This window comes from Lynx rufus, unplaced genomic scaffold (genome assembly GCF_022079265.1).
Source record: "Lynx rufus isolate CCGP_SWC_20201006 ecotype Redwood Valley unplaced genomic scaffold, mLynRuf1.p SCAF_41, whole genome shotgun sequence".
NCBI lineage: Eukaryota > Metazoa > Chordata > Mammalia > Carnivora > Felidae > Lynx > Lynx rufus.
In genome coordinates this window covers 1,526,494-1,598,582 of record NW_025814858.1, presented here as the reverse complement: position 1 = coordinate 1,598,582, position 72,089 = coordinate 1,526,494, and the positions used below count along the sequence as shown (strand labels likewise).

The 72,089-nt window shown below is 46.1% G+C and overlaps 1 protein-coding gene across 1 annotated transcript; it reads right to left on the bottom strand.

Annotated features, from left to right (window-relative positions):
- Positions 1–35,731: 35,731 nt before the first annotated feature.
- On the bottom strand, positions 35,732–38,200 carry LOC124525422 (testis-specific Y-encoded protein 4-like; the record flags this gene model as incomplete). Its single annotated transcript, XM_047097803.1, has 6 exons — positions 35,732–35,760; positions 36,304–36,388; positions 36,482–36,627; positions 36,720–36,831; positions 36,979–37,056; positions 37,754–38,200. Coding segments are annotated over 6 exons (897 nt in total), but the record flags the coding sequence as incomplete, so codon positions are not given.
- Between the last annotated feature and the right edge of the window lie 33,889 nt (positions 38,201–72,089).

Genomic DNA, 72,089 nt, shown 5'->3' with positions numbered 1-72,089 from the left:
AGAAAACTAATTTGAGTAAATAATGAAACTAATTGGAATTTATAGTTGGTACGTTGATGCAAACTAAAAATATATAGTTCCAATAAGGTCAATGAACCTCAAGGACAGGAAATATGAGGAAAATTACACCAAGGCACCCCACAATCAAATTGCTTTAATCCAGAGAAGGGGAGGGAAAAGATTTCTCATCAGAACCAATGCAACCTAGAATACAGTAGGATAACATTTTTAAAGTACCTAAAGTAGGAAACCATTATGATCTTGGGTTAGGCAAACATTTCTTAGCTACACCACCAACACTATGATTCATTACAAGAAAAAAATATGATTGGATTTTATCACACTAAACCTTTTGCTTTTCAAAGAACAAAGACTTTGAAATATCAAGACTGAGACTGGGAGAATATATTTACCAATCATCTATGTGAAATGCCACTTATATCTAGAACATACGGGCAGTCCGCAAGATTCAATATTCTGAAGCTAAATAATCCACAAAAAGGCAAAAGATTTGAGAAGACACATTACCAAAAAAGACATATGTACAGCAGATACACACATGAAAATGTGTTCACCATCATGAGGGGAAATGCAAATATAAACTACAATGAGATAAATAAGATACAATGAGATCAACTACTACTTGATGCCTACAAGATGTCTAAAATCAAAAGACAGGGCTCCGAAGAGTTAGCTAGGATATGAAAGAACTGGAATTCTCACACACTGCTGATGAGAATGTAAAAGTGATAAAACTACCCGGGCAAACAGTCTGACAGTATCCTAAAAAGCTGAACATGCAACCTATTCTATGACTCAGCCAAATCTACTCTCAAATATTTTCCCTAGAGGGATCAAAGTATACGATCGTACAAAAAAAAAAAAAAGACAGAAAGAAAGAAAGAAAGAAAGAAAGAAAGAAAGAAAGAAAGAAAGAAAGAAAGAAAGAAAGAAAGAAAGAAAGAAAGAAAGAAAGAAAGAAAGAAAGAAAGAAAGGAACAAAGAAAGAAAGAAAGAAAGAAAGAAAGAAAGAAAGAAAGAAAGAAAGAAAGAGAGAGAGAGAGAGAGAGAGAGAGAAAGAAAGGAGAAGAAAAGAAATGAAAAGAGAAGAAAAGAAACGTAAAGAAACGTAAAGAAAAGAAAAGAAAAAAATGAATGTTTACAGAAGCTTTGTTTTCAATAGGCTAAGGAGCACCTGGTGCCTCAGTTGGTAGATTTCTTGATATCTGCTTGGATCATTATCCAAGGGTCGTGATATTGAGACTCACATTGAGCTCCACACTAAACATGGAGGCTGCTTAAGATTCTTTTTCTCTTTCCCTCTGCTCTCTCTCTTTCTCTCTCCCTCCCCCTCTACCTCTCCCTCTCTACCTCCCTCTCCCTCTCCATCTCCCTTTCCCTATCTCTCCCCCACCTCTCCTTCCACCCTCCCCTCTCCTTCTCACTCTCTCTCTCTCTCACTATCTCTCTCTCATAAAAAGAAATAAATACGCCAAATGTGGAAATAATACAAATGTCCACTGACATGTGAACGGATAAACAAAGTAGTAACAGACTATTGATACACACAACACTATGGATAATATTCAAAATACTAAGTGAAAGAAGTCAACTCCCCACTCCTAAATACTAAGGACTATGTCTTATATGATTTTATTTGTATAGCATTCTAGAAAATGCAAGATAATATGGAGGGACAGAAAACAGACCAGAGATTGCCTAGGAATGGGAATCGGGAAGACGTGGGGGATGGAGGGATATCTAAGGCATACAAGGACATTTTTAGTGGTGACAGACATATTCTTTTCCTTGTTATGTATACATTGGTGGATATGTGACCAAAATTTACCAAATTATGTAATTGTATTTATTAGTATTCGTATTAATTATTAATTATTAATTATTAATTAAGTAATTTATTTGTTAGGGCCTTTTTTTTCAGAGACTGAGATGAAGCGTTCATAACTGGGGGACAGAGGCAAGGGAGAAAGAGAGAATCTTAAGCAGACTCCATGCTTAGCATGGAGCCCAATAAAGGACTTAATCGAACCTGGGATCATGACCTGAGCCAAAATCAAGAGTCTGATGCTCAAGTGACAGCCATCCAGGTGCTCCACCAATTACGTACTTTAAATATGTACAGTTTGTGTATATCAGTTAAACATTAATGAAGTTGTTAAAAAAAAACATGATTGGGTATTGTGTCTTTTGACCTCTGGGGCTGCTATTTCAAACCTGGTCCACCAGCATCTACTGATTCTCGGAATCCCCAGGATCTTTCATTAACTCACATAAGTTCTTCAAAATAAATGTAACTTGGAAAAAGGGGAAATACCCTGGCAGTTATCACGTGTATCAATTATAAATGTCACAACACTTAGAACTATGATCCATACATGAGATGGGTGATATAGCATATGTTTGCTGTCGGCAACTTGGAGCTGGTTGAGTCCCAGCCCCCCATTACCCTTGTACACTTGTTAATTACTTGTTTACCAGTTAATGGTCCTCTGCCTCCTTATACTGTATAAGAAGGGACTTGGTCTGTCTTGCTCACTTCTGTGTTTATAATATTACAGAACCAGGCTGGAACGCTGACGGAATAACCAAGTGGCGCTCGGAGATCCTCTTTGGATTGCAGATCTTGGTGGAACAGCGGGCTCAGAGGACCCTGTTTCTCCCAACGTCTGAGCGCTGAATGCAAGTGGGGCAGGACGTTTACAGTCATCAGCTGCCATATCTGTGGGGGTTTTCCTGCACACACAAAACAAAGGAAGCAGAACCAGGAGGAGGGGTCTCTAAGATAGAGACCAGAGTTCCTTTTAGTCCCACCGGCCATCTTTGGTGCAGTATTTTATTCACTTCTCCAACGTTATCCCATTTTATTCCTTTTAAGAAACCTTTTTAGTAGGTATCACCTTTCAGTTTTTTAGGTTGGTACCCTCAGAAGGCTAAGATGCCTGCAGTAGTTTGGCGAGCAACAGTGTTTTCAATAAAATGTACCATGGTATTCAGCATACAGGGGCCAATGGGTCCAAGTAAAATTATGAAGAAGAGGGGCCCTGCCAGGGCAGGAAGCCAGGATCCCAATCCGTGAGATCTCATTTGTTCCATTGATTGGTACTTTCCTGTTGTCTATGTGGAATTATTTTTTTTTTTTTTAGTTCCTTAACCATAGTTGTAAGTATTTCTGACTGGTTTAAAAAATAGCAACATTCCTCCCCCGAAAAGATGCAAGTCCCTCCATTTTCTGAAGTGAGGAGGTCGGGGCCTGTCTATTTTGGGGGCTTATTGCCAGCAGAGAGTTTATTCGGTTCTGTAAAGTTCCCAGAGAATCGACCACCCGTTCCATGTCTTCATTTAGCTCTTGAGAGAGTCTATGGTACAGTGCTATGCATAAACCTATGCCCCCTTATCCAGTTCCTATTCCTGTCACAATTTCTGAGCCTATCAGAATGGGTAGCAGGACTGCCCGTTTAGCCTGAGACTTGGGGCTAAAGGTTGTTAGGAACTGATCTTCAGTGTATACAAATATCTCTGTGGTCCAGAAGATGGAATAACATTTCTGAGTCCAGTTGGCCTCTAAGCATTGATAGGCCGAATTAGAACACAGATAGAACACCCAAGGGTGCAACATAGGGTTGTAGTCGTCATTAAGGTTATATCTCTTCCTCACAGACAGGGAATTCAGGGACTGTACGGATTAGATTGTCGGCATTGGGAGATGGACCCTAGTGGCCAGGGGTCCAATTAAGACAGAGGTGTTGGTTTTGAGGTTTTCAGGAGCTTCCCAGGTCAAACGGATCAGAGTAGCTAAGTAAGTCCTCTGGCTGAGGGGCAAGCACATCCAGCAGGTTTGCATGTGATTATCTATCTTATGGAGGACTAGTAGAGCAGTGTCGGCCCAATGCTGGAGTGGGGAATTGGTAGGCATCTGATTGATGGCTGAGGTTTCAAACGTTGGTAGGCTGCTGGCAGAGTGGTCGCCTTTATGGCTTGTATTACCCTAACCTGTGTATGCTTTATAACTTTTTGAAGGGCCCTGTAGTGCAGCCCTCCCCTGTTCGAGATTCCCCATTGAGGAAAGTAAGTGTAGCAAGCTCGCTTCCCTCTCTGGAGGCCCTTGTTGTGACATGGGTTACAGATAGTTTGGTTATATCCTCGGTCCAATACTTAGCACTTGGGGCACCAGGTGACTGACAGAGAGTGGGTGTTTTTCCCATGTAGCAATCTTTGTGGAGGATGGGAAAGATGCTGAACCCCCTGGACCCCCTTATTGTCCTATGACAATGGTGGGGTCAAAGTGGATAAGCGGCAGTTGTGAGGGTGAGAGTGGTTATCATAATATACAGGCAATACTTGGTAACCCTCCCATCCAGAGGAGGTATGTGAGGCCCAGGATGCATCTTTTGCACCATGTCCAGCTTGTTGGCGCAGTCTCTATCAGCCCAACAGTAAGAAGTAAGACCAGGCTTATGACACCAGGAAGGGGCAAGGGTTGGCAGAGTTGCATTCAAACCCCTGGGCTTGGTTCACGCATTGATTCCTCAAGCTTCTGCTGTGTGCAGGCCATCCATCTCCCTTGGTGTGGCTGGAGCAGGGCTGGACACCTCAGGGGTCAGTTCCCTTTTGAGAGTAGGTTTAAGCGGGATGACTGGATCTGGATCTCTTCGCCAGGTTGTGGGTCCTTCTGAGTTGGACTTCTTAACTGTGGAGAGATGGACCCATGGGGTGATACCTGAAGTTTTGGGGGCTGTGGGAGTTGTTAGAATAACAGTGTGAGGCCCAGTCCACCATGGTATAAGAAGTTCCTTCTTCCAATCTTTGACCCACACAGAGTCTCCTGGCGCCCAATCTCCCATAGAAGAGCTTTGGCCACCTCCTGACCTCATTCCATTCTGGTCTGGAATGCTTGGACGCATCGCAAATTGGTGCAGATTATGACAAGGAGGTATCTAAACCCTTTATTTGGTTGTACGTTGGTAAAGTCCACCCCTAAGTTCATCCTTTGTGAGCCAGGCAGGGGACGTGGGGCCGAGCAAGCATTGTTTTGGCACACGTTACACATTATTCACTGACAGCCTGGCATAATGCCGGCAGCTGGCTGATGTGGTTCTTTTTCAAGAGGACCTCTAGAGCAGTTTTCCCTAAAAGGGTGAGTTAGTTATCTTCCTTCACTAGGTGCTTTCACATAGATGACGGGACAAGACTCACCATCCGTCTTTGCTTAGTGTGCCCACTTCTGTCGAGGCCCAACTTCTTTCTTCACTTGTGTACATAGGTGGGGAGGCTTCCTTCTGGGGCACAAGAGTCAGAGTGTAGGTAGGAGCTTCACCTGGGTCTCCTCAGGCAGCCACTCTGGCTGTTTAGTCGGCCAGGTGATTTCCTTGATTTATGGGGTCACCTCATTTCTGAGGTCCCTTACAGTGTAGGAGAGCTACTTTGTCTGGTAGCCATATGGTCTCAAGAAGCTTTAGTATTTCTTCCTCGTTTTTGATAGTTTTCTCTGAAGCGGTAAGGAGGCCTTTTTCTTTATAGATGGCCCCGTGTACATGCACAGTAGCGAAGCCATACGGGGAATCGATGTAAATGTTAACTCATTTACCTTTGCTAAGAATGATGGCTCAGGTTAAGGCGTACTGAGTCCAGCCCATTGTGCATACCATCCTTCCGACAAGGCCTTGGCTTCCCGACCTTCCATGGCTGTCATGACCGCATACCCTGCTCTTTGGCTGCACTCCTCTAAATAGCTGCTCCCATCGCTGAACAGGGTGATGTCTGAGCTTCTTATACCCTGGTCTTGGAGGTCTGGGAAGCTGGCGTAGACTTCTTCCACTACTCCAGAACAGTCATGGTCAGGTTCTCCCTCTCTGTGGGAAGGAAGGTGGCCAGGTTTAGTGTTCTTACACTGTTTTGAGAGTGAGCCTTGGGTTCTCATAGAAAAGGCCTTGGGATTGTGTCTGCTGAGAAATGGAGAGGAAATGATATCCTTGGGTGCTTGTGAGCCACACGACCGTGTGTGGGACCTTAACATTAAATGTTTGGCCCAGTGTGAGCTTGTCTGCAACCTTGATGACCAGGACTGTGGCTCTCAGCTCTGAGGCACAGGGGCCATCCTGCAGCCACAGGATCAAGGTTTTTTTTTTTTTTTTGTTTGTTTTTGTTTTTTTGGACAGAACACTGGCCATTGCCTAGGCACCATGCTCTGAGTGAGCCCTCTTTTCGTGTGTGTAGAAGTTAAAGGGTCTGTCTATGTCAGGCAAACCAAGGGCTGGGGCTGGTCCCAGAGCCAACTTTATTTCTGTGAAAGCGGCCCTCACCTCCTCAGTCCATGCGAGGGGCTCCCAGTTCGGTCCTCCCAACAGGTCATAGAGGGACCTCACTATGGCTGAGCATCTGAGGATTCCCAATGCGACAGAACCCTCTGGCCCGTGAACATTCACACAAGCCTCGTTTTGTTTGGGGCTGTGGCAGTGTGGTGCCACACTTTCTTCCTTTCCGGTCCTCATTCTCTTTTTCCTTTTGTGAGGAGGGAGCGTAAGTATAGACCTGGTGCTGACGAATCTGTGCCTTTTTCCAAGAGGCCTGGTACCCCAAGTAGGATCAGAGCTGTAGGAGGGCCTGTGTACCTTTCATACAGTCTTCCTGGGTGTCACTGGAAAGGAGGAGGTCTTCTACATATTGGAGGAGGACATACCCTGCGGTTTCCTTTGGAAAGTCAGCGAGATCTGAACCTAGGGCTTCCCCCAGAAGAATGGGTGAGTTGTTGAAACCTTGGGAAAGTCGTGTCCAGGTCAGCTGCATCTGGCGCTCTGTAACTGGCTCAGTCCATTCAAAGGCAGTGTGCGGAGCCAGGCAGAGGCAGAAGAAAGCATCGTTTAGGTTGAAGCACGCAACCCTTCTGGCTGACCACGGAATTTGGCTGAGGAGAGTATACTGAGGGTTCGGAATGACTGGGTGTAAGGAAACAGTCACTTTGCTAATGGCCCTCAAATCCTGTACTGGTTGGTGTCCTCCTCCTGGCTTCTTGCCTGGCAAGAGGGAGGTATTCCAAACTGATTGGCACTCAGTTAGAATACCTCTTTCTCTGAGCTTGGTCAGGTGCTCTTGTATGCCCATTCTAGCCTCTAGTGGAAGGGGGTACTGCCTTGGTGTCTGAGGTTGAGCTGCAGGGATCAGGTCGACAATGATTGGGACCCAATTGCAAGCTATTTCAGGCGGGTTATCATCAGCCCATAGGGAGGGGAATGTAAGCCTGAATTCTTAGGGGCGACAAGGTAAGGCCTGGGCACAGAACAGTCTCCATTCTTCTTCCCTTGGCAGGGGTATCGCCAAGACCAGGGTTTCCTTCTGCCTTGGGTTTAATTGGAGACCAGTGTGTCCAGTGGGTTCAAAAGGTATCTGGGCCCCAAGTTTGGAGAGTAGGTCGCGGCCCAGGAGAGGAATCGGGCAGTCAAGTAAGTAGAGGAACTCATGCCGGACCTTGTGACCCCCAAGTGCACCTTGTTGAGCTTGACTGAAGGGCTGTTGCATTGCCTGTGTCCCAGTAGCCCCAAGTATGGTTGCTGTCTTTTGGCCTATGGGCGCTACCAGGGAAGTAACAAAGGAGTATCCAGCCCCAGTGTCAACCATGAAAGTTATTGTTCAGCCCACCACCTCATTTCAGCCATGGGTTCATGGGGGCCAAGAAAAAAGAGTCCGGTCCCCCTCAGTCCAATTCTACCCCGGCCAGATCAAGAAGGTTCTCACCTCGAGGTTCCTGCAGATATTGGCTGGGTTTTGAGGTCCCCATCCAATTCGGACATTTTACAGTTTCCCTTGCCTTTGCAGTATGCACACTGGTCCCTTGCTAAGGGGGCTATGGGCTTCCCCCGTTTTTGTGGTTGGGGTTTTTAGATGCTGCTAAAAAACAGCAGCATCTGTTCTTTAGTTCTGCTGTGAGAAACGTGGCCTTCTCTTCTAGTCTTCACTTCTCTTTCCGCTGCAAATTTCTGTTCGTGAAAACTGTATTGATGACCTCTAACAGCTGAGTGATATTCATCTGGCAAAGCCCCCCAACTTCTGGAGTTTTCTTCGGATATCTGGGGCAGCCTGTGCCACAAAAGAGGTATTTACCATCTGTTGACTTTCTGGTGCCACGGGGTCAAACGGGATGTATACACGGTACGCTTCACAGAATCTTTCATAGTAGTCTCCGGGAGACTCCCCAGGGTGCTGTGTGACTGATGATATTTTAGTCATGTTCATGGGATTGTTGACTCCAGTCAGACTCCCTGAAGGAGGGCTTCCTGGTATCATCAGACGTGGCCGTGACCTCCTTCGGTGGTGAAATCCCATGTTGGGTGTTCTTCAGCAGCTTGAGCCCAGAAAGTAGGGTCATTGACTCCTGGAGATGTGTGATCTTCTAGGTACTGTCATGTTCTGTCATCCTTATTTTTAATTAGCAAAGTATGGAGTAACTGTTGACCATCTTCCCAAGTCTGTCAGTAGGTCTGGAAGAGGGACTCCATCAAGTCAACCATTGCTTGTGGCTTTTCGGAGTATGGTGGAGTGTTGTGTTTCCAATTGAGGAGGTCGGTTGTAGAGAAAGGTAGACAACACATCATGGAATGGCTGGTCTGGACTGGTCCATCCTCATTCTGTCTTTCATGCCCTCTCGTCTCCTTTACATGCATCTGGCGAGTTTTAGGTCTGGGTCTGCGGTGCAGTCTGGCTGCTGGCCCATGTTGGGGTGGGTTATCTGGGTCTGAGAGCGGCGGGGAGATGGGCGGCACTGACCGCAGTGGCAACTGCACTTTCTCTGGCTGTGGCTGGAGAGACAGATGCAAGAGGAGTCTCAAGCTCCGGGGGAGGGGGGATGGAGCTTGAAGAGTCATGAGGAGGTGGAAAGACAATATATTCCTCCATATCTCCTTCAAATATTAGAGGAGCAGTGGGTCGCTTCTTTGGCTCCCTGGGTGAGCCTCCAGATAAAGTGGCTAAAACCTTTGCCTGGCTCTGTTTGCTAATGATGAATCACCTTCAAGGCAGTAGATTTGGGGCAATTTCAAGCCAGGAGTCGATGTATGGAAATTGATCAGGGTGGCCTGGGTTCCCAGTGACTATTAGCCAAACCTGCTGCACTATTGGAGCATCTAACGTCTCTTCTGGAGACCATCCTACATTGAATGTGGGCCCTTCGAGTTCACAAAATTTCCTTAACTTCTTGGGTGTCGTTGTCACCCCATGGTAACCTGAAAACCCCTTTTCACATTTTTTGATCACGACCTCTAAAATCGTAGGCTTACTCTGTTTTCATCCCATTATTAATTTTTTTCTCATATTTGGTGACACAAAGACGGACTAAGTTAGGGTATACCGCCCGATGGGAGGATATTCAGATACTCCTCTGGTCGCATTCCTGAGGGAACGTTTAGGTGAGGTGTGGCTATAGTGGACTCGGCTTTGTGACTTGTGATGGGAATCTGATCCGATACCGCCCTAGACCTTATACTCTCGCAATGACACAGGGGAGCCCATTCAGACTCCATAGACTTTTGGGGACCTTAAGGGTGCCCGTCCATAAAGCCACAAACTCTAACTCGACTGGCAACCCTGGCTTAGGTGTACATCCTTTCTCTCTCTGTCTCTCTCTCTGTCTCTCTGTCTCTCTCACTCTCTCTCTGTCTCTCTCTCTGTCTCTGTCTCTCTCCTTCTCTCTCTCTCTCTCTCTCTCTCTCTCTCTCTCACACACACACACAGACACACACACACACACACACACACACACACACACACACACACACACACACGGACACCAGAGTCTATTACATTTCCTTCCACAAAATTTTCTACCTGGGACACCTATTAGTACTCTGGGGATTGATCATGTCCCCCTTCCGCTCTTTTGGGTATGCCTGACTTTTTCGGGCCCCAGCCTTGCCAGTTCCATGGAGCATGACCTGCCCAAGACAACGGAGAAGGAGGCTGCTGAAATTCAGGCAGAGCATGCAGTTTCTCCCTTGCGAGCCTTTGCTTTGCCACCACTTCGCCATTCTCCCAAACCTGTGGCAACAATGGGCCAGTGCAGTTGGGTTTCCTGGTCAGCAATCTAGTATGTTATGGAACCAGGCTGGAACACTGGAGGAAAAACCAAGTGGCACTCAGAGAGTTTGGTCAGAGAGTTTGGCTCACCAAAGATCTGATCGTGGAGTCAAGTGTGGAGGGTAATTTATAGTCGTCAGCTTCCATATCTGTGGGGGTTTTCGCACATGCACCAAACAAAGGAAGAGCAACACAGAAGCGAGGTCTCTAAGCTAGAGACCAGAGTCTGTTTGAGCCTCGTTGACCACCTCGTACTCCAATAAAGTTGGAGTACTTTATTCACTTCTCCAACAAGAGTAGAGCTCTATATACCACATAGTATATGCTCATTAAATCTATATTAAGTGAATGAGTTCTATTGCTTCTGTATCGGACATAAAACAAGATTTTTGACACTCTATATGGTAAGAGTCCCCAGACCATCACATTGTAGGGATTTCAAGGTTGTCTAGTCTCCACACAATATTAAGGTTTTGTTACCACCACCATAAGCTAACCCTACAACCTCACATCCTGGATCATATAATGCCCCTGTCTCCTCCTCATTCACAATCTTTTGCAACTGAGTGCAGACAATTCCGTAATGTGGTCTTGGTTCAGAAAGCCAAATTACTCAGTTTCTCTCAGTCAGACAGAATTAAATCTGATTGTGAACGTCTGCCAGTAATGTTGCAATAGAGATGAAGAAGATCAATTCAAGTGGACTCCCTGAGCTGATCCCTATAATCTCTTTAGGGCATGAGTACAGTTAAATAGAAATGCTGCACTCACAAATATGTCTGCTGCTTATCCAAGGAACAAAAAGCAAGCATTGACAAAAGTAAGCCGTTTCCCTGCAGAACAGCTTAATCAGGGAGAGTGAGTGGTGCCAAGCGGGTGAATTCTTCTCTAGGGCCTTAACTATTGCAGAGACACAGTTCAACCAATGGGGGTGTATAACAGAAACATGAGACCTGAGAGCTGCCATTGTTGGGTAACAATGTTCTCTAACTGTGCCTTATGCATTGACATGATAATCCAAGGGAGACAAGCACTAATTATAAGTGGCATAGAAGTGGACAATTTCTACATGCTTCAACACCTCTTTGTAATAATTCATCCTGTCTCCTCTTTGCACGTGAACATTCCGTTGTTGGTCATTTTCCCCAAGAAAGAAATGGCCCCCTGTGTTTCAGTGGGCTTGTAAACTTAGCCTTCCTGAATAGGGTTGGAGACATCCAAAGGGCATCTCTTGGCACCTGTTGTTTCATTTTGTTCGATAGTTATGGACCTACCCCGACAAAAGGATACGGAATTTTCTTAGTATGTCTTAAGACTGAATTGGAAGCCCATTTTCTGTATTCAATTCAACTTAACAAAGAGAGTATTGTATGTCAGACGTTGTGAAACATATAACTGAAGGAATATTACTTCCCCAAGATTGACCCTCAAAATCAGTACACCTTACTAATGATGCCTTGTTTTTTGGAAGGTCATGAAGGTGTGCATCAAGGGAAGAATGGATGAAAATTAAATAGAACCAATAAGAAAATATAAAAGTACATTTACCCTTAGTAAGGATAACCAATAATTCATGAAATGTTGTTTATTTCATTTATTTATATGTATGTGTATGTGTATGTGTATGTGTATGCTTATACTGGGCTGTGGCGAAATATGTGTTCCTTACAGTAGATTGGGGATAAAATATTTGAAAGACGCTGTGCTAATGCACCTTATCAAGCTGCCTGGTGCCTCTGTAGCTTGGGTTCTTGATAGGGCTTAGGTTCATCCGCTTCATGCGCTTGCGTGAAATTTGGAAGATATGATGGCTAATTTTATGTGTCAGCTTTACTGGTCCACAGAGGTCCAGATGCTTGGTTAAACGTTTTTCTGGTGTTTTGTGATGGGAAATACTTGAGTCTGTACAGTGAGTAAAACAGATTATTTTCCTAATGTAAGTGGGCCTTATCTAATCACTTGAAGGCCTGAATAGAATAAGGATGATTCTCCCAGGGATACTAGGGAATTACTCTTGCCTGCCTGAATGTCTTGAAACTGGGACATTGGCCTCTTCCCCAGATTCAGACTGAAACAGCAGCGCTACCTGAGATTCAAGCCTGCCAGCCATTGGACAAGAACTATGCCATCAGATCTCGTGGGTTTCCAGCTAGCCAACACATCCTGAAGATCTTGGGACTTGTCAGCGTCCACATTTATGGGAGCCAATTTCTTATAATAAATAAATAAATAAGTAAATAAATAAGTAAATAAATAAATAAATAAATAAATAAATGATTAAATAAATAAATGAATGAATAAATCATTCATAATTATATAAATATATTTATATTAATACGTTCATATAAAATATGATAAATACGATAAATATAAATAAAATATAAATATATCAGTTGTATAACTGCAAGGCACTTAATTGTCCAAAACCCAAATAATCTCAGAAGTAGATTTCTCCAGATAAGAACCCAACCTACTGACACTTGACTCTTACCTAGTGATACCCTAGGCCCAGAACACCAGTGAGTCTGCCTGGACAGACCAGTGAGTGTGCTGGGGTTATTCTGGCAAGACAATTCTGCAGGGTTCTCTTTGGATTCTGGGAGTGCGGTGTACACCCCACTTAACTAAGACTTCTCCTGATGGTTTGAACACACAATTCCTCATATTAAGTCACTGCTTGATATAAGGTAATTTCTGCCATATGCTACTGAAATTTGACTATTTTCTTGCCACATATCTCCTACTTGTTAAATGCAATGATACCTGTAGCTTATTTCAAACTCAAGGAAAACAAAACACTAAACTCTAAAGAACGGACCACTCCTTACCTCTTGAAAATGCCTCTTCTTTTGTTTTTCATAACATTTGACTCTCCTGGTTTCTCTTATACATTCCCTCTACTAATTTTCATTCTATTCTCCTGCCTCATTTCCATTCATCAAGCATGCATTGAGCACGTACTAGGTTGCAGGCACTGTATACAAAGAACAGAGGTCTTATCTAGAACTAATAAGGGACCTTGTTATCCAGGGATTTGCCACTGTGTAAAGAAATTAACTATACTGAGTTGATAACATCTGTAATAGAGGTGGATAAATGTACCCTGGAATTGCAAAGAAGAAAACACATGATTCTCTAGTGCACCCAGGGAGTGCTTTACAAAAATGAGAGTCACTTGAAGTGAGTCTTCTAGAGAAGAAAGAGTTCAAATCAACAGAGTAAGGAAGGGTATTGCAGGCAGGAAAAAAAAAGAGAGAGAGAGAGAGACAGAGAGAGAGAGAGAGAGCAAGACATGGAAGTTTGAAAATGTGACACATTAAAGGAGTAGCAAAGTTTCCGTTGCATGGATTTCATGTGGGAATGGGAGATTGGTAAAGAGTGAGGATTAATGTAGAAGGTGACATATGAATTGGATCCTAGAAACAGTTAACAGGAGATAGTGATTGTGCCCGAATGACTTTGATGACTACCCATTGTATTCAAATAAACCTGAAGACACTTCTTGGCTTAGTTAGAACGTTGCTCATCATCTGATTAATTCTATAAGGTTAATCTAATCTTATGTTCCTCTTCTCTACCAACCATTCACTCATTTACTCATTTATTTATTTAGTCACAGAGGGTATGTGTGGGGTGCATATCATGAAGAATGTGAAAGTCATTATAAGGACTTTGACTTTTATTTTCAATGAGATGGAAAGTCCGTTGAGTAGTCTGACCAAATTCACATTTTAGTTTGTTTTATTAATCTATCTATCTATCTATCTATCTATCTATCTATCTATCTATCTATCTATCTATCTACCTACCTATCTATTTATTTAATTTAATGAGAGTGCCCGCAGGGGTTTAGAGGGAGAGAGAGACAGAGAGAGAGAGAGAGAGAGAGACAGAGAGAGAGAGAGAGACAGAGAGAGAGAATCTCAAACAGACTCCATGCCTAATTCATGCCTAGCACAGATCCTAATGCAGGTTCTGACCCCATGACCTCATGATTTCTAGATCATGACCTGAGCCAAAATCAAGAGTCAGATGGCTAACCACCTGAGCCACCCAGGTGACCCTAATTTGTATGTTAAACAAATCACTCTGACTACTGTCTGGAGAGCAGGATGGAGTGGGAAGCAAGCATACAAGCAACAACAGCAACAAAATAAGGAGGCTACTATAGTAATCCTGAAATAACTTCCATCCCGAATAAGGACGGAAGAAGGGGACATAGTAAGAAAATTATGATCATGTGTATATTATAAATGTGGATATAATAGGATTGCTTGTGGTTTGAATATAAGGTATGAGAAAAACAGATATAAAAGATGACACCAAGGTTGTTGTTTTGTTTTGTTTTGTTTTGTTTGTTTTTGTTTTCGTTTTTGTTTTTTTGGGCTGGACCACAGGTTGCTGGTAGTTGTAAGTTGTCTGTTAGAGATCATGGGCTTTAGGGGAAACATCAGGACTTGCTCTTTTAACATGGTGATTTTGAGATGCTTATCAGACATCCAAGCTGCCTTTTTGTGAATGTAGTTAGATATAGGCATCTGGAGTTTAAACTAAGAAGTTTAGTGTGGACTCTAGGCTGGATGACTTAGTATGCGATCGCATGAGATCAGCGAGGGAGTGAGAATGGATGAGAGAGAAGGCATGCAAGGACTGGGCTCTGGGGTCTCTAACTCTTAAAGTACTGCAAGATGTGGAAAAACTAGCGAAGGAAACTAGACACAGTGGCCACTGAAGGAGTAGGCGAGACATGAGGAGGGTCTCGAGTCCAGGAAGCCTGGTAAGGAATGTGTTTCAAGGAAGGAGGAATCAAATTGGTCAAGTGCTGATGGCAAGTCAAACAGGATGAGGTCAAATAAATGATCATCAGGGTCACATGGGTGGGGGTCACTTGGTTAAGTGTCTGACTCTTGGTTTCACCTCAGGTCATGATCTCATGGTTTGTGGGTTCAAGCCCCAGGTCGGGCTCCATGCTGACCGTGTGGAGTCTGCTTAGGATTCTCTCTATGCCTCCATGTGTCTCATATCCTCCCCTGCTCACTGTCCCTTTCTTTCAAAATGCATACATACACTTTAAAAATTACTAAAATATAAATAATCACTGTGTTTTCCAAAGTGGATGTCATTGACATGTGATGAGAACCATTTCAGTAGCACCGGGGAAAAGCCGAAAGGGAGTGGTTTGAACAGAGAATTGGAGGAGAATGACTGTAGACAGGGAGTAAGGCAATTCTTTCAAGGAGCGTTGTGACAAAATGAGGGCGAAAAAGGAGGCAGCAGTGGGAAGGGAAGGGAACAGGGTCAAGAGAGGGCTTTGCTTTTTCTTTCTAAAGTTTGAGAAATAAAAGCATTTTTGTAATTTCCATATTGCTGATGGAAACGATGATATGGCAGAGTGAGGGAGAATTGCTGACAGAAATGTTCTTAACAGGGCAAGATTGACTTTGGTCTAGTGTCCAAAAGATAATTGGCTCAGAGAGGAATGAACAGATCCTTCATATTAATGTTGGTGAAAGCAGAGCACAAGGAAATAGATGTAGATGGAATGGTAGATGCGATAGGTGATTTTGCAAATTCTCTTTTCACTCAGCTGGTTTTCTCAGTGCGGTAATAGGCAAAGTTATAAGACCAGAGTGAAGAAGGGTTGGGAACAGTTGGAAGTTTGCGGAGAAGGAAGTTGTGAACTAGATAGAGGTCTAGGGGTGTGAGGAAGTAGCCTTCTGACCTCCCTTTAGTCAGTGGCCATCAAGTAACTTTCGTGCTGCTTTCCTCCAATTTCATAGGATGTTGCTATGTGCAGGCAGTAGATTGAACTTCCTGCGGTTGCCCACTTCTTTACCTTTGCATAGGTAAGTTTGCATCTGCCTGAGAAGCCCTCGCTACCGTAATCACTCATATTTCAAATTTGCCTCAACCATTACTTACTTAATCCCACCAGGCAGAGTTAATTAGTCCCTTCTTGGAACTCTTGTGGTACCATGTGCAGTGCCCTGTCCTGTAATTTTTGCCATATTGTAATAATTTGCGTCCCTGTCTCCCTAGATAATTTGGCCACTCCTTGAGGGTATCAATTTGGTCATTGCAGTTCCTAGTATCCAGTTTGACTTATGGTTACCCTTTGTTAATTGTCAATTGAAAGGAGTTGAATTGAGTTGAATTGAATTGAGTTGAATTGAATCGAATGTACTGAATTGAATTGAATTGAATTGAATTGAATTGAATTGTATGGAGAGAATTAGTAGAAAGTATTGGCAGGTAGGAGAAGCAGAGCCTAGAAAGAGTGGTGACATTTAGAACAAAGACTTGTCTGATCTATAAGGAGGGGAACTCCTGCTCATGCGGGTGGGAAAGGTAACTGTTTACCTACCTGTATTGGGGGAGTGAATGGAGCCAAAACCCCAAATGAACTTCTGTAAATTGTGTCAACAATTCTTACTTCTATAGTGTTTGCTTTGAGGACCAAAAGGGTTCATATATGCAGAAGGATTTTGTACATAAAAATGGGCTGCATAATGTAAGGTACTCTTTCTCACAACACTCTATGCCAAGATAAAAGAAACGTGTTGATTTTATATATTTTACTAAAGGGTAGCATGTATAACAGAGGAAGAGAAGGACGGGTTAAAAAAAAAAACAATGATGATAGTTATACTCCTCTTGTTGACCTTTCTACTCTTCAAAGTCTCTTTAAAAAAATTTTTTTTTCAACGTTTTCATTTATCTTTGGGACAGAGAGAGACAGAGCATGAACGGGGGAGGGGCAGAGAGAGAGGGAGACACAGAATCGGAAACAGGCTCCAGGCTCCGAGCCATCCGCCCAGAGCCTGACGCGGGGCTCGAACTCACGGACCACGAGATCGTGACCTGGCTGAAGTCGGACGCTCAACCGACTGCGCCACCCAGGCGCCCCTCAAAGTCTCTTTAGAAGATATCCTCAAGGTCTCTTTCAGTTACAGATGCCTCTTATTGTCTCTGAGACGATCGCCCTAATATGATCTAATTTGCTAAGCCAGGTGGTGTGGAAGACAGATAAAACTGCCAGCTCATTCTGCAGGAAGCAGCGTATAAGGAGCCCACTGATCTGACAGGCTTGTGTCACAATGCACAAGTTTGGGAATTGCCCAGGCTCAGAAAAGGCCAGTTTTTCGCAACATTATAAAACTCAAGAGAACTCTCTAACACAGAGGCGATGTTCACAGTTCCACAGACATAACATGTCTGATTCTTGATGCTGACTAGAAGTCAAGCAGGTATTTTAACACAGGTTTTAACTCTTATTGGTTTCACTTCACTTTCCCTTAAGTTTCCAGTTTCTTAAGGGCAGGGACCATGTTCTGGGCTTCATAACCTCTGCCCACACATGTCTACCATGGTATTTCATGGGCACTCCGTTATCATCTGTTATTAATTGTGTTTTTTTAGTAGGTGTCAGGCAGCTTTCATGGTGACCACGTTATTGGCAGAGCATAAAGAGAGTGGCAATAGTGGAGCTTTCTCTACCATATGAACCACATGTTACTATCTTAAAATTCCTGGAATATATGTATGATGTCCTGTATGAATGATTGTGAGTTTATGACACTCATATTCGACTCCTTTTTCCCAGCAGTTTAAAATACCTTTATGGCAGTTTACCTTCCTTTCATTCCCTAACTTAAAATAATTTACTTCTTTGGCTTTGGACTACCTGCCTACATGCTAAAGATGCAGCACTGGAAAACATGTTTGCATTTTGATGTGTTCTTAGCAGGCTGCCTTACTTGCCAACTCTGCTGGGTGGGTTGGGTAACACTGTTATTTCTGGGAGGATCTTCTAAGATACAAGTTTATTTCTTGGGAAAAGTAGCATGTTGAGTCCATCATCATTTGGAGTGAAACTCAGTCTACGTCCAGTAGAGTTGGTCCCATTGGTCACATGAAGGAATGAAAAACAGGCCATATTCGTTTTGATGTCATAACATTCTGGGACATGTAGTGATGCCCATGAAAAAAAAAAAAGAATCAGACTGGGGACTCCATTTAAGAGATGTCTCAGCAAGCAGAATCAAGATGCCAGAATGAGGAACAAAGATAAATGCTGTGTAGGTTCTAGAGGTTGGAGACATTGCTCCAGCAGGGAGAAAACTCCTTCAGGGTTAAGGGAGAGGCTGGATAGTGATCTACAGGCCCCTTGTTACCACCTCCAGGCCATGATCTTTCTACTCCCCTGAAATTCCTGCCTTCACCTCCTTAGTCCATCTATTCAATCCCAGAGTGCCACCGTTTTCTTCATGGAAATTTCTGGAGTCCCTTCCTACTCTTCTTTCTTCTCATGTTGCTCCTACCTCTGTTATGGGCAATTTCAGAATCCTGGTAAAATTGCTCTAGCAATGTGGCTTCAGTGTTCTTTAAATTTTCTGGCTCCCACCACCTTAAGAGTCAGTTTCCTCCAGGAGCTAACTTCCGTGATGGTGCTCTGAGCTCTATGATCATCCACATGTCTCCTGCTAGAATGTCAAACTTAACGTGCCAATATCTCAGAAGATAGCCTCCCCTAACCAGGTGTCTCACTACTTGACTTCACAACTTGTCTTCTTCAGCCCAATAGAGACTTGTGGTCCCTCCTTCCTCCCTCTCATTTCCCTGCATATCATCCCTTGTGGTTCCACTTCCCTTCCTAATGCAGTGTAGACACCTCAGTACGTCACTTTGTGCTGGAACGTCCTAGTCCTCTGCTGCATCTACTTTGGTGGCCTTGAAGCTTGGATGAGTCCTCCACTCTGTCAGCCCATCCTCTGTCTCACTCAGCCCAGTGAACTGTTACAGGGACTCACAGTCACTAGGGTCACTCACTATAATTTTATGGTTGCTGATGTCAACATACCCGCAGAGCTTCTTGCCAATCTTAAGCGGTCTTCTCCCCACAGCACCTATTCCATACCTCCATCATTTCCCTCAACCTATCTTTTCCACCTTTCCCTGGGAAATGGCTCTTATTTCAAAGATAAAACGTAGATTGTAGACACCTTCAAACTCTCACTCAGACTCATAATGACACCTTTCAACACAACTTTCAACCCCAACCCCAGTATGAGAGACAAAAATGTTCCTATTCCCACTCTAGATTCATTAGTTCATTCGGCAATCACTGAGAGCCAACTGAGTCCTACGAAGCACTGTGCTATATGCTTGGGACATTAGAGATGAGGGGTAGACCCTACTCACAAGGCACTTACAATCACAAGGAGCTTACAATCATGTAGGGGAGACAGATCTTATGGTGTAATGGTCCAAAGATGCACGGAGCATTAGGAGAGTGTGAAGGGAAAATCCACGTAACTCAGCCTCCAGGCGAAGGAGATGAAGTGTTGTAAGGGACTTTTCAGATGGGGTGGTATCTTGAACTAATCCTTAAAGAGTGAGTATGTATCAATTAGGCAAGGTTGGAGTAGGAAGGAGACAAGAGGTTCAGGCATTACACAGTAGAGAAAAATCACACTGGATATAGGGAGAGGGTATAAGAAAAATTGGAAATTGAATCATTCCCATTCTTGACTGTGTCCTACGCTTTGTTAAGAGGTCATCTCACAAAGAACCTCAAACGAGCACATTTTCCCAAAGTTTCCTTCTCCACTTTTTATTCTTTATCCTAGTGTAATTCCTCTCATTCCCTCACCAGTATGATTCAATTAGTAACTCACTTCTGTGGATACTATGGCAACCACATTTCCTCTATGCCGCACCCTTCTGTATCCTTGCTTGGCATCAGTGGAGCCTCATGATGGAGCTCATATCTCTACTCCCCTTAGAGAGGACTTTGTAACATGCAAAAGGTATTACATCACTGCCTTCCAAGCTGTGCTTCCCCCACACTCCCGCATGAGAGAAAAACACCTTTCCCATCCACACCCTGCCCCCACCTTTGCATCCTTACTGGTCCTGGGCCAATTGTTCATGCCCTTAGACTCCCTCATGATCAACTATCAGCAAATTCCTTAATATGCCCTATTGTTTTATACCTAGATGTCTTCCCCATCACCATGGTATGTTTTGATGCAGCGTCTTAATTGGTACATACTTTAAGGCAGGCTAAAATAATTCAAACATCTAACCTATTCTCTCTCTTTTTTTTATTTCCCAGATAACAACGGTAATAGATGAATTTTTTCATTTTTCATTTTCTATTATTGAAGTATAGTTTACATACAGTGTTATTTTAGTTTCAGGTGTATAAAATAGCGATTTGATAATTCTATACATTATTCAGTGCTCTCCGTAGTAAGTGTAATCACCATTTTTCACCATTTCCTGTTGTTATAATATCAACTATATTTCCTGTGCTGTACTTTTCATCTCTGTAAGTTATGTATTTTATGACAGGAAGTTTGTAACTCTTAGTCACGTTTCCCTATCTTACACACCCCATCCACTTCTCTTCTTGTGACCACAAGTTTGTTCTCTGTACTGAAGAATCTGTCTGTTTCTTTTTCTGTTTTGTTTTTTAGCTTCTACATAAACGTGAAATTATATGGTATTCCCTTTTATCGGAATAATCCCATGTAGCATAATACCCTCTAGGTTCACACATGTTGTTGCAAACGGCAAGGTTTTATTCCTTTTTTTTTTTTTTACAATTAAATTATATTCCATTATCTGGACACTACATTTCTTTATGTATTCATCTGTGGACAGACTCTTGGGCTGCTTCCATAGCTGGGCTATCATAAATAATGCTTTAATAAACACAGAGGTGCATGCCTCTTTTCAAATTGGGGTTCACCTTTTCTTTGGGTAAATACCCAGTAGTGGAATTATTGGATGATATACTATTTCGGAGTTAATTTCTTGAGGAACCTGCATTCTGTTTCCTAGAGTGGCTGCACCTATTTACATTCCCACCAAGAGTGCATTGGTGTTACTTTTTCTCTTACCTTCCCACCAATACTTGTTATTTCTTGTCTTGCTGATACTAGCCATTCTGTCAGGTGTGAATTCATGTGTCATTGTGGTTTTGATTCAGGTTTCTCTGATTAGTGATGTTGAGCATCTTTAATGTGTCTGGTGATGTAGTAGACACTCTTAATTCATCCCTTTCCCCTTCCCTTTTGATTCTTTCCAGGGTGGTGATGACACTGATGATGTCATCTGACAGCTTAACTCACCATTTTAATCTTCTATCAAAGGTCATACATTACTTCAAGTGTCCTGCTTTCCTGCTTCAAGTTACGTTGTTTCCAAGGCGTTACATGACGTCCCTTTCACGAGTCCTCCTAGGGCACCCCTACTCACCTTTTATTACTACCCACCGTCACTCATACTCTTAGAAAGTTGCTCTAGTTACTTATCCTGATCCAACACTCTCTTTCTATGCCCCGACTCTAATCTCTGTACACACTTCAATTGACACCTCTTACACTTAATTTTTTTCCTACTGTTTGTTTATTTATTTATTTATTTATTTATTTATTTATTTATTTATTTATTTATTTATATATTTGCAGGAGAGACAGACAGAGCATCAGTGGGTGAGAGGCAGAGAGACAAGGAGGTGTAGAAACCGAAGCAGCCTCCAGCTCTCAGCTGTCAGCACAGAGTCCTACATGCATCTTGAACTCACAAGCTTTGAGATAATGGCCCAAGCTGAAGTCGGCCCCTTAACCAACGAGCCACTCAGGTGTCCCAACACATCTTACACTTTCATGTCTCCAATAGGACTTAATAGTTCTGTGGACCAGGACTATCCATTCATTAATTTCTAGCACCTCCTACAGTTTGGGAATAAAATAGACACTCAATAAATTGATGCTCAATTGGCAAATAAAGGAAGGAATGGGTCTGAAGACAAAGGGCTCAATAAAGACTTTTGTTCCTATGAATTCAATGCAGAGTAACACTAGAGCATTTGAATTCAACTGGAGGGTCCTTTAGCCAATCGTGGGAGAATTTACCATATTCTAAGAGTTGTAAGCTGAGAGAGTAAGATTTTTTGAAGAAATATGAAAGGTAGTTTAATTTCCTAAGAGGCCAAGCCTTGAAAGCTTAGCTATAAGAACTATATGATGTAAGATGATTCTGGATCATGATGAAACTCAAGTGCAGTGAGAGCCGTGACAACATGGGGAACGCACAGTAAGGACCACAGTAGTCCCGGAAGTGCTGTTCTGTAGGAGAAGAGGGCTTAGTGACCCTGTATGGAGGGAGAGGATAAAGGGTGGGCAGAGTAGGGAGGGGAGGAAGTTGGGATCCAAACTGCAATATTGAAATATCAGAGGAGTGTTATTGTCAGATTCATAAACTTCCCTATATGTATCCTAAGGAAAACTTTTTTTTTTCCTTTAACGAGCTTTTTAAAGGTAATATACACATGGTAAAAATTCATACAGTAGCAAAAAAAGTTATTCAATGAAAGTAAATCTATGTCCTCGCTAGGCCTCCATTATTCTTCCCCAGAAGAAGACCACTTTTAACAGTTTGTAGGGTTTTTTTTTTAATTTTTTTTCCACGTTTTTATTTATTTTTGGGACAGAGAATGACAGAGCATGAACGGGGGAGGGTCAGAGAGAGAGGGAGATACAGAATCGGATACAGGCTCCAGGCTCTGAGCCATCAGCCCAGAGCCCGATGCGGGGCTCGAACTGCGGGGCTCGAACTCCCGGACCGCGAGATCGTGACCTGGCCGAAGTCGGACGCTTAACCGACTGCGCCACCCAGGCGCCCCTTCAGTTTGTAGGGTTTTTTTTCCAGAATCTCAAAGTATTTGATATGCATATCTCACATGAAAAAAATATACATATATATCTGGTACCAAGATATTATCTAGAACTCTCCATTTTATAGAGACATGATTTTTGTGAGTGTTAAAAGGTATGACATGAGATTTGCCCTCTTAAAAATTAAAGTGTCTGGTCCAATGGGACATTATTTTTTAAATATATTTCATGGTATTTCCTACCCTGGCTGCATTAGAGGTATTTAATCTGTCCCCTGTTTATGTGTATTCAATTTGTTTGTAGTCTACGACTATAGAAAACAATACTGCAGTGAAAGTCTTTGTACATAGGTTTGCCTGCCAGAGTCCAGCAAGAGTGCGGGTGATGCCTCGAAAATCTTACCTGGAAAGAGTTTAATGGAGGAACTATGAACACAGGTGCTGGTGAGATAAACGGGCTCCAAACTAAGTGGTTGAGACCTTGGGGACTAGCACGAGAAGACTTCACCTCTCCCAGGCACCAAGGGACAAGGAAAGGACAAGTGTTACTAGAAGCCAATGAGTCCACAGCTGGGAGAGATGCCACCTAACAGGAGATGTGGCCATAGACTGAGGAATAAGCCACTGCCACAATTCCAGAGTTCTGAGTACATATAATGACTGCTTTTCTTTTGCTCTCTGGCTACCTATTAGTATACCTGCCAACTATGGATGGAAGCCAGAGGACAAGAAAGCCTAAACGATGCAGTCCATGGGGGTGAGCTTACTGGCAGGCATAGGATGATCAAAAATATATCTGCAAGGATGAATGGAGGACAGGCAGTCCCTGGCTTAATATCGTTTGACTTCTAGTTATTGGACCTTACAATGGTGTGAAAATGATAGCATTGTTTACAAATTGCGCTTGGAAGAGCACATGGCTGGCTCAGTGGTGTAAGCATTTGACTTTAGTTCATGTCAAGATCTCACAGTTCGTGAGTTCAAGCCTGCCTCAGGCTATGCTGACAACTTGCATCCTGGGGCTGACTTGAGATTCTGTGTGTGTGTCTCTCTCTCTCTCTGGCCCTCCCCTGCTCGCACTCTTTCTGTCTCTCTTTCTCTCAAAAACTTGAATAAACATTAAACGTTTTTTTTTCTTTTTTTTTTTTTAAATTTGTTTTTTCAACGTTTATTTATTTTTGGGACAGAGAGAGACAGAGCATGAACGGGGGAGGGGCAGAGAGAGAGGGAGACACAGAATCGGAAACAGGCTCCAGGCTCTGAGCCATCAGCCCAGAGCCCGACGCGGGGCTCGAACTCCCGGACCGCGAGATCGTGACCTGGCTGAAGTCGTACACTTAACCGACTGCACCACCCAGGCGCCCCTAAACATTAAACGTTTTAAAAGATAATTTGTACTTCAAATTTAAGTTTTTGACCTCTCCCAGTGCTAATGAGAGGCGACACGACCCTCTCCTGTGATGCCTGGCAGAGCAGCCAGCCACAGCTCCCAGTCCACCACACGATCATGGTGGCGAACAATCTATATGCTTACAGCCATTCTGTACTCACACAACCGTTGTGTTTATGCTTTCGACACAGTATTCACTGAAATACATGAGACAGTTAAACTTTAATGTAACATAGGCTCTGTGTTAGATGATGGCTCATAATTTCAGCTAATGCAACTCTTCTGAACACACATAATAGAGGCTAGACGAAACTAGGATATTCAGCCCATTGTGTGTGTTTAATGCATTTTTGGCTTAGAATAATTTCAACTCACACTGGTTTTATCTAGAGGTGACTCCATCCTAAATCAAGGAAGGTTTGTAATGTAAAAATCTTGGGAAATTTCCTAGAACTGGAATTGTGGTATCAGTAGGACAGAAAGAACCTCTTCCACATCCCTTCCTCCACCTCCTTCCCTTGCAGGTTATTACCAGCGCTTAGCTGTGCCTACGGGCATTCAAAATGAGGACTACATACCCCAGCTTCCCTTGCAGCCAAAGCAATATAAGAGGAAGTGTCATGTGGCAGCTTCTGAGAAAGTTGAGACTGCTGTGTGCCTTGTGTCCTTTATTTTGTCTTTGATGTCATTCACATGCTGCCTTGGATCCTGAACTCTAGGGCCAAACCATTTGGATGGAAAGTAAACTGAGACTCTTCCAGCAAGAGCTGGTAGGAACTAGATTTCTAGGCACTTCATCGAATACAGCTGCCCAATCAGACTTGAGCTGTATACCTCCAAAGTTCATTTATTTGGGAGAGAAATCCACTTTTACCCTGTTCAAACCATAGTTCTTCCTTGTTCTGTGTCGTAGGGAAAAACCTAACCCTCATGAAGGTATACGGATAACAGGTATAAATACGTTGAGTTTTTATGGATATTGTCAAGTTTGGTATTTTAAACTGAATTTTAACTACTGCATTTGAATTCAGCTACTCCATTCACAGCACATGTCTTAATCTTCTTGTGCCTCTGATGTCTCAGAGGGGTAGTAATACAAAGCACTTCATTTGGTTGTTATGAGGAATCATTAAATTAAAATATGTGAAATAGATCAGTGTCTGTCCAACATGCCAAATACTCAATAAATGTTGTTACTGTTATTTTTACCATTATCATGTTTAACTGTCTTCCAACAAGAGGTGCCAGTTCGCCAATTACATTTCTGAAATGCCTCTTTCCTCTTCCCTTATCTATAGTGTGCATTACTAATGTTTTTGTCCAATAGAAGAGTAGTAGTATTTCATTTTTATTTGCAATTGCTTTCTAAAACTGTGGTTGTACGTCTTCACAGTTTTTAAAAGTCATTTATGATTGTTTTCTGGTGAACTTCCTTTTTCTTTGCTCTATTCCTTCCATTGGATTCTTGTTTTGTTTCACAGTGTGGCTTAAAAAAAAAAGCAATACAAGCATTATGGGAATATGTCTTCTGTGTTTCTATTGGTGGTGCAAATATTTCCACTAATTTTCATTTGCCTATATTTTAATATTTTTTTTAGTTTTTTAGATTAATGTTTATTTATTTTGTGAGAGAGAGAGAGAGTGCGAGCAGGGAAGGAGAAGAGAGAGAGGGAGACACAGAATCTGAAACAGACTCCAGACTCTGAGCTGTCAGCAAAGAGCTAGATGCAGGGCTCAAACCCACAAACCATGAGATCGTGACCTCAGTCGAATTTGGACGCTTAACCTACCAAGCCACCCAGGCACCTCACTTTATTTTTTCTTTTTCTTTTTTCTTTTGTTGGCTTTATTTTTTCTTTACAAAATTAAAAAATATATGTTCAATATAACAAAAATGATCCTTCACTACTATCGTTACATCTGAGCTTAATGTCCACCCCTATTTTAGAAAGATCATTGTCATTCTGGATTATAAGAAGAATTCCCCCATGTTTTCTCCTAGGACCATAGATTGACTTACATTAAAAATTATCTTCTCCCTTTGTAATAGAACTGGGGGAGGCAGTGAGATAAGATTTAAAGTGATTCTGCAGATGACTGTGTTGCAGCGTTGGCAACAATGAACGCTTTGACACATAAATCTTACCTAAGAAAGTTATAGTTTCCTTTGATCCACATAAAAGATACTTCTTAAACAAAGCATGTGGGAAACAATCCTCCTTGCAGGTATGGGGTAAGCTTGCCTCCTGGGCTTTTTTTTTTTTTTTTTTTTTTTTTACTCTTGGAGGAAACGCATAGGTTGTTTATAATGGAATGTTGTATTTCCAGGTTAAGGTGCTGCCAGGTATAGCATAACTAATTTCCCAGTTTATAAGACTGCATCTCACACACCGCTTCCTGGTGGTAGGCAGACTTTCTTTCTCTGCAACCAGGGCCATACTGCCACTTGTTCACAGGTTAAGTAATGATGCGAAGATATTTTTATGCCTATGCTAACAATGACCCACCTGTGGACAAGTGCAGGCAGATACTGCCTACCTTTTAAGGCCAAGGAGGGATTGAGGCCACGGCCTTCCACTGGGCTCCACCATTGTTTCTGCTCTCTCTGGTGTTTGTCAGTTGGTATCATCACGTTTGAGAACACACGCTCTAGAGTGAAACTATCTGACTATGTAATTCCATCATGAGCTATAGGGAAACAAATAAAGTCCCCTTACCTTTTTTTGTTCTTTGCTTTCTCTTTTGTGAAATGGTCATTATCACAGTGTGGAAATTCAATAATTAAATAAATGAATACGTAAGTGCTTAAAATTTCTTAGCAACAAACGCTCAGTAAATATTAAGAAGGCTTTTCCCAATAGAGAATAGAAAAATAACTTTCTTGTTTTCTCCTAGGATTTGATAGATGCATTTTTATAAGAAAACATATAACATTGGTAACAATATTATAGCATATAATAATATGACATAATGTAAATTAAGACATTTATAAGAAAAGTATTGAAACTTCATGAATAGTATCATAGTTACTATTATTCAAACGATGCATTTGCTCTGAAAGGTTCACTTAGTTATATACTAAATTTGCATATGCTTTGAACATATTTCTGGACTCTCTATGATGATTCATTCATTCAGCTTAACCACATTTGCTTTATAACATAATTTATTATCTGGTAGAACTCGCCTAATTCATATGCTTCCTTTTCAAAAAAATTTATCTGGATCAGCTTGAATTTCGATATTTATACAAAAATCTTGGAACCAGCTGATCTGATTTAAACATTCCATATTTTATTGGGATTTCAACAAATTTACATAGTAATTTAGAGACAGTTGGCATTCTTACAATAATAACTTTTCCCATTCCAACACAAGGAATGTTTATATTTAAGCTTTTTTATTTCTAAATCTCTCTGAGATGAGTATAAAGTTTTCTGAAAGGCTTATTTATATACTTCTTTCATGTTTCTTGTTAAGTTCCCTCCTTCCTTCTTTCCCTCCTTCCCTCCTTCCTTCCTTCCTCCCTCCCTCCCTCCCTCCCTCCGTCCCTCCCTCCCTCCCTCCCTCCCTCCCTCCCTCCCTCCCTCCCTCCCTCCCTCCCTTCCTTCCTTCCTTCCTTCCTTCCTTCCTTCCTTCCTTCCTTCCTTCCTTCCTTCCCTCCTTCCACCTCCTTCTCCTTTTACTTCTGTTATGGCAAATGGCGCCAATTCTTGACTATATTTCTAATTATTTCTTGTTTGTATGGGAGAATGCTAAATTGTTACCTTGTGAGCCTGGATCCTGTAATTTCAACAGGAAGACTCATGAAAAATCTGATCTCCCTTCCTTCATCGCAGTTATGTATAATTGACACTTGATGGAAGGAGATAAACAGAGTCAAGAGAATTTCAGTCTTAGAAGAGAAGCCCCTGAGGTGAGAGTAGCCTGAGAGAGCAATTGGAGAGGGAACAAATGTGACCCAGAAGGGAGGTCACTGAACAATGTGATTGGGATAACACCCAAAAAGCCGGTTGATTAGGAATAGCACCACAAAGTAATTGTCAGATATGATCAAAGCTGTACAAGGGCAACTTGAAAGTGTTAGATGTTTTCCTTAAATACAAAAACTTTTGTATTTAACCAAGAAATTAAAAAGTGAACCAAGATAAAGTCAGTAAAATTAAAACTTTTTTTCTTGTAAACAGAAAATTCAAGGAAACCAAATTATTAAAGTAAAACATGGGAACATTATAGAGCTTTTGGTTATTAAAAAATCCTATGTACATATGCCAATAAAACAGACAATGAATGTTTTGGAGACAATGTAAATGACTACAACTGGTTTAAGAAAAAGCAGCAAGAGAATGAAAGCGATGCAAGTCATTTCTTTGAAAAACTAGCATAACCCCATAATTCTAACACTGGAGCAAATGAGTAAGACTTGGGGACCAGCTACCCTGGCTGAGATGTTTCTTGCCAACACTTACTTAGTTCTTACTCATACCAGGTGAGCTTCTGAACATTTCACAAGTAATTCATGTCATTCTCCTTAGGGCCCTATGAGGGAGGGGGGGTTACTCTTCACCTCCTTTTACACAGCAGCAAATTGAAGAAGTTCAGAGGTTTGGAACTTGTCTGCTCCCAAGATCAACACAGGTGGCATGTGATGGAACCGAGAGGTGGCATGAAATAGTGTCCTCTAGTGCCAACTCACCCAAGTTTACATCCTGTCTCACCAGTACTAGGTGTATGATCATCGGCACAGGTTGTTTTAATGCTTTTGTGCTTTAGTTCTCATATGTGTAAGGCCAAGAGATGAATACAATGATCATATAAAGAGTTTAGAACAATATCTGAAACATAGCAAACACCCCTTATATAGAATCCTATTATTACTGCTATTATTAGTAGTAGTAAAACAGGACAGGACAGAGAATACCTAAAAAGATATAATAACACATATGCAAACAAATGAATTTCCTGATACCTAAGATATCAGAAAATCCGGTAATTTAATCAGGTGCTCTAAAGTGTTTTTGTTTTCTTTTTCTTATAAATTGAGTTTATTTTTAAACATTTTATGGTTTTTAAACAATATCTTATTTATTTCTGAGAGAATGCAAGCAGGGTCAGAGAGAGAGGAATAGCAAATCTGAAGCGGGCGTGATGCCTACAGCAGTGAGCCCAATGTAGGGCTTGAACCCACGAACTGCGAGATCATGACCTGAGCCAAAGTTGGATGGCCAACCAACTGAGCCACCTGAATGCCCCTATTTTTTTTCACATATAGTGTTATATTAGTTTCAGATGTACAATATACTGATTCAGCAATTCCTTACAATACCCAGTACTCATGGCAACAAGTGCACTCCTTAATCCCCATCACATATTTCACTCACTACATCTGCACACCTCCCCCCACCCCCCACTGGTAACCAGCATGTTGTTATTTATAATTAAGTGTATGTTTCTTGATTTGTCTAATACTATTTTCCTCAACATTTGATCATTTGTTTAGTTTCTTAAATTTCACATATGAATGAAGTCATATGGTATCTCTCTGTCTCTGACTGACTTATTTTGCCTAGCATTATATTCTCTAGCTCCATTCATGTTGTTGCAGACGGCAAGATTTCATTATTTTACGTGGCTGAGTACTATTCCCCTGTGTGTGGGTATTATACATAATATACCACATCATATAATTATGTGTGTATAATACCACATTATAATACCACATCATATATACCTACTAAATCTTTATCCATTCATGATTTGATGGACACGTGGCTGTTCCATAATGCTGCCAAAATTATCAGGGTTCGTGTATCTCTTTGAATTATCATTTCTGTATTCTTTGGGTAAATCCACAGTAGTGTGATTGCTGCAGTTGTAGTTTTCACGTTCTGAGGAACCCACTATGATTTCCACAGTGACTGCACCAGCTTGCATTCCTATCAACAGTGCAAAAGTTCTTTTTCCATATCCTCACCAACACCTGTTGTTCATTGTGTTGCTGATTTTAGCTCTTCCAAAGAGTGTGAGGTGGTATCTCATTGTCCTTTGGACTTGCAATTTCCTGATGGTAAGTGATGATAAACATCTTCTCACGTGTCTGTTGGCCATCTGGACGTCTTCGTGGAGGAGTGTCTGTTAAGGTCTTCTGCCCATTTTTTAATTGGACAATTTCGTTTTTCAGTATTGAGTTTTGTAAGTTCTTTATATAGTGGATACTAATCCATTACTAGATATGTCACTTGCAAATATCTTCTCCCATTCGGTAGGTTGCCCTTCAAATTTGTGGAGTTTTTCCTTAGCTGTGCAGAAGCTTTTTATTTGGATGCAATCCCAATAGTTTATTTTTGCTTTTGTTTCCCTTGTCTCAGGAGATATACCTAGAAAACGTTTCTTTGGCTAATGTCAAAAAATTATGGCCTGTGTTCTCTTCTAGGATTTTTATGGTTTCAGGTTCAGCATTTATATCTCGAATCCATTTTGGATTTATTTTCATGTGTTTTGTAAGAAAGTGGTCCAGTTTCGTTCTTTTCCATATTTCTGTCCAGGTTTCCAACACCATTTGCTGAAGAGAATACCTTTGTCCCATTTTATATGCTTTCTTGCTCTGTCAAAGATTAATAGACCAGATACTTGTGGGTTTATTTCTAGGTATTCTATTCTGTTCCATTGGTCTACGTTCCAATTTGTGCCAGTACATGCAGTTTTGATAACTACAGCTTTGTAGTATAACTTGATATCTGGAGTTTGTGATGCCTCCAGTGTTTCTTTGTTTGTCTGTCTGTTTGTTCGCTTGTTTGTATGTTTAAGATTGCTTTGCTCTTCAGGTTCTTTGGTGGTCCCATATAAAGTTTAGGACTGTTTGTTCTAGTTCTGTGAGAAATGCCATTGGTGTTTTCATCGGGGTTACATTAAATACGTAGATCGCTTTGGTAACATAGACATTTTAACATTATTTGCCCTTTCAATCCATGAGCATGGAATTATCCATTCCTTTGTGTTGACTTCAGTTTCTTTCAACCTTATTTAATAGGTTTCAGAGTATAGGTTATTCACCTCTTTGTATAAGTTTCCCCCTAGATATCTTATTTTTTGGTCCAATTATAAATGGGATTGTTTTCTTAATCTGTCTTTCTGCGGCTTCGTTATTAGTGTATACAAATGCAACAGATTTCTGTATGTTGATTGTACCCTATGACTTTACTGAATTCGTTCTTCAGTTCTCACAGTTTTGTCTGTGGGATCTTTCAGGTTTTCTACAGTAGAGTATCATGTCTTCTATAAATCGAGAACATTTTTCTTCTTCTTTATTGATTCCATTGCCTTTTACTTCTTTTTAGTGTCTAATTGCTGTGGCTAGGATTTCTAGTACTGTGCTGAAGAAAAAAGTGGTGGGAGTGGACATCCTTGTCTTGTTCCTAAGCTTATGAGAAAAGCTTTCAGGTTTTCCGCATGAAAAAAGATTTTAGCTATGAGTTTTTCATAGATGGCCTTTATTATGTTGAGGTATTTTTCCTCTAAACCTAATTTGCGGAGGGTGTTTATCATGAATGGATGTTGTACTTCTTCAAATGCTTTTCCTGCATCTGTTGAAATGATAATGTGGTCTCTTCCTTTATCTCATTGGTGTACTGTACCATGTTAATTGATTTGTGAATATTGGACTATACTTGCAAACTAGGAATAAATGTATGCCAGTATGCCAGTATTTTCTTGAAGATATTTGCATCTATGTTCATTAAACATATGGGCTTGTACTTCTTTTTCTTAGTGGACTACATTTCTGATTTTGATATCAAGTTAATGCTGGTCTCATAGACTGAAGTCGCAATTCCTTTGAGAAGAACAGGGAGTAACTCTTCTTTAAGTTTATAGTAGAATTAATCTGGTCCTGGACTTTTGTTTCTTCAGAGCTTTTGGGTTACTAATACACGATTGAGATTCTATCTCACCATCTCTGTGCCCCTCCCATGTACTCTCCCTCTCCCTCTCTCTCTCTCTCTCTCTCTCTCTCTCTCTCTCTCTCTGTCTCTTTCTCCCTCTCTCTTTCAAATTAAATAACTTTTAAAAAGATAAGTTGAGACATTTTATGGGGCGCCTGGGTGGCGCAGTCGGTTGGGCATCCGACTTCAGCCAGGTCACGATCTCGCGGTCCGGGAGTTCAAGCCCCGTGTCGGGCTCTGGGCTGATGGCTCAGAGCCTGGAGCCTGTTTCCGATTCTGTATCTCCCTCTCTCTCTGACCCTCCCCCGTTCATGCTCTGTCTCTCTCTGTCCCAAAAATAAATAAACGTTGAAAAAAAATTTTTTTTAATCAAATAAAATATCAGCAATTTGGGCAATATTGTCAGATGGAATGAATTTGAGAAGCTTTTAAATATTGACTTCAAACCTGTCATCCCAATTTTCAATAAATAAAATTTTAAGACGTGTTGCAAGATTGAAAATCAAATCATATTTTCAAGGAGCTTTTTAAAAATCATATATTAAAGCATACAAATTTGAGAATGAATGTTGAAAATAAAATTGTGAACAAAACAAAATACCTAATTTTTTGATCAACCAATTTGATCACACACTCACACCCACAAGACTCCTGAAGGAGTCCTAGTACGGATGCCCTTGTGTGACCTTTGCTGTTTCTGAAATGACCTCAGGTTACGAATGGGGGGCCCAGATTGCAAGCCGACAGAGGGGAGGGTCGCGGGGAGGTGGGGCTCTTAAAGGCCACGGACCCGCCATCCTCTCCCGTGTGCCCTCTGCCCTCTCATCGTCAGCCGTGATGAGTCGGGTGCTGCTCTTCCTCTGGGTCCACAGGCTTAAGCCGTGTGTCCAACACGCCATGTGAGACTTGTGAGAAGACTCCCAAGGGCAAACACCAGCAGGCACTCAGAGAGGTCGCCTCATCCCAGGCAGCTGCGTTCCTTGGCCCGAGTGCCTGGACAAAGGCTGCCTCGGCCACATAGGGAACGATGGACTTGTGCAGCCATAGCATTTTGTGCAGAGGTCCCGGGCAGGCCTGGAGCTTAGAAAGGACTGGGATGAGCCTCACCTGGGAAGAGGTGAGTGCTGGGGTACTCCTTACACAGCAGATGGCTGCTTGCCAGAGATGTCTGTGCTAGGGATGGTGCAAAAGCTCCACCGTGCTAGCAGAGCAGTAGACAGAGTTCAGCCTTGTCCACCGCAGGCTCTTCTCTATCCCCAAGTTACACGGCCCCCAGCACAGCGTGCCTGAGACTGACATCCCCACACTAATCTTCCTGTCTCCCAAGTTGCCCAAGCCCCCCAGGATCCCCACTGCACAGCTCTGCAGTACAAGAGCCTTCTCTGCAATGGCTCTATTCCGGAGAAGGCGTTGGCAGTCCCAATGCATGGAGGCTTCTTGCCCCTACCAGTATGCAGACAACATGGTCAGCGGGGTGTCAGCCCGCTGTGGAGTTGGGGATCTGTACGCCCAAGCCTTACCTCTTCCAGGGAGGAGGCTGTCGCACTCTCTAGAAGGGAAGGCAGGTCTTTCTCTCACTGCTGTCTGCACACTGGCTGGAGAAGCACGTCTTCTCAGCTGCTTGATGTGTAAAGGTCGGGGTACCCTGGAAAAGCTCCCTGTGCTGGCCCGTGTCTTTGGGTTTGAACATCCAAAGTAAGTATGGCCCATGATTCTGCAGTGGGAATACGGCCTCAGTGGTCATGAGGCCGAGCCCTTTGGGGCATCTTTCTGCACAAGCAGGCCGTTACTTGATAGGTCTTGCTGAGCAGGAACACTTTACGGGACAGGGAAACACAGGGTCCCCCACATGTTCATATCTCCCGCAAATACCTGCTGAGGGGCCAGGGTGACTTTTCCACCCGGCCTGTCCCAAAGAGAAGGTACGGGCAAGGTGTGGGTGTGGAATGCCCTCACGGCCTCCAGAGCCAAACCCTCAAGTGTGGACACTTGTGTCCAGGGACCGTGGTCAGAGGCCTGGGTGCTCTGTGTCCGAGGGATTACAGCCCTCATGCTGCACACCCTGCAGCCCCGTGTGTCCTCCCGTCGCCACAGCACTCCCTGGGTAGCCCCAGGGTCCAGGAGCTGCTCAACCTCCTGCACAACTCTATGTGCTGCCTAGCGGCCTCTTCCACCACAACACCAGCGTGTGTGGGCTCCAGAGTGCTGTCCCTCCACCGGGGACACCCTCGGCAATTCAGGAGCCTTCTGACTTCCATGTCTCTGAACCACATGTGTCTCTCATTGGCCTGTTCGGATCGTCCTGTTGTTCTCTGTGTACAGGAAATGTCTTGCATTGCCTGTGCTCCTCTGTCTCCCTGAGTGAGCCCTGGCATGTCTGTGTCCTTTCCTGGCTTTGCCTGTGCCAATGCCTGTCAGATGATGCCTCCTTTCCTGGCCTAAGTGGGCACAGCTGTATCCGTGTAACCGCCTTCATCTCTGCACACCTGCGTGTTGTGTCAGCTGCGGCTCTGCTGGCCTGTCTTGTCTTTGGTGTATGCTTCTGTGCTTGAGTGTGTTTCCCTCAGAATTCAACCCCTTTCTTCCACTGACAGATCCAATTGCTGTCCTGCTGTCAGGTGTAGGGGCTTCTGCGTGTTCTCTTATATGTTCCCGGAGCCAGAAATCCTTCCGTTCCCATAGGACCTTCGTCAGAGGATTGGCCATGCACTCACTGCCAGCCAGTTAATGTCCCCGAATGCAGCTGCCTTGCTGTGACCATTAAGTCGCGCCTCTATTTTCCGTCCTTCTGTTTCCCAACCCTTTGGACCCTAGGGGCTCAAACGTCACTGGCTTGCACGTTGCAGATGCAGGCGTAAAGTGTGAAAAGCGGTCTAGCAACGTTTTCCCACTTACTCTTTTCCATGTGGCATGTTCCTGGCTGGGAGAGACATCCCCCTGCCAGCGTGTGTCTTGTTTCCGTGTGCCTCCTGTGTGTTCTGGTCCCTCATTTGTCCCTTACTTCCTACCTGGGAGTCTGATTCATGTTGGCGGGAACCATGCAGACACCAGGCAGAATTCCTCTCTCTGTGGTGGTTCAGTCAACATGACTGAAGATGTCACTATGCGGGATTCTGAGGGCACCATCTTGGACATCCCCAAACCCTGAGTATTGGACATCCCTGTCCTGTGCTGGCCTCTCCATTTCCTTGAATTTCCTCATTTTCACAGGAAAGATATGAACCTGGGCCCTGGCCTTTCTCTCAGGTTTGTGCCCTGTCCTCCCTCACTCAACTCCCCATTGGTTCAATCTTACTGACCTCACATGCAATCCCAATGTGTGACCCATCCCTACGGACAATGTCCTACGTCCCGCCCTTCCTTGGAACTCCAATGTGCAGGCACAGAACACTTACCCCTCTGGACAGCCGCATGTATACATGGACACGCCCCAGAGCGTACCTGAGCAGAAAACACACACAAACACTTCATGCTGTTTATCTCCCATTCTATATTTCTTCAAATGTATTGGACCCCCACCCTGTGCCACGTGTCACCACCAGCCTTGTCCTTATTTCGTGGGCAGGAGAAACTTGTGGACCATCGGTGAGAGTCCGAAGGGTTTCCACTGGGGTCCATGAAGTGCGATGCTCCTTATAGTCTTCTCAAGATCGTGCATATCCCTGGGATATACGGGTACACACAGACAGAGACACACAGACACACCCACACGCACATCGATACACACACACACACACACACACACACACACACACACACACAGGACCGGTGAGTCTTATCTTAGCCCTGTTTAAGGTTGCTTGAATGTTTCCAAACGGAAAGTAGAATGGGAGGGTGTGATAAGCTGTGCCAAAGCTGACAAGTGGCTCCAGAAGCCAGACAACATGACAGTTGGTGGTAGGAGGCCTGAGGGTGGGGTTCATGGTCCTGGAATGACAGTTGTCACCGTGCTATCTGATGAGCCAGCTTTGGATGTCCTGCTCTGCTCATTCTTGTTGTCTAGCCCACTGCCCACCTCCAGCCTCCCCAAAGGGGCAAAGCCTCTTTGACACATTACATCGTAACACTCCCTATCTCAGGCTGATGCCCTTTTGACCTGGTGTCACCTCCTGTGCCACTGTGAGTCTCGGTGCCTCCATGCAGAAGAGAATTGTGCCATGGGCCCCACGGCACACATTTCAGTGCCCACACCCTTGGCTGCTCACCTCTTTCCCTCTCAGTTCTCTCTCCTGGGGCCTCCTTCATCTTGAAATACGGCAGGGGATTGTGCCAAAGATCCTCTATGATTATCTGGTAGGGGAGACAGGCCAGGCCTAAGGTAGCTATCCCACGCAGTGGGGGAACCCATGAAAATCACCTCCCTTCGTTGTTACAGGGCCCCACCTCAGCAATCCTGCTAGAGCCGGCAAAGCTGTGGTCAGAGAACCAGTAGAAGAAGTTGAGGCCTCTGTTGCCATGCCTGCGTCTGTAGGCGTCCTGTCTGTACCTTGGGTACCACTGGATGGGACTGGAATGAGACGCCGTATACCCTGCAGGAAGACGAGTATGTGAGAAGGCGCCAGAGAACTAATCACATTCAACCCTCCACCCACTGCCGCCCATGCATTCAGTGGACACTTACCAGCAAGGCCAAGGACATACTCCTTCGTGACGACTTCATTCTGGAAGTAGGGGTTCTTGCCAGAAAACAGCAGGATCTTCCGGCATTCCCTGGGAAACTTGTGTTCCTCCACCTGCTGTGGTAGAAATGTGGGGCAGAAATGTGAAATCTTTTTCCAGGAGACCCGCCCTCCCCTGAGGAAGGAACACACCACTTCTCCCCACCACCTCCCCTGCCCACACAGCCACCCACCCACACCGCCTCCCACTCCCAGGCCCACCTTCAGATTGGTCATGTGGCGAAGCATGCTTTCATCGTGCTTACTAATCAGGGCTGACATCTGAGGGTGGTTCACAAACTGCTGCAGGTCAAAGAGCCTTCAGGTGCTGGGCATGAGAGAGCTCGACCCAGAGAACCAGTGTGGACAGCATCCTGGCGTCCTCCCCCAGGGACTGGCGTCCTCCCCCAGGGCCTCACGCCCTCCCCACGGGCTGCATCCAGGCCCACGGGGTCTCCGGATTCCGCAGGGCTCTGCTAGACACGCACAGGAGGCTGTGCACGCCCAGACGCCCGCATCCACGCCTAGCCTTGTGTGCTCATGAGGACACTGAGGACGCTTACTTCCACACAGCCACACAGCACACATCCGGTCTCGCGCCGACTGGACCGGAGGGCATTCGCATCGCCTAACCCGCAGCAGGAGGCTTAGCGGGACCCAGACACGTGCCCCCACGCGGCTTTGCGTGGGAAGAAGCCCTCGGTCATTTCCCCGTCCTGGCCTGGACCTCCACCGCCACTCCCCACTCTCGCAGCGCTGTTTCCGTGCCAGGTGCCACGGACAGCACACGTGCCTCCACCACCCCAGCACTGCCCTCCTCCCACACTCATTGCAGAGCCAGGGCCACTGGATGGGATCACGTTTGCACCTTCCCGGCCAGTGGAGCGTGGCTTAGCTCCAGTCCCTGTCCCGGGTTCCTCTAAATGTCACCTCCCTTTCCTTCCTCTTGTGCAAGCCCAGCCCCCTCTGGACCCTCCCCCAGCAGCAGGAAGGATACAGCCTTGGCCCAGAAACCACGGATGCCCTGGATGAGGGCACTTCTCCGTTCCAGATGATGCCGCCGCCTCTGCCACATCCTGAGTTTGAGTCGAGCGTGCTCCCGGCTGGCTTGTTTATTCACGGGCTGTAGCTCTATCTGAAGGGCCTCCAGAGCCTCCAGCGGGGAAGGGCAAGGACGGAGGCCTGTCTCGAACTGCTCCTTCTTATCCTGCTTCACCTGCAGCTCCAGGGCTTCTTCCACCCAGCGGCCTTCCTGCTCACGCGGCTTCCGTTCCTCCTCCTCCCGCTCCTCCTTGTCCTCCTTTCCTTCCACCTCCTCCTCGCCCTGCTGCTGCTCCTCCAGCGCTCCCTTCTCCTGCTCCTCTTCCTCCTCGGTTTGCAATTCTGCTCTCCCTTTAATGGCTCCCACGCCTTCCCTGCCTCCTCCTGCTCCTCCCCCTGGTCCTCTTCCCCTGCCACTGCTGCCGCCGCCGCCGCCCCCGCCGCCGCCGCAGCCCCCGCCGCCCCCGTCCCGGCCCCGGTCCCCGCCGCCGCCGCCGCCGCCGCCGCCGCCCCCGCCCCCACCCCCGCTTGGATACCCTGGTGCTCCTGCTCCTCCCCTTTCATTTCCGCCAACTCCTCCTCCTTCCGCTCTTCCTCCTTCTGCTTGGGCTTCTGCTTCTCCTCCTCCTTCTAATCTTTTACTCCTGCTGCCTCTCCCCCTCTTCCTCCTCCTCCTCCTCCTTCTGCTCTTCTGTTCCTGCTGCTCCCCCTCGTCCTTCAGGTCCTCCTCCTCGTGAACCTGGACCTTCTCCTTCCCCGGCTCCTGCTCCTCGTCCTCCTCCCCCTTCTTCCTCTGGTCATGCCCCTCTTCCCCAGGCGCGTCCTCTTCCGCGGCCGCCACCTCAACCTCGTGCTCCACCAGGCCCCACAGCGCCTCCACCGCCACTATGTCATGCCCCAGCGGCACGGATATCTCGTGGGGCCGCCCACCTGCCCCTCGGGTCGGGCCTGGCCTTGCTGCACAGGCTGTTCGCTGGTGGCCTGCAAGCCTTCGGCCTGCGGCACCTCCGGCCCTGCCGGAGACCCAGTGTCCCCACGGGCCCTCGTCTCTCGACCGCCCCCTTCCCGGTCGAAAGCGACATGGGGCCTCCGGGCATCCCCAGTGTTTCGGAAACACGAGTCGCGCAACATGCGGCCCCGGCTGGAGACACAAACGGTGGCTCCTACCGACGACGATGCGGGAGGTGAGAGCACGGCCCCCCTCCCCAGACCCAGTCAGGGGAGCCCGGAGGGCAATGGCTGGCAACTCGCTCCCCCTTCCTCCCAGAGCCCAAACGTCCAGGGGGCGCATGCGCACGGTGCTGTACCCAGGATGCCTCGGCGGTGGCTATCGCTCTGCTGCCGCTGCCTCGGAGGCCTTTGTGGTGAGAGGAGTGCGCCTGCGGCTTTGTGGCTGAGGGAGCTCCAAGCCACGCCCAGGCTGCTTCACTGCCTTCAGGACAAATCATAGGGAGGGTGGTGTGCCTGGCTTCGGCAGTCCCGCACCCTAGGTCACCCGGAAACTGGGGCGCCTCTGTTGCCTAGGCGGGAAGGCTCTGGGCCCCATGCAGTGCAACTCCTCCCGGGGGCTTGCAGCCGGCCCTCCGTGCCCTCTGGGTGTCCTGTTTGGCTTCTGGCCACGCGAAAGCGACCTTTGCATTCCACGGTGCGCTGGGCACGCGGCTATCTACACACACGGGTAAAGGGGGACCTCCACGCTTTTCCCTCTTACACCGCCACCTTTGTTCATTGTGCCCCGAGTCCGACCGATTCACTGAGCGGATCACCTTGGCTGTCCGCGAGACACACTTCAGCTGTGCGCCTGCTGCCTGTGCCCCCTGGTTTTCCATCTGCTCAGCCTCCTTTGCATACTCTCTACGTCCATCCTTGCTCCAAGAAGACATGTATGTCATGACAGCAGTCTAGCAGTGCACCGGCTAGGGAAGGTCGGTGACAAGAGGTGTGTGACGTGGGGAGGACGCCACACTAGGGGAGGCTGCGTAGCATGCGCGCTGCTCTTGCCGTTTGTCCCCGTTGCCCTCAAAGTGACACACTGGCAAGCACACATCGCCCCCCTCATGATCGGCTGCCCATCCCTCCCGTGTGTGGCAGTGCACAGGAAAGACCCGTGACCATGGGCCCTGGGACTCCTGGGGCTTGTGTCTGTCTCACGGACAGCAGTCCCCTTCCGCCCACAGTGCTTGGCCATCTTCTCACAGGGAGCCTCCCCAGGCCTTCGTTGGCCGTATGTCTGTTCATCCTGGTCCCATTTCCTTTACCACTCACTTAGGCGGCAGGCTGCCATGAGCGTGGGCGCTGACTCAAAACACTGCCCCCTGTGCCACAGACAGCATGATTTCAAGGGCCTCCGAAAGGTGTCAGGGGGCTGGGGGATGTAGCTCTGGGAGGCAAGTGAGGGACACGCCCCAGGGTCTACACGAAGCCACATTACAACTTTGGGGAACTAATAAGCTGCAGAGGGTGTGAAGTGAGGGCAATGGTGTGGTCTCCCTCCCTGTCAGGGCAGTGGTGATGTGGACTCCCTGCCTGTCTCCTTCAGACAGCAGCAGCTACACACACACACACACACCACACAGAGCCACTGCAGGATTGGAGGCTCGAGATGCATTGCCTGGCCAGGCACCACACTCATGCGCTGCCTTTTCCCTTTGGTGGAATGCAGCGTTCCCCTCCCTCTTCATGGGACCAGTAGGCTGCCAGGCAGGCGGGGGCTTCTAGGATTGCCACATTGGTGTGCCGGGCCCTCTGGCCAACATGTTGCTTCCGTGACACAGAAGAGGTTCCTCCAGGCTCGCTGGGCCACGTCAGGAGATGTACGGGGTACCGAAATGCTCCAGGGTGGCTGTGATCTATGAGGCAGCACACCACATCTTCAGGGGACAGCAATGCATAGAAACGCAGGTGGATGGGGAGAGGCTGAACAGATGGTAGGGGGCTGAGAGGGGGTGGCCACTGTGACAGACAGAGAGGCAAACATTTACCCAGAAAGGGAGAGGAACAGGTCCAGTGGTGAGCCCTCAAGCTGCCCTCAGCAGAGGATGTAGGGGGTGGGCAAGACAGGAAAGCAGGCCCGGACCCTGGTGCACCTGACCTATGCAACTCACTCCCTCCAGAGAAATGGGGCCTGTCAAACTCCCATGCATCACTGGGAGACCCCGTGGCAGGAATGTGGGAGCAAATCTGGGTCCCAGGTGCAGGGACTGCCTGGGACAAGCAGGCAATGCCTTTCAGTTTGAACAACACCTACAACAATATTGGGGCCCTGGGGCCGGGCACCAACTTTGCAAGGGACCCTAGACCAGCCAGGCCTGTCTCTGCAGGGTCATCCAGGAGGATGTTCACCGAGACCCATACCCTGGCTGGGACCACAAGGCCTTGCGATGATCCCCCTAGGCCGGTCCAGGAGCAGGACCAGACTTACTCAGGCTATCTGCTGCCTCCCTCCACTAATCCCCACTTCCTTGTAGGGAACTTTGGTCCTCCTCCACTGGGCCATGGAAGGCCCAACCCCAACTTGCCCCTGGCCAAGGCAACACAGGACGAGCGGACCCAGGCAAAGTCCAGGCTTTCCTCCCGTCATGAAAGGTGATCAGCTAGCTCCGTGTCGATCCCAGGAGCGAAGGGATTGCATTCGCTGGACATTGGCACTTGAGCCTCCCCCTTAGACACCAAGTCAGGAAAGCCCCCAGTCTCTTTTCTTCACTAGCCAACGGCCTACACACAATCACTCAGGCACAAAGATGCACGGCCACGTGGCACGTGGACACAGACACGCATGCGCTGCCAGCACAAACGCTAGGTCTCAGGCAAAAGTACTCACAGGCGCCAGCCACAATACACTCACAGACACTCTACTGGACCTCTGCAATCACTCATGCCCTCTGCCACATCCCACTCACAAGGCTAGCGCCTCCCCACGACCCACACTTGCTTTCCCCCCTCACACAACACATGCATTTGTCCTGGGGCCCAAGCCTGGCTGAAAACTAGGGCAGATTCAGGACTTCCATTGGGTCATGGAAGCTTGCATTGAGATGCCAATGAAAGGGAGCCACAACTGATACCAACCTTCCAGTACCAATGGCACTGGAACATGGCATGTGGAGAAACACCAGCCACGACTAGGTTCCCAGCCTCCTCGGCTCCTGCCCTTTCTTCACACCCTCTAAACACTGGGGAGTCCCTTGGGTGTCAGTACCTCCCAGCTAGCTGCAACCTACAGGGCAAGGGCCAAGGGACTGACCTTTCACAGTTCACATGTATACCCAGCTTGTGTGGGCTGCCTGGAGGCAGTCACGGCTTAGGAGGTCTGGATGTGCTCTGACCCCTGTTACTTACGCGTTCCTTTGTGTGTTCCCTTGCAGCCCTGTGCCATCAGCAGCCTACTATGTTCATATGGACATGCACAGCACACGGAAACCCAGATGCACTGATACTGTCCAGGGACAGGACAGAGACAGAGAAAGAGAGATGGAGGTGGGGGAGGGAGAAAGCGTTCCCTAAAGAAAATGATCACAGGGACTCAGAGACAGACAGAGACCAGAGGGACGTGGAAGGAGGCAGAGGAAGGAGAGTAAGTCACAACTAGAGATAGCCACAGAGGGGGAGTGTGTGTGTGTGTGCCTGTGGCTGTGCGTGTGCATGTGTATGAATGGGTGAAATTGTCTGGGACTGAGACAGGGGTGTTGCCACGATTCCTGGACTCTCAAACGCCCTCTTCCAGCAGAATGGAGGCCCGGTATTCTCAGGAATCTCAGCGTTTTCCGGAACACGACTCATTTGCTTTGGGGCCCTAGCCCATCGTCAGGCTAGGAGGGCCATAGAGCACAAGGAGAGGGAACTTGAGGCATGAGGCTCCAGACTAGGCCCAGCCGGTGGAGCGTTGAGGCCCAAGGTTTTTAAATGCCTTCTGCCTCCTTCTGGAGCCCACCAGCATTTGGGAAGCACGCCCATGGCCCCGTGGCCCTTCGGACACTGCAGTAGTTGTGGCTGTGGCTGGGGCTGTGGCTGTGGCTGTGGCTGTGGTGGAGGTGGGGCAGAGGCAGAGCAGTGAACTTTTTGACCGTGGGTCCTTGGGGAGAAGGATCTCCAGACCAGACCCAGACAGTTGGCTGCTGTTCAGGAACAATCAGCAGGAAGGGAAGTGGGCGTGGCTCCAGCATTTGAGCCCCTTCCTCCCCTTCCCGGGTCTGGAGCCAGTTCTCTGCCTCCCCCTCCAAGGTGGCCTCCCTGTTTGGTACATGTCCTTTTCCGCTTTGTCATCGACCACAACTGTCCTGTGGGATATCTTATATCGGAGAACTGGTGCTACAGATCTCACCTCTTTGGGGAGGAGCCAAGATGGCAGACAGCATGGAAGTTTCTTAAGTGTCTCGTGTGCATGAAATACAGCCAGACCAACACTAAACCATCCTACCCACCCAGGAACCTGACGGGAGGATTAGCACAGCAATCTGCATATCCTGAACCACAGACTTCAACAGGTACGTGGCATGGAGGAGTGAACGTGGAGAGCGAGGAGGCTCAGGAAGGGAGGTGCTTCTGTGCCCGGAGAGGCGAAGGAGACTGGGCAGGTGGAAATTTTACCAATTTTCTTTAATATTCTTCTACATTATTCTTTCCTTTCGTGTCTATATTCACAAATTCTGTTTTACTCCCATATTCTCCTTTTAGTCTATTTCAGTGTTTTGATTTTTCAAATTCTCACATTTCCCTTTGTAATATTGGTTATTTTCTAAATTTTTCTCCACTCCCACTTTTTTTTCTCTCGTGTCAAACCCCTTTCAACACCCAGATGAAACATGCCTAGAAGCTAGCATCATTCATTCCCTTTTTACGTGTGTGTTTTTAATTTTTTTACTTTTAACATTTTATAATTTGAATATTTCATTTGAATTTTCTACCTCATGAGTTCCTTTTCTCCCTTCAAAATGACAAAAGGAAGGAATTCACCCAGAAAGAAAGAGCATGAAGCAACGAGAGCCAGGGATTCAACCAACACAGATACAAGCAAGATGTCTGAAGCGGCATTTAGAAGCACGATGATAAGAACACTAGCTGTGGTCCAATGTAGATTAGAGTCCCTTTGTTCAGAGAAACCTGAAGTAAAAACTGACCAGAATGAAATTAAAAATGATATAACTGAGCTGCAATGACGAATGGATGCAGCGGTGTCAAGGATGGATGAGACAGAACAGAGAATCAGCGATATGGAGGACAAACTGATGGAGAATATGGAAGCAGGAAAATCGAGGGAGATTAAGGAAAAGAGCACGGTTGAACAATTAGAGAAATCAGTGACTCATGCAGAAGGAACAACATCAGAATCACAGGGGTCCCGAAGAGGAAGAGAGAGAAATAGGGGCAGCAGGTTTTGTGAGCAAATCATAGTGGAAAATTTTGCTAACCTGGGGAAAGACACAGCCATCAAAATCCAGGAAGCACTGAGAACCCCCATTAGATTCAACAAAAACTGACCCTCAGCAAGGCACATGGCATATCATATTCAAGCTCACAAAGTACTCAGGCAAAGAGAATCATGAAGGCAGCAAGGGGAAACAAGTCCCTAAACTACAAGAGAAGATAGATCAGGTTTGCAGCAGACCTATCCAGAGAAACTTGGCAGGCCTGAAGGGAGGGGTAGGATTTGTTCAAAGTGCTGAATTAGAAACTTATGCAACCAAGAATTCTTTATCCAGCAAGGCTGTCATTCAAAATAGAAGGAGAGAGAAAAAGGTTCCCAGACAAACAAAACTTAAAGGAGTTTGTGACCGCTGAACCACACCTGCATGCAATTTTAAGGGGGGGACACTCAGAGGGGAGAAATGATTATCTATCTATCTATCTATCTATCTATCTATCTATCTGTCTGTCTGTCTGTCTGTCTGTCTGTCTGTCTGTCTGTCTCTCTGTCTGTCTGTCTGTCTATATATCTATCTATCTACCTATCATCATCTATCATCTCTCTATGTATATGTATATGTATATGTATATGTATATGTATATGTATATGTATATGTATATGTATATGTATATGTATATGTATATGTATATGTATATGTATATGTATATGTATATGTATACTTATAATTATATTGTTTTTATTTATATTTATTTATATTTATAGATAGAAATATATAATTAGATATATAGAGATATATAGAGATATAGAGATGTAGATGTAGATATAGATATAAAGATATATAGATATTTTTTCTCCAACTCTTCAAAGAAGATAATGGCCATAAATTCATATCTTTCAGTAGTCACTTTAAATGTCAGTGGACTCAATGCTCCAATCAAAAGACATAGGGGAACAGAATGGATGAGAGAACAAGCTCCATCGATTTACTGTTTACAAGAGACCCACTTTAGTTGTAAACACAACTTCAGAGTGAAAATAAGAGGATGGAGAATCATCTGTCATGCTAACGGTCAACAAAACAAAGCCAAAGCAGCCATACTTCTATGAGACAATCTAGACTTTAATGTAAAGACTGTGTCAAGTGATGCACAAGGGCATGATGTCATAATCAAGGGGTCTATCCACCAAGAAGACCTAGCAATTGAAAACATTTATGTGGCGTATTTGAGAGCAACCAAATACACAAATCAATTAATCACAAACATAAGGAACCTCATTCTTAGTAATGCCATCATAGGAGGAGACTTCAACACCCCACTCGCTGCAATAGACAGATCATCTAAACAAAAAATCAACAAGCAAACGGGGGCTTTGAATGACACACTGGACAAGATGGGCTTCACAGATATCTTCAGAACATTTCATAATAAAGCAGCAGAATATCCGTTCTTCTCCAGTGCTCATGGAATATTCTCCTCTATAGATCATATCCTGGGGAAAAAAGTCAACCCTAAGGAAGTCCAAAGAGATCGAGGTCACACCGTGCATATTTTCAGACCACAACACGACGAGACTCGAAATCAACTGCAAGAAACAATTTGGAAAGGTAACAAATACTGGGAGACTGAAGAACATCCTACTGAAGAATGAATGGGCTAACCAAGGGTTTAAAGAGGGTATAAAAAGTATATGCAAGTCAATGAAAATGTATATGGAAGTCAGTGATAACACCACAACCCAAAACGTCTGGGACGCACCAGAGTCGGTAATAAGAGGACCTATCTAGCAAGTCAGGTCTTCCTAAAGGAGAAAGAAAGATCTCAGAGACACAACCTCACCTTACGCCTTAAGAGCCTGTGAAAAGAACACCATAAGAAACGCAAAACATTCAGAAGACAGGAAATAACAATGATTGGAGTGGACATTAATGCTATTGAAACAAAAAGTCAAACAAAACAAAAACAAAAACAACCTCAAACGAACAAACAAACAAACAAACCAAAAGAGGAGAACAGATCAATGAGCCCAGAAGCTGCTTCTTTGAAGGAATTAACAAAATTGATAAGCCAGTCATCAGTTTGATGAAAGAGAAAAAGGAAAGGGCCCAAATAAATAAACTCAAGAATGAAAGAGGAGAGATCACAAGCAACACAGCAGAAAGGCAAACAATAATCAATTGTTTATTGTTTGGAGCAATTATTTGCCAATAAAATGGGCAATCTGGAAGAAATGGACGAATTCTTAGAAACATGTACACTACCAAAGCTGAAAGAGGAAGAAGAGGAAAATTTGAACAGACCCATAGCCAGTAAAGAAATCAAATGACTAATCAAAGACCTGCCGAAGGAAGAAGACTGCAGGGCCAGATGGCTTTCCAGGGGAGTGCCAGCAAACATTTCAGGAAGAGGTAACACTTATTCTCTTGAAGCTGTTCCCAAATAGAAATGGAAGGAAAACTTCCAAACTCTTTCTATGAAGCCAGCGTTACCTTGATTCCAAAACCAGAAAGAGACCCCACTAAAAAGCAGAAGTCTAGACCAATTTCCCTGATGCACATGGATGCAAAACTCCTCAACAAGATATGAGACACTCGGATCCAACAACACATTAAAATGTTATTCACCACGACCCAGTGGGATTTGTACCTGGGATGCAGGGCTGGTTCAACATCCACAAAACAATTAACGGGATTCATCACATCAATAAAAGAAAGGACGGGAACTACAGGATCCTCTCAATCGATGCAGGCAGAGTGTTTGACAAAATACAGCATCCTTTCCTGGTAAAAACCCTCAAGAAAGTAGGGATAGAAGGAGCACACATCGAGATCATAAAGCCATGTATGGACGACCCGACGTTACTATCATCTCAATGGGCAAAAGCTCTCAGCTCAAGTCACGAACGAGACAGGAATGTCCACCCTCTCCACTGTTATTCAACATAGTATTGGAAGTCTTAGCCTCAGCCTCTTCACCCTTCTGCTCCCCCTCTTCAGCTACTGCTTGCAGCCCTGGCTCTACCTTTTCTCCTCCTTCTTCCCTCTGCTCACGTCCTCCTCAATTTCCTCCCCCAGCTACTCCTGCTCTTCGACTCGTGCTCCTCCACTTGCTCGTCCTGGACTTCCTCCTCCTCCACTTCTTCCCTCGCCTGCACCTGATCATTCACTCTTCCTCCTCCTCCACCTCCTCCTCCTGTAACTCCGCCCAATCCTCTTCTTCCATCTGATCCTCCACCTCCTCCTCCTCCTCCTCCATCTCTTCCTCCTAGGCATCTTCCTTCTTCTCCAGGTCCTCTCCTGCTACTGCCCTACCTGCCCTAACTCTGACTTTTGACCTCCTCTGCTTCCCTCTGCTCTCGTCCTCCTCAACTCCCTCCTCCAGCTCCCCCTGCTCCTTTGGCTCGTGATCCGCCTCATCCTGGACATCCTCCTCCTCCACTTGTTCCCTCTCCTGCACCCAATCATTCACTCCTTCAACTCCTGCTCTAACGCCTCCCAATCCTCTTCCTCCAACTCCTCCTCATCCTGACGTTGGCGTGCAAGGTGCAGGGGAATGCGTGTTTTACTGTGAGGACTGTGGGTTCTTCTTCCTCAGACCCTTTGCTGGGGACTGGGGTCTAGAGGCGTGGCAGGCAGAGGTAGATGACTTCCCGGAACTCATGTCCCTGGAATTCCCTTCCCCATAGCGTGGACGTGATCCATGGCTTGCTTTCAGCCACCGAATGTGGCGAATATTGGAATGTCGTTTCTGGTATTATCCTATAAAAGATTGTGACATCTGTCTGGTGAGGAGGCTGTCCCTTGTGGGCTGTGTTGAAGAACACCCCGCTGCCCCAGGGAGCCCAGGTGGCAGGGCGCTGAGGGGAGGGCCCCCGTCTCAGCAGGAAGCTGAGACCCAGTCTGCCAGCAGCGAGGGGCTCCCCAGCTCAACTGTGGTCACTTTTGGCAATTGCTGATTGACCCTTTGTGGCAGTAAGCCCTGGAACAATGATTTCAGAATCACAGCTTCCACTCCCTACAGCAGTTGGATACCCTCCACTACTCTCGCATCCGCACCAGGATTAGCTGTATTCATCCTGAACCGTGGAAGGTGAGGGTGGAAGAATCACAAAACCTCACGCAGGAGCCTACTCCTGATCCCAGGACTCATTTCTTAATTTATAACCCAGGAATTTTTAAAAACAAGAATAAATGAGTACTGTTTCACTGTTGCATCAAAAGACGCAGAACAAACTGTGTGTCATGAGGTCAGCGTCCTGCCTCCTGCCCCGGGAGCAGACTCACAGCGAAGCCTCCAAAGTGTCATGAGCTTACGGTGAAGCCTATAGCACAGTCCTCCACATCAAGGCACCGCAAGACCTGTGAGTGTGAGGCCAACCAAGAGGCAAAGGGCTATTCACGGAGAGCTGCAGACACAACACACACTCTCTGAATTGACTCACACAATGTACGTAGACGTGGGATGCTCTGCGTGGTGTCATCCTTGCCCACAGAGGGCGCGGAGGGAAGGGTCCTGCTGGGCAGCTGGCGTCCTCTCTGGGATGGTGCCTTCACACCTGACATTCAGTCTTTCATTTGATGCACTTTTGGGCATCAGCTGCATGCCATATGTGACGTAGGTGCTGAGAGGAAATCAGTGAACAGATCATTTCCTCCCTTCCTAGGAGGGGATGGCTGCTGAACTTGTTCTGCTCCAGGATGCAGAGGGCTTCCATCCTGTGAATTCACCCCACACATTCTAGTACTCACCGCACTAGATGCCTTTACCACAATTAACGATGTTGGCCATTCCTCCTTTTCGAAACACCTGTCCCCTTGGAACTGCGAGAATGAAATGACCCATGTGGGAATCCAGTGGCCAATATGGAGACGTTTTTGCAAGTTCGTGGGAATTCAGGTCAGGGACAGGCTATGGTCTGATTTGTTCTTGGTTAAGACTCTCTGGCTTCAGTGTGGGGGCTCATGAGAGAGAGAGAGGAGGTTCTTCTGACTGACTTCCAGATGAGAGACATGGGAAGTTCTCCTCACTGTCTTCTGGACGAGAGAGTGGTGGCTCTCCAGACTGACTTCCGGATGAGAGAGAGGGGAGCTTCTCCTGACTGATTCTGGACAAGAGAGGGGAGGTTCTACTGACTGACTTCCTGGCTAGAGAGAGGAGAGGTTCTCCTGACTGTCTTCTGGACCAGAGTGTCGAGGATCTCCACACCGACTTCCGGATGAGAAGGGGAGGTTCTGACTGACATATGGATGAGAGAGGGGAGGTTCTCCTGTCTTACTTTTGGACGAGAGAGAGGGGAGGTTCTCCTGACTGACTTCTGGACGAGAGAGTGGAGGTTCTCCCGACCGGCTTCCTGATGAGAGAGAGGGGAGGTTCTCTTGACTGACTTCTGGACCAGGGAGTGGAGGTTCTGCTGACCAACTTCCGGATGGGAGAGAGGGGAAGTTCTGATTGACTTCTGGATGAGAGAGGGGAGGTTCCCTTGACTGAATTTTGGACGAGAGAGAGGGAAGGTTTTTCTGACTGACTTCTGGACCAGAGAGTAGATGTTCTTGAATGAGAGACAGGGGAGGTTCTCCTGACTGACTTCTGGACGAGAGAGGGGAGGTTCTGCTGATCTACTCCTGCACGAGAGATAGGGGATGTTCTCCTGACTGATTTCTGGACCAGAGAGTGGAGATTCCCTTGACAGAGAGATAGGGGAGATTATGCTGACTCACTACAAGGGAAGAGAGAGAGGAGTCTCTCCTGACTGATTTCTGGTCCAGAAAGGGGAGGTTCCGCTGGCCGACTTCAGGACAAGAGAGAGGAGCGGTTCTCTTGACTGATTTCTTGATCAGAGAGTGGAGCTTCTCTTGAAGGACAGAGAGGGGAGATTATCCTGACTGACTTCCAGGAGAGAAAGAGCAGACTTTCTCCTGACTGATTGCTGGACCAGACAGGGGAGGTTCTCTTGTCTTACTTCTGAATGAGAGAGAGGGGAGGTCCTCCTGACTGACTTCTGGACCAGAGACGGGAGGTTCTTGAACGAGAGACAGGGGGAGGTTCTTGAAGGAGAGAGAGGGGAGGTTCTCGTGAATGACTTCCAGATGAGAGAGAGGGGAGGTTCTCCTGACTGACGTCTGGACTATAGAGTGGAGGTTCTGCTGACCGACCTCCGGACAAGAGAGAGGTGAGGTTCTCCTGACTGATTTCTGGACCAGAGAGGGGAAGTTCTTGAACAAGAGAGAGGGGAGGTTGTCCTGTATGACTTCCCGATGAGAGAGAGGGGAGATTCTCCTGACTGACTTCTGGATGACAGAGAAGAGTTTCTCTTGACTCGCTTTTGGATGAGAGAGAGGAGAGGTTTTCATACTGACATCTGGACCAGAGGGAGGAGATTCTAGAACAAGAGAGAGGGGAAGTTCTCTGAATGATTTCCGGATGAGAGAGAGAGGAGGTTCTGCTGACCGACTTCTGGATGAGAGAGAGGGGAGCTTCTCCTGACTGACTTCTGGAACAGAGGGTGGAGGTTCTGCTGACCGACTTCCAGATGAGAGAGAGGGGAGGTTCTCCTGACTGACTTCTGGATGAGAGAGGGGAGGTTCTCCTGACTGACTTCTGGATGAAAGAGTGGCGGTTCTCCTGCAGGAGAGAGAGCGGAGATTCTCCTGACTGACTTCCAGGAGAGAGAGAGGGGAAGTTCTCCTGACTGATTTTCTGGAGCAGACAGGGGAGGTCCTCCTGTCTTAACTTCTGGACGAGAGAGAGGAGGTTCTCCTGACTGAAATAAGGATCAGAGAGGGGAGGTTCTGCTGACCGACTTGCAGATGAGAGAGAGGGGAGGTTCTCCTGACTGACTTTGGGAGTTGAAACCAGGCAGGTGCTCAGCATGGCTATGTCAGCGTGAGGAAGCATCTTTACATTTGAAGGTGCTCGGGGAATGATGGCAACTGAGAATGCCAACTACCTCTTCTCAGGTGTAACAACAGTGGTTGTAGTATTTGCTCAATTCACATACAGGCTGACTTCACTGGTAGCAGATTCAGACAAATTGTTCCCAGCCTGCTCCAGGGGGCTGGTGTGAGGAGGAGTCTGTCAGGATGGTCAGCAGGTGTGAGCAGGCGCCCCACTGGGATGGTCAGCACTTCTGAGCAGGTTCGCTGGCAGGATGGTCAGCAGGTAGCATGTCGCAAGGGCCTGGCGAGGACAGTGTAGGTGAGCAGTGTTCCGGGGATTATTGCTGGGGTCCTGTCTTTCAAATGGGATGGATGTTGCAACTGCTCAAAGACACACTCCAAGGGGAATGACAGGGGATATGGAACAAGTTGTAGGGACTAGCCGTCCCAGAGGTTCTCAGGGCCTGAATGGATGGTCTGTCAGCCCAGGTCATGTGTCAATGCTTTCAGGAGGTCAGTACTTACTGGGGACCCCCCGGTTCTGTGTTTAGAGGATGGGTCAAGGGCACAGTGGGAGATGCCAGCTGCAGATCAGAGGAGGGGGCTGGACTGGAGAAAAACATGTGAGAATCACACATTCCTGTGCGGCTGAGGCCAGGGCCTGGGTGAGGTTCCAGGGCAACAGTGAGGACGTCACCCATAAGGGAGTGAGGCCCACCATCTCTCTGTCTCTCCCTCCACTCTTCTCGCTGTCTCTGTCTCCCCCTGTCTCTCCATGTCTCTGTCTTCTGTCTCTCTCTCTCTCTCTCTCTTTTGTCTCCCTCTGTCTCTCCTCTCTCTCCCCTCTTCTGTCTCTGATGAGTGTCATGGCTGCCAGCTGGGTAGAAGAGACTATGCCTTACCAGGAGACTGAGGAGCAGCGGGAAGGACACTGGAGACTGTAGCCAGGGGAGGAGTGTTTCTGGAAGGAAGTCGGTGCTGGCAGGTCCAGCAAGGGTCTGGAGGATGGCGGTTGGGTGTGGGCGGGTGGAGGCCTCTGGAGACCCTGGGGAGGTTCCTGGGCCAGCCGAGGGGTAGGAGCAGCATGGAGTGGACGCAGCAGTGGATGCGCCTGAGAAGCTGTTCTGGCGCCATCAGATGCCTCCAGAGGCTGTAGCTGGGGGAGCACTCGAGAGAAGTGGGAGGAGTCTTCAAAGGGAAGTACTGAAGCTGCCTACAGGTTGATGCAGCCAAGAGGGGAGTTTAAATGCGAGAGAGCGAGAGAAAGAGACAGAGACAGAGACAGAGAGACAGAGGGAGAGAGAGAGAGAGAGAAGGGAAACAACAGAGTAACGACCTCTGAATGTCAGTCTCCCACTAAGAAAAGATGGCAGAAATGGTCAGAAGAAGCTTTTCTACAACTCTAGAAATGAAGCAAAGTCTTCCAGGCACATAAGTTTTTCTGTGTTCTGGTTTTTCGTTGTTGTTTCGAGGAAAAGCAGTTGAATTTTGTTAAGAACGGTGAGAATTCTGACTTTCCCCATATCGCCCCTGCTCTGCAACTCTGGGTCACCTTGAGCAGCAGCAGTGCCACCCAAGGGGTGAACAGAGCCGGGGCTCGCCGAAACCTCCTCCTCAGAGCACTGCCCTCACCACACGTGTCCTGCGGTTGCTTGGACGCCTCTGTCTACGAGGCTGTCTGTTTGCCTCGAAGGGAGCTCACCTGGTGTGAAGTCAAGGAGGGGCAGGTGACGGACGGAGAGCTGGCCACTCAGTGATGGAGCACAAGAGCATTTCAGGTGGAGGGGACAGGTGCAGGCCCTGAGGCTGGAGTGAAGCTGGGTTGGGAGTCCAGAAGGAAGATCGGGGGTGGGGCAGGTCGTGGAGTGCCAGAGAGGAGGGCTCGGGACCCTGGATCTCACCGCACGGGCACTGACGAATTCTGGCTGCGTTTTGAGTTGGGGAAACCGCTCTGAGGTGGGGTGTTACTTTGTCTTTGAGCCACGATCCCGCTGGCCTGTGAGCGACGTGGGAATAGAGGCTGCCTCTTATATCCTCAGGACAGAATCCTGCCATCCGTCACAGGTCCTGTCGTAGGGGCATTTGGAGAAAGAAAGAAGGAAGGCAAGCTGGCTGGGTGGCCGAACCTCAGGCTGTTGCGCCTCTGCCCTTAGCATGCTGGAGGGGGTGCTCTGATTTCGGATTTGACACCTTTCTTGACTGTTTGGTTTAGCTTCTGTGCCTGTTGGGCCTGACATGCTTCTAAATTCAGTACCCTCTTCCTCTCATATGTTATGCCAAATTTCTTTACGTTGGAAATTCTAGATCCTTTCTTCTGGGAAAAAAAAAAATTGCTTGTTTTTGATGCCATAAAATATAATTTACTGGGAGTTACAGACAGCTTTTCCATTTGATCAGTATTTATTTGTTCAATTTTACATTTCTTCTATCAATTTTATACCACTGTGTTTCTCTCGGTTGTTAATTAGAGCCAGTCTGTGTTCCAGGCATTCCTGGAGTCAGAACGCATAGGTTCGTTGTTTGCAAAGGTGAATGGGAGATGCCAGCCTGTGCCTGCCCCCAGTATGTCCCAGTATGCCCCAGTATGCACAGTATACTCTGCGTTTGCACATTCTCAGAAGGCACCCTATGTCCCCACACCTGGCTGGGGAAGCCGTTGGTGGCAGTGTTGGTCCTCACCTGGTGATGATCTCTTTACTGCGTCTGTTAAATAATGTAGTCACTTTTAACAATTCTCAGTCCATCTATGCAGGAGAAAATATCTGAACAGGCATATGGTTGACTTTAAAAAAAAATGTTTATTTATTTTTAGAGAGAGAGAGAGAGAGACAGAGCATAAGTTTGGGGGGGGGCACTAAGAGGGAAATACAGAATAGAAGAAGGCCCCAGGCTCTGAATTGTCAGCACAGAGCCTGACACGGGGCTCAACCCCACAAACCGTGAGATCATGACCGGAGCCGAAGTCAGATGCTTAATCAAGCGAGTCACGCAGGCGCCCCCATACGGTTGACTTTTAATGATTGCAAAATTCCTTTTTTTTTCTTTTATGAAATTTATTGTCAAATTGGTTCATGCAACACCCAGCGCTCATCCCAACAGGTGGCCTCCTCAATGCCCATCACCCACCTTCCTCTCCCCCCCACCCCCATCAACCCTCAGTTTATTCTAAGTTTTTAAGAGTCTCTTATGGTTTGGTTCTCTCCCTCTTTTTATTCCTTCCCCTCCCCCATGGTCTTCTGTTAAGTTTCTCCGGATCCACATATGAGTGAAAACATATGATATCTGTCTTTCTCTGCCTGACTTATTTCACTTAACATAGTACCCTCCAGTTCGATCCACGTTGCTACAAATGGCCAGATATCTCATTGCCAAGTAGTATTCCATTGTGTATATAAACCACAATTTCTTTATCCATTCATCAGTCAATGGATATTTAGGCTCTTTCCATAATTTGGCTATTGTTGAAAGTGCTGCTATGAACATTGGGCTACAAGGACCTCTATGCATCAGCACTCCTGTATCCCTTGGGTAAATTCCTAGTAGTGCTATTGCTAGGTTGTAGGGTAGTTCTATTTTTAATTTTTTGAGGAACCTCCACACTGTTTTCCAGAGCGGCTGCACCAGTTTGCATTCCCACCAGCAGTGTGAGAGGGTTCCTGTTTCTCCACATCCTCGCCAGCACCTAGAGTCTCCTGATTTGTTCATTTTAGCCACTTTGACCAGCATGAGGTGGTATATCAGTGTGGTTTGGATTTGTACTTCCCTGATGAGGAGTGATGCTGAGCATCTTTTCATGTCCCTGTTGGCCATCTGGATGTCTTCTTTAGGAACGTGTCTATTCATGTCGTCTGCCCATTTCTTCACTGGATTTTTTGTTTTTTGGGTGTGGAGTTTGGTGAGTTCTTTATAGATTTTGGATACTAGCCCTTTGTCCGATATGTCATTTGCAAATATCTTTTCCCATTCCGTCGGTTGCCTTCTAGTTTTGTTGATTGTTTCCTTGGCAGTGCAGAAGCTTTTTATCTTGATGAAGTCCCAATAGTTCATTTTTGCTTTTAATCCCCTCGCTTTTGGAGATGTGTCAAGTAAGAAATTGCTGCAGCTGAGGTCAGAGAGGTTTTTTCCTGCTTTCTCCTCTAGGGTTTTGACGGTTCCCTGTCTCACATTCAGGTCCTTTATCCATTTTGAGTCTATTTTTGTGAATGGTGTAAGAAAATGGCCTAGTTTCATGCTTTTGCATGTTGCTGTCCAGTTCTCCCAGCACCATTTGTTAAAGAGACTGTCTGTTTTCCATTGGATATTCTTTCCTACTTTGTCAAATTTTAGTTGGCCGTACTCGTGTGGGTCCAATTCTGGAGTCTCTAATCTATTCCATTGGTCTATGTGTCTGTTTTTGTGCCAATACTATGCTGTCTTGACGATGACAACTTTGTAGTAAAGGCCAAAGCCTGGGAATGTGATGCCTCCTTGCTTCGGTCTTGTTCTTCAATATTACTTTGGCTATTCAAAGTCTTTTGTGGTTGCATACAAATTTTAGGATTGATTGTTCTAGCTTCTAGAAGAATGCTGGTTCAATTTTGATTGGGATTGCGTTGAATGTGTAGATTGATTTGGGTAGTATTGACATTTTAGCAGTACTTATTCTTCCAACACATGAGCATGGAATGTTTTTCCATTTATTTTATTTTTTTTTCAATTTCCTTCATAAGCTTTCTATAGTTTTTAGTGTACAGATCTTTTCCATCTTTGGTTAGGTTTATTCCTAAGTATTTTATGATTCTTGATGATTATTGAAAAATTCCTGATGTCACATGAAAGATTCTGGATGCGTGCACATTATTTCTGATTTTCTGCTAACTACCAAACCTAGTTCAAATCCCCTCCTGGGGGACCTTTACTATGTGGCTGTGTATGTAAGAAAAGGGGACAGTTCACAGAGCATGCACAAGCCGCAATGCATACTTAGTGGCTTGTTCCAAGGAGTAAATTAAGCCTGGAACTGTCACTGTATTAAACGTAGCAGAGCAGGTCCTGAGCATTAAGGAGAGACATTTCTGAGAGAGAGGGTTCATTCTTTCACATTGACTCAATAGTAAAATAAAGTGAACTCTGACAATGTGATTTAGCAAAGACTCTAAAACATAACATGTTGGAATGGCTGTGCATCAAAAGTTATTTTTCTGTTCTATTACCTTTAATGAATGGCTTAGATCACCAAGTATATTCCCAGAGCTATGGCCCAGTACATTTTTGATAAGGAGAAAAGAAGTACCCTGGGTTTTGGTGTAATTTTATATATGCTGGCGTTGCCTGCTCAGTGTCGTGTGTGTGCACAAGTGCCTGTCCCCGCGCACAGTGTCCATGTTTGTTTACACACATGGGCATGTGAAGATTTTACGTGTGGGGCTTCAACTGAATCAGGATAGGTTTGATAATAAAGAGCTTTATTGTATTTTTCATCTTAAGTAAATAGAGGCGCACAAAACCCTTTCTTGGAAATTCACTGAAGGGAGACACATCATCAAATTAGTCCCCACAAGGCCAGCTGTGAGGTGAAGTGGTGAATCTATCTCAGATGAGTCACTGCTCTGTGAAAATGCCTCAGATTATTTAGTCCATGGCCTTGAAAGGACTAAATGTCTCCCAATGCATAGTTTCAAGCAGAGTTCAAACCCCCCATTCCTTATTTTCAGAGTTCAGGTGGGAAGTTTCCACTTGCCTTCTGGGCTGAGTCTCTTCTCCCATTCCAGCAGCGTCTTCAGCTACTGGGAGGGGAAGACAGTCCATCTGCCCCTGGGGCTGGGTCCGCCAGTGACTCCCCTGCTGTAGGACCCCATCCTGTACCGGGGACCCCTCTCCTGGGTGGGGAATCTTGGAGAGGAATACTCTCCGTGTGGGTTGTGGTAATGCCCTTCCCCCCACCCCCCACAGGCTTCTGCCTGGTGTGGGTCAGCATGCCTCAGCTGGGACCACAGCTTTGCCGACCCCACAGTCACCGGAGGTGCCCCTGCTGCCACCCCCCTGGCCTTTCTTCAAGCTGCCGCCCCTCAGGGCTTTTGCTCTGGCTGCACCTTTTAGCTGGAACACCCCAAGCCTGGTTGCCTTGTCCACATTCCTCTAAGATTTTTCTATCTTCTGAATCTATGACCATTCATTCATTCATTCATTCATTCATTCATTCATTCATTCATGTATAGACTTTTAACGTTTATTTATTTTTTTTTTTGAGAGAGAGAGAGAGAGAGAGAGAGAGAGAGAGAGAGAGAGAGAGAGAGCACTAGCAGGGAGGGGCAGAGAGAGAGGGAGACACAGAATTGGAAGCAAGCTCCAGGCTCTGAGCTGTCAGCACACAGCCTGACGCAGGGCTCAAACTCAGAAACCATGAGATTATGACCTAACCTGAAGTCAGACCACTGACTGAGACAACCAGGTAGCCCAACACATATTTTTTAAAGTTTATTTATTTATTTTGAGAGAGAGGGAGAGAGCAAGAGCGAGCAAGCAGAGTGCGCATGAGTGGGGCTGAGGCAGAGAGGGGGAACCCCAAGCAGGCTCCACGCTGTCAGTGCAGAGCCACACACAGAGCTCAAACCCATGAACCGTGAGATCACAACCTGAGCTGATATCAACAGCTCGACTCCCAACCGACTGAGCCGCCCAGGCACCCCACATCAACCCATTTTTGATGACTTCCTCTGGATGGGAGGCACCAGGTATAGGTGTGTCTCTGAACGAGCCATATGGGGGATTCATGTTCTAAGCAGGGGAGACAGTATACGTTTCATGGATGAGGACATGCATCACACACAATCTGTCTTGTGCTTGGCACAAGACAGGCATCACATGGGTTCAGGGGCCCTCATTCGAGCTGTCACAAGCATTTGTCACAGTGTGCACCACGCTGTATGAGAAAAGACTTTTTCCACTCCACTGTAAGTTCTGCAGGGCAGAGCCATGCTCTTTTGATCTTTTTATGCATAGCGTGGGGCCTTCTAGGCGGCTTCTAGAAAATACATTCAGTAATCCATCCCACAAATATTTACTGAGCTCCTGCTGTGCGGCTTGCCTCATTCTAGGTACCAGAGATGGAGATAGGTGAGGCTGCCACCCCCTGGGGAACCAGGGGAGGAAAGGAGGCTCAGTCAAAGAGTGCACCTGGGACCAACCATCCCCAGAGTCTCTGATCAGGAGGCGTGCCACGGGGTTTGAGAATGTGCATTTGCAGCAATCCCTGGAACTGCTGCTGCCAGAGCATAGGACACTCTGAGAAGGGGATGTGGAAATTGAGGCCTGGAGGAGAGGAAGGGGGCAGAGTGGTTTAGGGAGGCGCATCGAGGGCAAAGTCCCCGAGGCAGGGACAACCCGATCATAACACCAGGGGCCCTGAGCCTGGCATCCAGTGAGAGGGGAGGAGGGACGTGACACACAGGGGATTTGGTGTCAGGTAGGTCCCCCGACCTGGGCCACTGAACTGAGCAAGGAGCTGAGATTTTTCTAACAGCAGTGAGAAAGTGCTGTGGCCTGTTAAGCACGGAGTGGCATCAGCTGATGTACATGACAGCAAACAGTGGCTTCAAACAACACTGTTCTTCCCAGCTCCGGGCTCACCTGTGGTCTCACGGGGCTGAAGTCACGATGCCCGCACGCCACATTCCTCCTGGAGGCTCCCAGGGAGACTCCCACCTCCTGGCCTCTTCCAGCCGCTAGCAGCCTGCGTGGGCTGGAGTCCGCCTCCTCAGTGGTTAAGGCCCATGACGGTGCACCCGCCAGTCTTTCTCTGCTCCCTTTCCCACCTTCAGGGCTGACCCACTTGGGTGCCCCAGGGTACTCTCCACATCCTGCGGTCACAGAGGAGCCATCGTTGTGGGGGGCACTGTTCTGCCCGCACATCTCGTTTACGTTTAAAGGGAATGCTGTGGATACAGTTCAGAGGTGGCGGCACAAGGGTCCCGAACTGGTCCAGGCGTGGGATGGGCGGGCAGGGGTGAGATGAACTGATGGACATGGCAGATGAGGGTCAGAGTCAAGGCTGTTCAACCTAGCTCACTTACCAGTATACACACCGGGCTTTAGAAGCACATAAACTGTATTTTTTGAACCAGAAGATGCATCTTGGGCTCTAGTGTGTTAAGGAAATCCATTACTCTGTGGGCTGGCACTGACTGACCTGAGGGACAAAAGGTTTCTGCATCAATTCTGGAATGTTTCATAAAGAGAAAAAAGATGTTTGAAGACTGTGCTTGAGAGGAAGTGTGGACTTCTGGGATGGGCACAGGCTGACCTGAGTTTGAATCCAAGTTGGGCACTTACTAGTTGAGATATTCCAAGAACTTGGCTGACTTCCCTGACTCCTTCATCTGGAAATATGCCCTGAGAAATCAACCTGTGGGGTTGTCTAAGACTGGGCATGCTGTAGGTAAATGCCTCACAGATCCTGGGAGTTCATTCTTACTCTCTTCAGATCTCTGTTGAGTTCTAATGAGTTGGAAATCATTTGTTCTGACATTAGTACTCTGAGGCAACGACCTTTTCAGGGTGCTATACAATTACTGATCCAATTGATATGCCCTATGAAGCCTCCTCAAAGCAGCCAATAATTAGAAAATTAAGCTGTGTAAAATGTTCAGCATCCTTAAAATTATTTCTATTATTCGCTCTTCTTGATAGGCCAGCAGGTGTTAAGAAAAGTTTTACTTTAAAAAATTTTTTAACTTTTTTTTTATTTTTTTGAGAGAGAGAGAGAGAGAGAGAGAGAGAGAGAGAGAGAGAGAGAGAGAGAGAGAGAGAGAGAGAGAGAGAGAGACGGTAAGTGGGGAAGGGGCAGAGAAAGAGGGAGACACAGAATCTGAAGCAGGCTCTAGGCTCTGAGCTGTCAGCACAGAGCCCAATGTGGGGCTGGAACTCATGGACCATGAGATCATTACCTGAGCCAAAGTCAGACATTCAGCCAACGGAGCCACCCAGGTGCCCCAAGTTTTTTTTTCTTTTTTTTTAAATGTTTATTTTGAGAGAGAGGGAGAGAGAGAGAGAGAGAGAGAGAGAGAGAGAGAGAGAGAGAGAGAGAGAGAGAGAGAGAGAGCAGGAGAGGTGCAGAGAGAGAGGAAGAGAAAATCCCAAGCAGGTTCCCCACTGTCAGCACAGAGCCGTACATGGGCCTTGAACTCACGAACCCTGAGATCATGAACTGAGCCAAAATCAAGAGTCAGATGCTTAACTCACTGAGCCACCCAGGTGCCCCCCCAAAAAGTTTTTCCAATGAAGCATTTGGGAATCTCTGTGAAAGTCCAGCAGCCCTCTTTGAGAGGTAGGAAACGTTACGTACAAAAACAATATATTATCTGATGTTTTCCAAACTGCCTTACTTCTCTCCTCCCGTGTTCTCATCTCTGTGTACTCTCCCATCTGGCGATGCGCACAAGTACTCGTCAAAAGTCAAAGCCATATTAATATGTTTGTTTTCTCAGACGGTTGGCAGTGAGTGAACAATTAGCAGGTCTGATTATGGTTTTTTTTTTTTTTTTTTTTTTTTTTTTTTTTAAATTTTTTTTTTTAACGTTTATTTATTTTGGGGACAGAGAGAGACAGAGCATGAACGGGGGAGGGGCAGAGAGAGAAGGAGACACAGAATCGGAAACAGGCTCCAGGCTCTGAGCCATCAGCCCAGAGCCTGACGCGGGGCTCGAACTCCCGGTCCGCGAGATCGTGACCTGGCTGAAGTCGGACGCTTAACCGACTGCGCCACCCAGGCGCCCCTGATTATGGTTTTAAATTCAGTCCCGCTTCCTAGTTGCCAAGCATGACAGGCTTCACGACCCACAGACACTGTGAATTTATTTTTCATTTGTATTCATGAGACTCGTGATCTGAAATGGCCATTTTCATGTGTCCCCACTCCTCTTTGCAACAAATGAGTGGAGTCAATTGCTTCTGGCCCGAGGTCTCGTTTGTTGTGCCAACTGTGACCCGGATGCCAAGTTCTGTCTCAGCATTGGCCTTTATAGCACATTGGACATCAAGAGACCCTGACGGCCCTTATCTCCGGTCTGGGAAGGGGCCAGCAGTGCGGTACCACGAACAGCTGCCTGAACGCGCATCCTGACACTTTATGTCTGGGGATGCAGTGACCACAGGCTGACCCTCCCACACAATGGGAGCTGATGAGAGGGGACAGCTCCACAGGCTTGACTCCAGCACTGGGGTATTGACGAGATGATTCTTGGTTTTTGGCAGGGTTTGGGGCCAAGGAACTTCAAATACCTTTACTTTCATTGTGATTATTGATGCAGAATCTTCAGGTTGCTGAGTGTAGCATTTAAAAAAAATAATGTTTATTTATTTTTGAGAGAGAGACAGAGTGCAAGTGGGGGAGGGGCAGAGAGCGAGGGAGACACAGAATGTGAAGCAGGCTCCAGGCTCCCAGCTGTCAGCACAGAGCCAGACGTGGGGCTCCAACTCACAAACCATGAGATGGTGACCTGAGCCGAAGTTGGACCCTTAACTGACTGAGCTCCCCAGGCTCCCTAGTGTGGCATTTTTGAAGCACTATTTAAAAATATTATAAGGTAATATGTACAATATATGACTTTTACAAAGTCAAATGTAGAGGAGAAGGTAGAAGATAGATGCTACACACAGGTGTGGTTTCTACCATTCTAAGTAGGATCTCAAAGATGGGGAGAATGGAGAAGTGTTCGTTGGGGTTCTCTCCACCCCTTCCACTATGTGCTCCTTTTCGACACGTGACCTTCCACTCTGTACTCATTTTCTACACTTGATCTTAGCCAAAAGGCTGAGAAGCAATGTATGTTTATTTTCTAGAACTAGTATGTTTAGCTTTTAGCTATTTTATTTCTTATGTACCTTTATAGAAATACGTATGCATTTACCACAATGTCATTTATATAATACATCTCTATGGTACTTATAAGGCATCTCCATATGTATACATATGTACATTTGAGAAGCCTGATTTAGATGAACGTTTCCCATTCTAAATGCACCTTTTTCCTTATCTGATCTTGAATATTTCATATGTACAAAAGAGTACATATACTGGGTGCATTCCTTAAAGAATGACAATGAGTCGATTCTCTACCCTACTCAGGTAACACAAGGAAGCCCATGAACACCCATCAACTGTACCCCTTCTCCTGCTACCCCAAATGCTATAATCATTTCTTTGCTTTTCTTATAATTCATCACATATGCATACATCCCCCCCCAAAAAAACCTCAATATTTTCTTTTATACACATGGAATCCTCTGATGTTCTGCAGTTTTCTTCTTTGGGGGTAGAATATTTTTGTGAAATTATTCTAGATTGATGGATAAAGGCGGATACTTGGATTAGAGATAATATGGGCCAATCAGGGGCGATGGAGGATGCTGACCGGGACGCTGAGAATAAACACGCCCCTGAGGTTCCCATGGCTGATTCTCCAACGCATCTGGTTGGACTAGAACGCCGTGCTGTCCCCACACAGCTCCACCCCTCTAGCCTGGGCCACCAACATCACTCCTGCCTGGGTTATGGCAACCAGCCATCCTCACTGAGCCCCCTGTGCCCAAGTTCATGTGCCATCAGCCTGCAGAGCAGTGAGGGCCACATTGTATCTCAGCCCAGAACCCGTCTGTGGACTCTCATGTCACCCCAAGCAGAAGTCAGGGTCCCTAAAATCCTCTTCACGTCCTGACCATGATCTCCTGGACCTCTGCATCATACCCCTCCCTGCCCAGCAGCCTCCAGCTGCCCCTGACACTCTTCCCCAGCCAGTTCCCTGCCAGCTCACTAGTGTCTTCTAAAATGTAAAATGGGACACCTGGGTGGCTCAGTGGAATAAGTGTCCAACTTTAACTCAGGTCATTCATGATCTCATGGCTGGTGGGTTCGATCCCCAAGTCAGGCACTGGGCTGACAGCTCAGAGACTGGAGCCTGCTTTGGATTCTCTGTCTCCCTCTCTCTCTGCCCCTCCCCTTCTCTCTCTTTCTCAAAAATAAATAAACATTAAATTAATAAAAATAAAAATAAAGTGTAACCTTCTGCCGAGGGCTCCTTGAACCATCCTCTAAAGAACTACATCCTACTGCCCTCTCCCCCAGCTGCCTGCCCCGTGGCCATGGTATGTTTTCAGTACTACTTGTTATCCGCTAACATATCGTGAAATCTAGTCATTTGTGCTGTTAATTGTCTTTCATAGCAAAACAGAATCCCCTGCTAGAACATTAGTGGGGAGTTGTGTTTGTTTTGTTCTCTGCTACATGTCTAGCGTGCAGAAGAACGTGGGGCATGTGGTAGGTACTAAATAAGTCTGTGTTGTATAATTGAAAGGAGGAATAAAAATGGGACAGCCAGTTGTGCCCCGGATGTTTGTCTGACTGCATCCGTGATGTGGGCTGTGGGTAGAGCGTAGGACAGAGATGGACACATAGGTGGTGCCGGTAGCCTGAGCGAGCTCACCTGGCAATGAGCAGTGGTGCAAGAAGAGGATGGAACAGTGACTGTCAGGGTAGGAGGTGTCCCAGGTGAGCGTGTGCCCTGGGGGCAGAGGAAAGAACATGCAGGGTGCCGCCCTGGTGACAGTCTGACTGTGAGATTTGGTGATGGGATCCCTCGGGTCTTTCTGGAGGAGGTGATGGGAGTAGGGGGTGTGAACGCCCTTCTGTGGGAAGATTTCAGGGAAAATGCGAGGAAAAGAGGTGATGACATTGAGTATGGTCACAGCCTCTGAGACCTTTTCCATAAAGGGGAGAAGAGAGTGAGGTACCTGCTGTGGGAGAAGGGAGCTTACGTGGTTTGTTCAAGGTGGGAGGCATTTTGGCACATCTGTGGCCAGAAGGAATTCTGTAGAGAGGAGAAACTTGGTAACGAAAGACAAGATGACCGTGGTTGAGAGGTGGTCTTGAAGTTGTGTGAGGCCCAGGGCTCTGGTGTCCACACAGGGTCCCCAGCCTCCGCAGGGCACACAGGTGTGTGTTTGCAGGAGTAAGCAGGCGGAGGAGACATGGGGACACAGGTGCCAGGCGAGCAATGGCTGAGAGGACCTGTGTCTCTTTCTGGTTGCTACTGTCTCCCTTGGTGATCTGGGAGGGAAGGCCGTCATGGGGAGAGGGGAGACCAGCAGCCCCCGGCCCTTGCAAGATGGGCGGTCTTGAGTCCCAGAGCGACCTGGACACATGTCTGTGCTGGCCTACTGCCACAGTCAGCTGGGTGGGTGCAGGCACACGTAGGCAGAGCATTTGGGTTAGTCAGAGCACGGGTCTTCTGGGGACATAGGCCACGTGGGCAGAGGCCAAGGGGGCTGACTGCTCAGGAGGGATCAAGTTGCATGAGGAAGGAAGGCAAGGGACCCCAGACAGGCCCCCGGATCTGCATCTCAGAGACTCTCAGAAATGTCTGGAGTTTGGCTGTAACATGACCAGAGCGGGTGAGTTGCTCTGATACGCGTCTAGATACATGTGGTGTTTGGAGAGTGCTGTGCTCCACATGATTGTATGGAGGCGATGTGGCTTCCCCAGCCACAGGGTCGGGAGAGAGCCATGGGGATGGGTGACTGAGGCATGGAGGGTGAGGTTACTGGAAGAGAGAAGCCAGGAGCTATACCCAGTGTCCTCCTAAATGCTGGGACTTGAGCATGTTGAGGGCAGAGGTGGGCTGGCTACTGGGACAGGCATCCATTTTCTGAGGTTACTTTTATGGGGAATTAGGATGTTGGCTGAAGGAGTTGGGGAGTGCTTGTGTGTCCTTGTGTCAGAGGTGAACGGAGAGGACTTGAGAGTCACAGAGCGACAGTGACAATGAGGATGGTGCTACTCACTGTCCTTAGTCACTTCAAAGCATTGGTTTGGTATGTTTTTCGTGACAACCTGAGGAGGAGGGCGCTGTATTACCCACATGTTGCAGACAGTGAAACTCTGGCACAGAGGGTTTACATCACCAGCTTGAGAGTGAACAGCTCATCAGAAATGGAACTAAGTCCGCACCCCAGAGATCAGATTTCAGAGCCCGTGTTCTCATGACTTGGCGTCCGTGCTGGATCCCACCTGCCCGCCATGGCTGTGCACCCCTCTGAGGGAGGATGACGGCCAGGGAGCACCGAGCAGGTCGCCCGGCCACAGGGCATCTCCCGTGGGCTCAGAGCTCAGGGCCACCGTCTGCAGAGCCAGCTGCATCCAGCAGAGTGGGACACAAGTGCCTAAGCCCACTGTGCACTCAGCCACTACTTTGTTTCCCCTCCAATGGTCCATCGTACACACTTCACACGTACGGAAGAGCTGACGGAATCTTACAGTGAATGCCTGCATGAGGTTCCTCCATGTAGCTGTTACTATTCTTGTTTTATCACAGCTTCGTCCATCTCTCTATCCCCTCCAAGCATCAAACCATCATATGCTTTTTATGTATTTCAGAGTCACTTGTGGAAGTCAGTGCACATTTCCCTGGATTCTTCAACATACGTGTCATAAACTAGAGTTTAGTATTGGTTTAGAATTTTTTTCTTTTGAGGTAAAATTTGCATTAAACGAAACGCACACATTTTAAGTGAATCATCCCATTTCGCTCTGACAGATGCACGTGTGTAAGTAACCCAGACTCCTGGCGAGATGCTGAACATCCCCCTCACCACAGAACGTTCCCTTCTGCCCATCTCCCATCACCTCCCGCTCCCTGCCCACTCCCCGGAAGCAGCCGCTTGCTGGTTATTTTCCACTGTAGATGGTTTTTGCCTGTTCTAGAACTTTGGATAAATGGTACCATACTGAGTGCTGTTTTCTGTAGACTTGTTTCACTTGGCATAATGATTTTCAGGATTCAGTCAGGTTATGTACCTACTCTGTTCGATTAAGTTACTGAGCCCCAATCATTGTATAGATAGACACACAGAGTGTTTATCCATTCTCCCATTCACTGATGTCAAGATTATTTTTAGGTTTTGGCTCCGGTGAATAAAGCTATGGGGTGTGTAAGTCTTTTGTGGACACCCATTTTTATTTTTCACACTCACACACACACACACACACACACACACACAGAGTGAGAGAGAGACAGAGAGAGAGAGAGAGAGAGAGAGAGAGAGAGAGAGAGAGAGAGAGAGAGAGATGGGTGAAACACTGACCAACAACGTGTGAGAGCCCCAGTCTTTCAACACACCCATCGACATTTAATGTTGCCATTCTTTTCAGCTGTAGTCATTTTGAGAGGGTGTGGTCATTTCCCATTGGAGTTTCAGGTGTATTATAGAGTGAGTGATTCACATCTCTGTACATGACTCCGTGCTCATCATAAATTTACTCTCCATCCCCATCACCTGTCTCACCAATCCCATTACCCGTGTCCTCTCTGGTGACTGTCAGTTTGTTGTCTAAAGTTAAGAGTCTGGTTTTTTGTTTGTCTCTTTTTTTCTTTGTTAGGTTGTTTCTTAAACTCCACATGAATGAAATCATATGGTATTTGTCTTTCTCTGACTGACTTCACTTAGCATGATACTTTCCAGCTCCATCCACATTGTTGCAAATGGCATTTTCCATTCTTTTTTATGGCTGAGTAAAGTTCCATTCTATGTATATGAATATATAGCATATACACATATATCCATGCATACATATATGGACATAGACCTTATCTTCTGTATCCACTCATCTATTGAGGGACACTTGGGCTGCTTCTGTATCTTGGCTATTACGAATGCTGCAATAAACATGTATCTTTTTCATTTTCTTTGGGTACATATCGAGCAGCAGAATTTACTAGATCATATGGTAGTGCTATTTTATTTTTAGTTTTCTTTAATGTTTATTTACTCTTGAGAGAGACAGAGAAAGAGACACAGAGTGTGAGCAGGGGCAGAGAGAGAGGGAGACACAGAATCTGAAGCAACCTCCAGGCTCCACGCTGTCCGCACTCAGCCTGATGTGGGGCTCGAACTCACAAACCTGAGCCAGTCAGACACTCAACTGACTGAGCCACCAAGGCACTCCATGGTAGTTCTATTTTTAATTGTTCAAGGAACCTCCATGCTGTTCGCCACAGTGGCTGCACCAGTTTGCATTCCCACCAATAGTGCACGAAGCTCTCTTTTCTCCACATCTTCACCAGCACCTTATTTCTTGTGTTTTTCATTATAGTAAGTCTTGAAGTCAGGTGACTTTCAATTTTGTTCTTATTTTTTGAGATTGCTTTGGTGATTCTAAATTATTCACATCTGCACACACATTTTTAAATAAGCTGGTCAGTTTCTCAGAAAATTCTTCTAAGATATGCTTGAAATCTTGTTGAATTTATAGATCTGTTTAGAAAGAATTGATATATTAACATGATCAAGTCTTCCAAGTACATGTTCATGCTATATGTTTCCTTTATTTAGGACTTCTTTAATTTCTGTCAGCTATATTTGAAAGCTACCAGTGTACATGTGCTGTGGATTTCATCAAATTTATTTCTAACCATGTTTCTATTGTAAATGGAATATTGTGAGTTTGTTACTCAAAGTTTTAAACTTAATATTCTACTTGTTTGCTAAGTACAATTGATTTTTTTCCTTTTTTTTTGTGTGTGTGTAGTGAGCTTGTATCCTGTGATTTTGCTAAATTGTCTTATTAGGTCTAACGGTTTGGTTTGTGTGTGTGTGAGTGTGTGTGTGTGTGTGTGTGTGTGTTTGTGTGTGTGTGTGTTTTGTGTGTTGTTTTTTTTTTTGTAGATTCCTTAGGATTGTCTCTGAAGAAGTCTTTGTCCCACTCACTGGCCCAACACTGCCATCTCATGCAGAGTTGGCGGAAGTGGGTATGTCTGCCTTGCTCCTGATCTCAGGTGTGCTAGCGTTTCATAGCTCACAGGTATGATGTTACCAGTAGGGTTTCTGAGATGCTCTTCAGTAGATCAAGGAGGCTCCTTTCTGTTCTGACAGGTTACTGACAGTTCTGAATCATAAATAAGCATTGAATTTTGTCAAATGTTTTCTTCTTTATCGTACTGATAGGGTAAATTATGTTGAAATTATGTTGGAGTGTGAAGATGTATTTGTGATCGAGGGATAAACCACATTTAGTTGTGACATGCCTCCCAGTTTGTGTATTTCTGCATTCAGGGTGTTCATGTTGGCCAAGGAGTGTTACGTTCACGAGGGATATTGGTCTGTAATTTCCCTTTTTTATATCCTCTTCGTCAACTTTTGATGTCAGGGCTGTGCTATCCTCATAAAATGATTTGGAAATTATTATCCTCACATTATAATTTTCTATAAAAATTATGTACAAATTGTGCTATTTCTCCCTTAACCTTTTTTAATGTGTATTTATTTTTGAGAGAGAGAGAGACACACACACACACACACACACAGAGTGCGAGCAGGGGAGGGGCAGAGAGAGAGAGGGAGACAGAATCCAAAGCAGGCTCCAGGCTCCAAACTGTCAGCACAGAGCCTGACACGGGGCTCAAACTCACGAACCGTGAGATCATGACCTGAGCTGAAGTCAAACACTTAACTGACTGACCCACCCGGGCACCCCTCTTCTTTAAATATTTGATGGAATTCACCTGTGAAACCATGTGGTCTTGAGGTTTTCTTTTTACACATGGTTTTGCTAACAAATTCAGTTCCTTTTAAAAGACAGAGATCTATCCAGAGTTTCTGCTGCATCTTGCCTCAATTGTGCTAAATTTGCATTTTCAGGGACTTTGTCCAATGCGTCTAAGCTTTCAGATTTCATTCATGCGATGTGACTTCCAGTATTCCGTATTTCCCGTGTACACTTGTAGTATACAAGTGAGGATGGTACTCCCTTTATCTCTGGTATCAGGAGCGTGTGTCTCTCCCTTTCTCTGCGGACCAGTTTAGGTGAGACCAGTTTTGTTCACCTTTTCCAAGAACCAAGTTTGGGCACTATGAAATGTCTCTATTGCTCATCTGGTTCCTGCGTCCTGGATTTTTATTGTTATCCGTATAATTCCTGTATTTCCCCAGCACTCTGTTTTCTGGGTATCCACAGGTGGAAAATTTAGGTCGTCAATTTTAGACCTTTCTTCTTTTCTAATATAAACATTTAAGGCTATCCATTTCCCTCAAGTACCACCTTATCTGATAGGTTGTACGTTTGTTTCCATTTGATTTTGAAATACTTCCTCATTTTTCCCTTGACCCATGGATTAATTAGAGGTGTGTTGTTTAATTTCCAAATACGGAATTGTGTTTTCTAGGAATCTTGTTATTGATTTTTAATTTAATTCGGTTGGAGTCAAATAACATACTCAGTATATCTCAGTACTTTTCAGTTAACTGATACTTAATCTTTGGCCCAGTGTGGGGTCTGTCTCGTGGAGCTCACTGCATGCCCTTGTAAGGAAAATGCCTTCTGCGGTTGTTGAGGGTGGTGTTCTGTAAGATCCACGAAGTCAAGGTGTTTGCTAATGCTGCTCGTATCTTCTAGTATGCATTTATGTATTTGGATGGTTTTTCAATTCCCAAACTGTGTCCAAACTGATGACCTTGGGTATTGTAATGGACCCACAAGTGTACCGTGGCGTATTTAAACATGCTGACGTCTGTCGGACTCTGTGTGCATTAGTGCTGGTGAGTCTTGGGGCAGATGTCCCAAATGTGGACATAGACCATTATACAATATCAAAATCTCATATTCATCAATATCAACACTGACTTATTCAGAAAAACATCATTCACTATTGGGAAGCTGTAAAGTTCATGGAGAAAAATGGAAGTTTTCCAAATCCTTCTCTTTTTCATTTTTTAAACTTGTATTTATTTTTGAGACAGAGAAAGAAACAGAATGTGAGTAGGGGAGGGGCAGAGAGAGGGAGAGACAGAATCTGAAGCAGGCTCCAGGCTCTAAGCTGTCAGCACAGAGCCTGATGCAGGGCTTGAACTCATTAACCTCGAGATCATGACCTGAGCCGAAGTTGGTCGCTTAACCAGCTGAGCTACCCAGGTGCCCCGACATGTTCCAAATTCTAATGCTGATATCAGTTCATAGACCTAGGTCTGAAACACCACAGTTTGTCTCTCAGTCATTTTTTTTTTGCTGTTTTGTTTTTCAAGTAAGAATAGTGGTCTCCAAAAAGGCATCGGTTTAATTAGCAACCCACACAATCACACATTTGTGTTTTCTTAGACAGCTGCCGTTGCTGCAGATGTGTTCCAGATGTGCTTTCTGTCACATGGGCAGCAAAAGGGTATGTAGTCAAGTTTTGAGATATCATAAAATTAATATACCCCCAAACTAATAATCTCTACTGCTTTTTGAAGAATATTTTCAAGAGACACCAGCTGTGTGTGCCATTGAACGGTGAGTGGGTGATCCAGTTTGCATTCCCACCAGCAGTGCAGGAGGGTGGCCATTTCTTCACGTCCTCGCCAGCATCTAGAGTCTCCTGATTTGTTCATTTTAGCCACTCTGACTAGTGTGAGGTGGTATTGAAGTATGAAGGGAGGGTGGAGGAGAGGGGAAATGGGTGATGGGCATTGAGGATGGCGCTTGTTGGGATAAGCACTGGGTGTTGTATGTAAGTGATGAATCCTGGGAATCTACCACCCAAACCAAAAGCACACTGTATATGCTGTATGTTAGCTAACTTGACGATATATTAAAAAAACAAAACAAAAAAAAAACAATAAAGTAGCTCAAGATAGCCCCCTGCCACAGCTCCACCCCAAGCCCACTGTCCAGTCTCATGGAAACATGGGGATTAATTGCACATTGGTGGGCAGGCTGTGTCAAAGTCATGTTTCTCCAAGCATCAGTGTCCAGAACACAATTCTGTTGGTGGAGGGGTAGTTGGGGGGGGATAGAATAGGAATAATGAGACCCACCCACATTACTCTTCACAGTGGGCTCTTCTAGAAAGGTGAGCTCTTCAGGTGAAAGCCAGTGGACAGGGACACCACCCACCCATAGAGTAAGCATTTAAATCGTTCTCCACAGAAAGGAGTAGTTTAATGCAAGGGTTTCATGAACCCTGAGGATGTGTCTGCCGAGTTAGATGGGCGGCATCTTAGTGGCACTAAGTCACATTCATGTTTTTACCTCCCACTGCACAGAGCCGACGACCTAGCCCGGTGGGGCGTGCCAGTGAGCATCTGCTGGCTGAACGTGCAGATGAACTGTGCCCACAGATACCAGGAAGAGTGGCTCGCTCCGGCTTCTCATCTGTAACAGGGCCCTCCTCACCAGGCTTGGCTCTAGAAGTTTCTTCTGTTTTGGAACTTTCACTGTGCAGTTGTCTTTAGCAGCATTTAGGACTCTGATGTCATGTGCTTAAAAATGAGCCAATGCCTGGGGCACCTGGGTGGCTTAGTCAGTTAAGCCTCTGACTTCGGCTCACGGTTCATGGGTTCAAGCCCTGCATCCAGCTCTGATCGTCGTGCTGTTTGCACTGACAGTTGGCCATTTCTGGCCCACTGCTTCTTTTGGATCAGGGTGTCATCCAGCCTTGGAAGGGACAGGTTCAGGAGCAGGGTCTGTGCACAGGGGCTTGCCCTGCAGCCACTGGTCCCTGTGCCCCCGCTGGCGGTGCTGACCCACTGTTTTCCTCTCGTGGGGTAGCTGATTCAGATTAGTCAGTTAGCAGCAGGCACCCTGTGCCTACTCCAGGAAGAGCTTCATGCACCCAGGCTTACATCGAAGAAGAGAGAAGAGAGGTAGGCGACAGAGGGCAAGGGCGGGGGGACACGACTTTCTTTCCCATTGCGGTTGTTTCTTCCAGGGAGGGGATAGCCCTTTCTTAACATTAACATCCATGACTGTGTTCCATCCTGAGAAACATTCACCACAACCTATTGTGTGAACAAACACATCCATCACCTCCCTCACATAGCATTGTCTTTATGGGGATGGGGTTGGGATGCATAGGGAACCACCTGTGTCTGTTGAATAAATGGGCATCTCCAGATATATAACATTTCTTTGTTTATGACATATATAATATTCCATTATGCACAATGGAATCTCGCGGAGCCATAACAGGGAAGGAAATCCTGCCGTGTGTGACCACATGGATGAACCTGGAGGCATTATGATCAGTGAAATAAGCCAGAAAACGAAAGATG